The following is a 70,283-nucleotide window of genomic DNA, read 5'->3' as shown; positions in this document are numbered from 1 at the left end:
GTGCGTGTGTGTGTGTGTGTGTGTGTGTGTGTGTGTGTGTGTGTGTGTGTGTGTGTGTGTGTGTGTGTTGATCATGGATCGGACTGAACCTTCAGCTCCATACATGTGGGGGCGTTCCTGGGTTGTGTGTGTGCGTGCTGTGTGTGTGTGTGTGTGTGTGTGTGTGTGTGTGTGTGTGTGTGTGTGTGTGTGTGTGTGCGCGTGTGTGTCTAAGTGTGTGTGTGTGTCTATGTGTGTGTGTGTGTCTAAGTGTGTGTCTAAGTGTGTGTGTGTGTGTGTGAGTAACAAGCTCAGCTCACTTTCCCACACCGACTCCCTGAGCTTTGGTCAATGAACAACAAAGAGACGTGTGTGACAGATGCTGCTGTGTGTCGTCATGGAAACACTGCCTGAGCCATCTGGAGGGAAACGATCCCATTGGCTGATTCTGAACATTTGTAAATTTTGAAATTACAGAGAAACAAAACTTTGGTAAAGTTTCAACAAAGTGTCTCTAATGTCACATGTTTTACTTCTAATCGTCGTCATATAAACTTCAGTCATAACCACGTCTGATTGTTGATCATGGATCGGACTGAACCTTCAGCTCCATACATGTGGGGGGGCGTTCCCTGGGGGGGGCGTTCCCTGGGGGTGCTTGTTTGATGAAGTGTGCCAAACCCCTGTGGAGGATTCCTCTGCTGCAGCTGGAGTGGACGTCATTCACACTCAGCTCTGACCTCCACAGTTTTCCCGCTCTCTGTCCGTCAGCAGGAAACACACACGAGCCTCAACACAGATGAAGTGTGTGAGGTTTGTGTCCCAGGCAGCGAGTGGACAGTGGTGTCCTGTCCACTCACTGTTACACAGGGAAACATGGAGCAGGAGCAAAGTGTCTGAATCAACTTTTATTACTTCATTCATTCATGTAAAATGCAAAAGTTACATTTTTATTGTTTAAATTTCATAAGATTCATATTTATCTGTATGGTCATTAATATGCTGAATGTATAATGATACAAATAATAAACTCTATTTATAAAGCACCTTTCAAACTCAGTTACAAGATGTTTTACATGTTAAAAATTAAGAATTTAAGGCAACAATAGGAATCATTTGAAAAGCAGTTTGAAAATCACACAGAATTAGAGAATAAAATTTAACAGATGAGAAAAGAGTCAAAACAAAACAGAAATAAAGCATTATAAAATAGTTTATATAATATCAGAGCTTTATTAAAAGTAAATAAATACAAATAAAAAGTGAAAGGGGAATTCTGATTCCAAGTTCTTTGAAAACAAAAGTCCAAAATATGATTTTAATAGAGATTTAAAATAGGAGGAGTTTGACAGATGAATTTTCACAAATTAAGTCTCTACTGAACTTTTTCCTTCTCACTGGACTTTGACTCATGTTTGTCTCATGACGTAATGATCCTGTGTTGTGTTTGTGTTTGTGTCTCTTCATCTGTCTGGTATTTGTTTCTAATGTTGACTTTATGATGGTTTTATGTATTTTTTTTAAACAACCCAGTTTCTGCTCTGATAATAAATTTGACTTGTCCTGTCAGCTCTGCTCCTCTGTTCATCAAACTCTGCTCTGTTCAGACTTAACTGAAAATAAACAGCTGAATTTAAATCTGACAAAACAAACTGAGTCCATGTGAAACTTTTCTCTGTCCATTGACACTCAAACTGGTTTGAATCAAGTTTAATGTTTAGATCCAGAGTCTCTTTAATGTGTGTGTGTTGAGGTCAGAGGTCAGAGGTCAGGACCCAGGTCCCTCAGTGAGTTTCGTGGTGACAGTCGTTTCCTTTCACTGCTTTCACTGACACAACAATACAAGTGTGTCCTGTTATACGTCACGTTACAGACAATGTGTGGCCTCTTTAAAGCCTCAATTCAAACCTTTCACATTCAAACACGGTTTTCACTGAATGATGCTGCAGTAAAAGTTTTATTTGAAATGTACATGTTCTCCTTTGGTCTGATGATTTCACTCAGTGCAGATAAAGAGTCTGAACTTCATCAAACTTCTTAATGCAACAACACTGAGTTTGACTAAAGTCTCAATAAACTGTAGGTTAATGACACAGTCTCTCCTCAGGCGACATGTGATCTGATCTGTGAGGATTTAAATTCACTGTAAAGATCTTTTTCATTGAAGTGAAATAAATTCATAAAAACACATGTGATCGTCTCTTGTTCTTCATCATAAACAAGAGAAATATAACAAGATGACGAGGAAACAACATTTTCATCTGAAAGTTTGTTTATTCAACAAGTCACAATGACAGTATGACAGCGCCAACTAGAGGTGACGATGCGTCACAACAACAACTTGTAGATGTCTACAAGACACAGTGAACTCAGAGAGAGTGAGGGAACAAGTGTCTTTATAAAAGACAAACAGTGGACAACATGTGAGGACACAGTGCTCAATGTACTTTCACAGCATTTTTCCACATGGAAAAGAAGTTTGTCGTTAATCAACAAAGGTAAAAACAGTAAAAACACAAATGAATCAACTTTTCTTACTGAACAGGAACTTCAATTAGTTTTCACAAGTAAAAACAAATGGTCACAAGAAACTGTGACATTAAGTTTAAACCTTTCACATTAAAAGAATAAACATATTGATCTTAAAACAGATCAGTTTTCAACAATCACATAAAGTGATGGAGATTCCAATACGACAAAATATCCAAATCAGGACAATGAAGATTATGATCAACATGATCAAAACTATTCAAGAGGAAACAATGTTACTGTTGAATTCAATGTTACGAACACATGACGCACAACGGAGATCAAATGTATCACAAGGAAACTGTGATAAAACAAAACCTTCACAAAAGAAAGAATATTGATCTTACAACAGATCAGTTGTGACTAATCACACAGATTAAAGTAAAGTCCAATATTAGAACATGTCCATAAAAAGGACAAATACATTCTCAAGACAATGATCAATACTGATCAATAGTTAACAAATGTTATCATATGATGATATAATACAAATACATGAAGTACAGTGAGGTACAATAATAACTGCTGATGCAGTCAGATGTGATTCATGCAACATGCATGACAAGATGTTCTCGATCATAAAGAAAATGAAATAAACGTTTGGATCTTAAAACAGATCATATTTGACTGAACAGAGAAATTCAAAGTTAACACAAAAGGACATTTAGATGTTTTCACAGCAAAGATCACAGTAAAGATCAACAGGTATAAATCCATATGTAACGACATATGATATACATCACTGACACAGTGAGGTGTGATAATAATTGCTGATGCAATCAGATGTGATTCATGCAACATGCATGACAAGATGTTTTCTTTCTTCACTTGAAAGATATTGTTGCTTCTTTTCCTCAGGAAATGTCCAACACACAAATACATGTTTCTGTTCCTACAGAAGAACGAGTCCTTACATTTCATAGAATTCACTTCCAGTCGCCTTTGACCACTGAGCTCGTCCCAGTTTGTCTGCTGGTAACTCCAGTCTGTACCACGTCATCCAGGGGCGCTGCTGACTGGACTCTGGTCTTTGGTGATGCTGCTGTGGACTGTGGAGCTCAGAGGAGAGAATCAGCCTCTGTCAGCTTCTCCTCAGAGGAAGACTGCAGCTTGTTGAAGTGCTTCATCAGTCTTCTCTGCTGCTGGTTCTGCTGCAGCAGCTGTGTCAGGAAGCAAACGGTCATCTCCAGGATGTCTGCTTTCTCCAGCTTGGAGTCTGGCTGCTGGTTGAGGAACTCTGGACCCAGGAGAGACTTGAGCAGCTCGATGCTGCTGTTGATTCGCCTTCTGCGTAACTTCTCCACCAGAGGCTTTCTGAGCTGCAGAGACAAGAACAAAGTCAGTCATCAACTTATTCTGGAGTCAAGTCAGTCAGACATGAACAAACACAAGCTCTCGTGGAAGAAGAGCACGTCTCCTTGAATCTTCAATTTTGTGGCTTGGAGTCTGAGATGCTCCTGAGAGTTGGTCCTTGCTGCAGTGATTGTAGGAGCCATGTGTGGATCTCTGTGCTGTAGAGGTCTGTGTAGAGACAATCTGATCTCTGCTGCCTTCATCCCTCCTATTTATAGTCCCACATCTCCATATCAATGTGTGGGTCTGGGTCTGGCTGCAGGTTCCCACAGTCTCAGCCAATCAGAGAGCTCGGGGGGACAATAGTGCTGAATGGTGTTAATGCCTCGGGGACAATAGTTAGATCTCAGGGAACAGGTGGAGGACTGGGGGTGATGGAGAGAGAGTCACAGAGCTCTGTGTGGATCTGGGAAAGTGGTGACCCTGTAGAGAGCAGATCTGCTGCCTGATGCTGATCAATGACTTTGACTGAGCACACGCTCGTCAGCACACGTGTCAAACCAGAGACTCTTCATCAGTAGAAGGAGATGAAGGTGAAGTGCAAAATCTCTACGGTGAAGTTTAACACAAACTCAAAACTCTGTTTGTACAAATCCTGTACGAACTGTTTTATATTAATAAGCTGTATACAGAGTTGCAGTGAATTGATTTCTTAAATTTCATATAAAACTGTTATATCTACTTTAATTTTATTTTTAAATATAAAACATAACTTCTTAAACTCACAGGAGATCAACATCAGATATCATATCAAATATCATCCTTTTCTTTTATTTATTCATCATTAAATGTCTGAAGTTGTCCTTGTGTCCAGATGCAGCAGCTGTGTCGTCTTGTGTCTGCTGGTGTGAGTAGAAAGTTTCTCTCAGTTTCCCACACTCAGGGTTTGAATGATGTGGTCAGTGAACGACAAAAGCACTTTGAAAGCAGCTTTTGTGACAGATCGTGGGCGTGTGCTGCGATGGAGACACTGACCTGACGTCAGGCCACCGGCCATCTGGAGGGAAACCACCTCATTGGATCCCTCTGAGCTCGGACAGTTTTTAAATGTAAACTACAATTACATGAAGCATCAGGAGTTAATTGGCAACTATTTCATCTGTAACTAAAAAGTGTAATTTAGTCAAAACAGAGTGTTTATGTTGACGACTGGATTTAAGATTCAGAGCAGATCTGCTGCCTGAACTTTTTTATTGATGGATGATGTAACTTTAAATATAGAAAGTTCAACTCATGCCACTTTTATTCTGCCTAAATAAAATCATTTGCCTCAAGAATGTTTCCCTTTGTTTCCCTAAACAAATTCCTGTATTGATCAGTTCATTTGTGTACGTGTGTAATGTCCACACTGTATTTACATGGTGTAATGACGAGGATCCTGCAGCTGTCCAGATGTGTCCTCTGACTTCAGTGTGAGTAGAACGTGTCTCTCAGGTTCCCACACTGACTCAATGAAACACAAACACACTTTGAATGGAGCTTTGTGGCTGATCCTGGACGTGTGTTGTCGTAGAAACAGAGCCCAGCGTCACCGACCATCTGGAGGGAAAGAACCTCATTGGCTGTCTCTGACAGTTTGTACAGTTCAAACACACAAATAATCATAAAGATTCAACTCAATTAATCTGTCAGATTATTTAATCCACTTTTAATCTGTGTCAGACATGTTGATGGTCCAGTCATAAGTGTGTGGTGGAGTCAGCAGCTGGATCCAACAGTGGTCTCTCTACACAGGGAGGGAGGGCGAGGCAGCTGTTTCCTGAAGTGTGCCAACTCCCTCTGGAGAATAGTCGACTGCTGCTGGAGTCAAGGATGATCATCAACTCTTCTCTCCAGAGCTTTCCCACACTCTGCATTCACATACATGAAGGTTTCCCCTCAATCAACAGAGGAATGTTCAAGCTTCTCTTCTAACATGTTGAAAACATACGATTCTTTTTACAGAGAAAAAACCTTTCAAGACTTAATTTCATAATATAATTAATCATGATATGAAGTATAGTTAAATCAACTAGTAAAAGTTTGTCATGCAGATGTTTTATAAATCTATCAATAGAACCAATACATAGGCCTATTGAGTTCAATGTATTATACTTATAGTCATATTCTTTCATTACCACACCAATCTATCTTTTTTTTTTACTTAATATTATTCTTTTTATTTCATTTTGTGTTTTCATGGAGAATATCATAATGATGTAATCCTGAAATGTTTGCAAACTCATTCATATATAGTCGGCTATATTCTAAACTCGTAATAACTTCATGCAGTTGAAAGGTTTTTATAATCCTGACATGTTAGAGACTAAACCAAATATTGTATAATTTAAATTCTAAATAGAGTCACTTTTACATGTTGCTTAAATTCCATTCTTCCAATGATTTTTCTCAATTATAACGTTATATAATGTCTATAAAAAACTGTCTATAAAACTACTGAAGGTGATTTTATCTTGGCAAAAATTTATATAATATTTGAAACATCTCAAAAATGTCCCATTTGAAACGTCAGTGTCTCCTTTAATCTCTTCTCTTTAATCTGTCCTCGGGGCGGAGGTCAGGATCTATTGTCCCACTGCGTCTGTGAGTGAGTTTCCTCTGGTTTCCCACACTCTGTCCTTTCACTGCAGCAACAAAAGAAGTGTGTCCCATTAGTCCTGTGGGACAATAGATCCAGACATTTAACCTCCGAAGAGAGGCCGAGATTAGAAGAGACACTGGCTCACAAAATCCTTCTCAATATATTTCAAATATATGTTTGTTCTTTTTAACTTAGTATTTTTATTCCAACATGATAAAATCCCCTTCAGTAGATTTATAATCTGTACTTTTACTTAGAATTATGTCTTTTATGTCAAGTGCATAATTATACTTTATTTATAAATTGAACTGTACAATATCTAGTTTGTTTTATTCCACTAATATTTCAGGATCACATCATTATGATAAATGTTCAGTGAAAACAAGACATTGTAAAAATAAAAGAACAATATTTAGTATTTAAACAGTTGATTCAATTACTTCATATTATGATTAAATGTATAAGCAGACTGTCACTGTAAAGAAACACAGAGTGTGTGAAAGCTCTGGAGAGAAGAGTTGATGATCATCCTTGACTCCAGCAGCAGTCGACTATTCTCCAGAGGGAGTTGGCACACTTCAGGAAACAGCTGCCTCGCCCTCCCTCCCTGTGTAGAGAGACCACTGTTGGATCCAGCTGCTGACTCCACCACACACTTATGACTGGACCATCAACATGTCTGACACAGATTAAAAGATGATTAAATAATCTCACAGATTAATTGAGTTGAATCTTTATGATTATTTGTGTGTTTGAACTGTACAAACTGTCAGAGACAGCCAATGAGGTTCTTTCCCTCCAGATGGTCGGTGACGCTGGGCTCTGTTTCTACGACAACACACGTCCAGGATCAGCCACAAAGCTCCATTCAAAGTGTGTTTGTGTTTCATTGAGTCAGTGTGGGAACCTGAGAGACACGTTCTACTCACACTGAAGTCAGAGGACACATCTGGACAGCTGCAGGACCCTCGTCATTACACCATGTAAATACAGTGTGGACATTACACACGTACACAAATGAACTGATCAATACAGGAATTTGTTTAGACAGAAAATAGGGAAAATGCCAAAATTAATTAAAAAAAATGTATTAAGGCAGAATAAAAGTGGCACGAGTTGAACTTTCTATATTTAAAGTTACATCGTCCATCAATAAAAAAGTTCAGGCAGCAGATCTGCTCTGAATCTTAAATCCAGTCGTCAACATAAACTCTCTGTTTTGACTAAATTACACTTTTTAGTTACAGATGAAAAAGTTGCCAATTAACTCCTGATGCTTCATGTAATTTTTGTTTATATTTAAAAACTGTCCGAGCTCAGAGGGATCCAATGAGGTGGTTTCCCTCCAGATGGCCGGTGGCCTGACGTCAGGTCAGTGTCTCCATCGCAGCACACGCCCACGATCCGTCACAAAAGCTGCTTTCAAAGTGCTTTTGTCGTTCACTGACCACATCATTCAAACCCTGAGTGTGGGAAACTGAGAGAAACTTTCTACTCACACCAGCAGACACAAGACGACACAGCTGCTGCATCTGGACACAAGGACAACTTCAGACATTCAATGATGAATAAATAAAAGAAAAGAATGATATTTGATATGATATCTGATGTTGATCTCCTGTGAGTTGAAGAAGTGATGTTTTATATTTTAAAAGAAAATAAAGATAGATATAAAAGTTTAATATGAAATTTAAGAAATCAATTCACTGCAACTCTGTATACAGCTTATTAATATAAAACAGTTCGTACAGGATATGTAAACTTGCACAAACACAGTTTTGAGTTTGTGTTAAACTTCACCGTAGAGGTTTTGCACTTCACCTTCATCTCCTTCTACTGATGAAGAGTCTCTGGTTTGACACGTGTGCTGACGAGCGTGTGCTCAGTCAAAGTCATTGATAGGTAAAATTGCATAACCACTATGTTAATGTTTGATATTTGTAATATAAAATTGTATGATCATTATTTTTATGTATTTTAACTTTTGATATTCATAATGTAACGTATGTTTTAAATGTTTGATATTTGTGTGCATGTTTTAAATGTGGACCCCACTAAAAGTAGCTCTGTCTCAGGGTAGAGCTAATGGGGATCCTTCTAAATAAACAAATAAACAAAAATTGAACAGCATCAGGCAGCAGATCTGCTCTCTACAGGGTCACCACTTTCCCAGATCCACACAGAGCTCTGTGAGTCTCTCTCCATCCACCCCCAGTCCTCCACCTGTTCCCCTGAGATCTAACTATTGTCCCCGAGGCATTAACACCATTCAGCACTATTGTCTCCCCGAGCTCTCTGATTGGCCGAGACTGTGGGAACCTGCAGCCAGACCCAGACCCACACATTGATATGGAGATGTGGGACTATAAATAGGAGGGATGAAGGCAGCAGAGATCAGATTGTCTCTACACAGACCTCTACAGCACAGAGATCCACACATGGCTCCTACAATCACTGCAGCAAGGACCAACTCTCAGGAGCATCTGACTCGGAGCCACAAGGTAAATTGAAGATTCAAGGAGACGTGCTCTTCTTCCACGCGAGCTTGTGTTTGTTCATGCTGACTCTTGACTCCAGAATAAGTTGATGACTGACTTTGTTCTTGTCTCTGCAGCTCAGAAAGCCTCTGGTGGAGAAGTTACGCAGAGAGCGAATCAACAGCAGCATCGAGCTGCTCAAGTCTCTCCTGGGTCCAGAGTTCCTCAACCAGCAGCCAGACTCCAAGCTGGAGAAAGCAGACATCCTGGAGATGACCGTTTGCTTCCTGACACAGCTGCTGCAGCAGAACCAGCAGCAGAGAAGACTGATGAAGCACTTCAACAAGCTGCAGTCTTCCTCTGAGGAGAAGCTGACAGAGGCTGACTTCTCTCCTCTGAGCTCCACAGTCCACAGCACATCATCAAAGAGCAGAGTCCAGTCAGCAGCGCCCTGGAGGCCGTGGTAGACTCCTACAGACTGGAGTTACCAGCAGACAAGCTGGGACGAGCTCAGTGGTCAGAGACGACTGGAAGTGAATTCTATGAAATGTAAGGACTTGTTCTTCTGTATGAACAGAAACATGTATTTGTGTGTTGGACATTTCCTGAGGAAAAGAAGCAACAACATCTTTCAAGTGAAGAAAGAAAACATCTTGTCATGCATGTTGCATGAATCACATCTGATTGCATCAGCAATTATTATCACACCTCACTGTGTCAGTGATGTATCATCATATGGTTTGTTACCTGTTGATTTATATTGATCTTTGCTGTGAAAACATCTAAATGTCCTTTTTGTGGACGTGTTTTCATCAGGATTTTAACTTTGAATTTCTCTGTTCAGTCAAATATGATCTGTTTTAAGATCCAAACGTTTATTTCATTTTCTTTATGAACGAGAACATCTTGTCATGCATGTTGCATGAATCACATCTGACTGCATCAGCAGTTATTATTGTACCTCACTATACTTCATGTATTTGTATTATATCATCAGATGATAACATTTGTTAACTATTGATCAGTATTGATCATTGTCTTGAGAATATATTTGTCCTTTTTATGGACATGTTCTAATATTGGACTTTACTTTAATCTGTGTGATTAGTCACAACTGATCTGTTGTAAGATCAATATTCTTTCTTTTGTGAAGGTTTTGTTTTATCACAGTTTCCTTGTGATACATTTGTTCTCCGTTGTGCGTCATGTGTTCGTAACATTGAATTCAACAGGAACATTGTTTCCTCTTGAATAGTTTTGATCATGTTGATCATAATCTTCATTGTCCTGATTTGGATATTTTGTCGTATTGGAATCTCCATCACTTTATGTGATTGTTGAAAACTGATCTGTTTTAAGATCAATATGTTTATTCTTTTAATGTGAAAGTTTAAACTTAATGTCACAGTTTCTTGTGACCATTTGTTTTTACTTGTGAAAACTAATTGAAGTTCCTGATCAGTAAGAACAATGTGATTTGTTGTAAAGTCATTTGTGTTTTTACTGTTTTTACCTTTGTTGATTAACGACAAACTTCTTTTCCATGTGGAAAAATGCTGTGAAAGTACATTGAGCACTGTGTCCTCACGTGTTGTCCACTGTTTGTCTTTCATAAAGACACTTGTTCCCTCACTCTCTCTGAGTTCACTGTGTCTTGTAGACATCTACAAGTTGTTGTTGTGACGCATCGTCACCTCTAGTTGGCGCTGTCATACTGTCATTGTGACTTGTTGAATAAACAAACTTTCAGATGAAAATGTTGTTTCCTCGTCATCTTGTTATATTTCTCTTGTTTATGATGAAGAACAAGAGACGATCACATGTGTTTTTATGAATTTATTTCACTTCAATGAAAAAGATCTTTACAGTGAATTTAAATCCTCACAGATCAGATCACATGTCGCCTGAGGAGAGACTGTGTCATTAACCTACAGTTTATTGAGACTTTAGTCAAACTCAGTGTTGTTGCATTAAGAAGTTTGATGAAGTTCAGACTCTTTATCTGCACTGAGTGAAATCATCAGACCAAAGGAGAACATGTACATTTCAAATAAAACTTTTACTGCAGCATCATTCAGTGAAAACCGTGTTTGAATGTGAAAGGTTTGAATTGAGGCTTTAAAGAGGCCACTCATTGTCTGTAACGTGACGTATAACAGGACACACTTGTATTGTTGTGTCAATGAAAGCAGTGAAAGGACCGAGTGTGGGAAACCAGAGGAAACTCACTCACAGAGCCTGAGGGACCATAGATCCTGACCTCTGACCTCTGTCCTCAACACACACACATTAAAGAGACTCTGGGTCTGAATATTAAACTTGATTCAAACCAGTTTTACTGTAAATGGACAAAGAAAAGTTCACATGGGCTCAGTTTGTTTAGTCAGTTTTAAAATCAGCTGTTTATTTGCAGTTACGTCTGAACAGAAGCAGAGTTGATGATCATCCTTGACTCCAGCAGCACTCGACTATTCTCCAGAGGGAGTTGGCACACTTCAGGAAACAGCTGCCTCGCCCTCCCTCCCTGTGTAGAGAGACCACTGTTGGATCCAGCTGCTGACTCCACCACACACTTATGACTGGACCATCAACATGTCTGTCACAGATTAAAAGATGATTAAATAATCTGACAGATTAATTGAGTTGAATCTTTATGATTATTTGTGTGTTTGAACTGTACAAACTGTCAGAGACAGCCAATGAGGTTCTTTCCCTCCAGATGGTCGGTGACGCTGGGCTCTGTTTCTACGACAACACACGTCCAGGATCAGCCACAAAGCTCCATTCAAAGTGTGTTTGTGTTTCATTGAGTCAGTGTGGGAACCTGAGAGACACGTTCTACTCACACTGAAGTCAGAGGACACATCTGGACAGCTGCAGGACCCTCGTCATTACACCATGTAAATACAGTGTGGACATTACACACGTACACAAATGAACTGATCAATACAGGAATTTGTTTAGACAGAAAATAGGGAAAATGCCAAAATTAATTAAAAAATGTATTAAGGCAGAATAAAAGTGGCATGAGTTGAACTTTCTATATTTAAAGTTACATCGTCCATCAATAAAAAGTTCAGGCAGCAGATCTGCTCTGAATCTTAAATCCAGTCGTCAATACAAACACTCTGTTTTGACTAAATTACATTTTAGTTACAGATGAAATAGTTGCCAATTACCTCCTGATGCTTCATGTAATTTTAGTTTACATTTAAAAACACTCCGAGCTCAGAGGATCCAATGAGGTGGTTTCCTCCAGATGGCCGGTGGCCTGACGTCAGGTCAGTGTCTCCATCGCAGCACACGCCCACGATCCGTCACTAAAGCTGCTTTCAAAGTGCTTTTGTCGTTCACTGACCACATCATTCAAACCCTGAGTGTGGGAAACTGAGAGAAACTTTCTACTCACACCAGCAGACACAAGACGACACAGCTGCTGCATCTGGACACAAGGACAACTTTTTAACTAACACTGACTTTGTCTCAAATACAAATATTATAAACTGATTGGTTTCATGAATCACTGTAGTTAAAATACTGGTAGTTTAAGAAATATATGATAACGTTTGTTATCTTTAGATTGATAATTGTGACAATATGTTGAAATGTCCTTTATAATGGAAATAGTTATTATCTGAGACTAAATTTAATCATTAACAAAATCTGTGATACCTGATGTTCATCTCCTGAGCCTTGCAAAGTGATGAAATATGTTTTATTCTTCTATAACATTTTTTTAAATTCACTACTGCTCTGTATACAGCTTATTAATATAAAATAGTTTATATATATTATTATTATATACAGATTTGTACAAACACAGTTTTGAGTTTGTGTTAAACTTCACTGTAGAGATTTTGCACTTCACCTTCATCTCCTTCTACTGATGAAGAGTCTCTGGTTTGACACGTGTGCTGACGAGCGTGTGCTCAGTCAAAGTCATTGATCAGCATCAGGCAGCAGATCTGCTCTCTACAGGGTCACCACTTTCCCAGATCCACACAGAGCTCTGTGACTCTCTCTCCATCACCCCCCCAGTCCTCCACCTGTTCCCCTGAGATCTAACTATTGTCCCCGAGGCATTAACACCATTCAGCACTATTGTCTCCCCGAGCTCTCTGATTGGCCGAGACTGTGGGAACCTGCAGCCAGACCCAGACCCACACATTGATATGGAGATGTGGGACTATAAATAGGAGGGATGAAGGCAGCAGAGATCAGATTGTCTCTACACAGACCTCTACAGCACAGAGATCCACACATGGCTCCTACAATCACTGCAGCAAGGACCAACTCTCAGGAGCATCTGACGAGGCAAAAGGTAAATTGAAGATTCAAGGAGACGTGCTCTTCTTCCACGAGAGCTTGTGTTTGTTCATGCTGACTCTTGACTCCAGAATAAGTTGATGACTGACTTTGTTCTTGTCTCTGCAGCTCAGAAAGCCTCTGGTGGAGAAGTTACGCAGAGAGCGAATCAACAGCAGCATCGAGCTGCTCAAGTCTCTCCTGGGTCCAGAGTTCCTCAACCAGCAGCCAGACTCCAAGCTGGAGAAAGCAGACATCCTGGAGATGACAGTTTGCTTCCTGACACAGCTGCTGCAGCAGAACCAGCAGCAGAGAAGACTGATGAAGCACTTCAACAAGCTGCAGTCTTCCTCTGAGGAGAAGCTGACAGAGGCTGACTTCTCTCCTCTGAGCTCCACAGTCCACAGCAGCATCACCAAAGACCAGAGTCCAGTCAGCAGCGCCCCCTGGAGGCCGTGGTAGACTCCTACAGACTGGAGTTACCAGCAGACAAACTGGGACGAGCTCAGTGGTCAGAGACGACTGGAAGTGAATTCTATGAAATGTAAGGACTTGTTCTTCTGTATGAACAGAAACATGTATTTGTGTGTTGGACGTTTCCTGAGGAAAAGAAGCAACAATATCTTTCAAGTGAAGAAAGAAAACATCTTGTCATGCATGTTGCATGAATCACATCTGATTGCATCAGCAATTATTATCACACCTCACTGTGTCAGTGATGTATCATCATATGGTTTGTTACCTGTTGATTTATATTGATCTTTGCTGTGAAAACATCTAAATGTCCTTTTTGTGGACGTGTTTTCATCAGGATTTTAACTTTGAATTTCTCTGTTCAGTCAAATATGATCTGTTTTAAGATCCAAACGTTTATTTCATTTTCTTTATGATCGAGAACATCTTGTCATGCATGTTGCATGAATCACATCTGACTGCATCAGCAGTTATTATTGTACCTCACTGTACTTCATGTATTTGTATTATATCATCATATGATAACATTTGTTAACTATTGATCAGTATTGATCATTGTCTTGAGAATATATTTGTCCTTTTATGGACAGTTCTAATATTGACTTACTTAATCTGTGATTAGTCACAACTGATCTGTTGTAAGATCAATATTCTTTCTTTTGTGAAGGTTTTGTTTTATCACAGTTTCCTTGTGATACATTTGTTCTCCATTGTGTCATGTGTTCGTAACATTGAATTCAACAGTAACAATGTTTCCTCTTGAATAGTTTTGATCATGTTGATCATAATCTTCATTGTCCTGATTGGATATTTTGTCGTATTGGAATCTCCATCACTTTATGTGATTGTTGAAAACTGATCTGTTTTAAGATCAATATGTTTATTCTTTTACTATGAAGTTTAAACTTCATGTCACAGTTTCTTGTGACCATTTGTTTTTACTTGATGAAACTAATTGAAGTTCTGATCAGTAAGAACAATGTGATTTGTTGTAAAGTCATTTGTGTTTTACTGTTTTTTGTTGATTAACGACAAACTTCTTTTCCATGTGGAAAAATGCTGTGAAAGTACATTGAGCACTGTGTCCTCACATGTGTCCACTGTTTGTCTTTCATAAAGACACTTGTTCCCTCACTCTCTCTGAGTTCACTGTGTCTTGTAGACATCTACAAGTTGTTGTTGTGACGCATCGTCACCTCTAGTTGGCGCTGTCATACTCTCATTGTGACTTGTTGAATAAACAAACTTTCAGATGAAAATGTTGTTTCCTCGTCATCTTGTTATATTTCTCTTGTTTATGATGAAGAACAAGAACGATCAAATGTTTTTTGAATTTATTTAACTCATGAAAAATCTTTACAAATTTAATCTCACAGATCAGATCATGTGCCTGAGGGAGACTTGTCATTAACCTACAGTTTATTGAGACTTAGTCAAACTCAGTGTTGTTGCATTAAGTTTGATGAGTTCAGACTTTATCTGCACTAGTGAAATCATCAGACCAAAGGAGAACATGTACATTTCAAATAAAACTTTTACTGCAGCATCATTCAGTGAAAACCGTGTTTGAATGTGAAAGGTTTGAATTGAGGCTTTAAAGAGGCCACACATTGTCTGTAATGTGACGTATAACAGGACACACTTGTATTGTTGTGTCAATGAAAGCAGTGAAAGGACCGAGTGTGGGAAACCAGAGGAAACTCACTCACAGAGCCTGAGGGACCATATATCCTGACCTCTGACCTCTGTCCTCAACACACACACATTAAAGAGACTCTGGATCTAAATATTAAACTTGATTCAAACCAGTTTGAGTGTCAATGGACAGAGAAAAGTTTCACATGGACTCAGTTTGTTTAGTCAGATTTAAATTCAGCTGTTTATTTTCAGTTAAGTCTGAACAGAAGCAGAGTTGATGATCATCCTTGACTCCAGCAGCAGTCGACTATTCTCCAGAGGGAGTTGGCACACTTCAGGAAACAGCTGCCTCGCCCTCCTCCCTGTGTAGAGAGACCACTGTTGGATCCAGCTGCTGACTCCACCACACACTTATGACTGGACCATCAACATGTCTGACACAGATTAAAAGTGGATTAAATAATCTGACAGATTAATTGAGTTGAAACTTTATGATTATTTGTGTGTTTGAACTGTACAAACTGTCAGGGACAGCCAATGAGGTTCTTTCCTCCAGATGGTCGGTGACGCTGGGCTCTGTTTCTACGACAACACACGTCCAGGATCAGCCACAAAGCTCCATTCAAAGTGTGTTTGTGTTTCATTGAGTCAGTGTGGGAACCTGAGAGACACGTTCTACTCACACTGAAGTCAGAGGACACATCTGGACAGCTGCAGGACCCTCGTCATTACACCATGTAAATACAGTGTGGACATTACACACGTACACAAATGAACTGATCAATACAGGAATTTGTTTAGACAGAAAATAGGGAAAATGCCAAAATTAATTAAAAAAAATGTATTAAGGCAGAATAAAAGTGGCACGAGTTGAACTTTCTATATTTAAAGTTACATCGTCCATCAATAAAAAAGTTCAGGCAGCAGATCTGCTCTGAATCTTAAATCCAGTCGTCAATACAAACTCTCTGTTTTGACTAAATTACATTTTTTACAGTTACAGATGAAATAGTTGCCAATTACCTCCTGATGCTTCATGTAATTGTAGTTTACATTTAAAAACTGTCCGAGCTCAGAGGGATCCAATGAGGTGGTTTCCCTCCAGATGGCCGGTGGCCTGACGTCAGGTCAGTGTCTCCATCGCAGCACACGCCCACGATCCGTCACAAAAGCTGCTTTCAAAGTGCTTTTGTCGTTCACTGACCACATCATTCAAACCCTGAGTGTGGGAAACTGAGAGAAACTTTCTACTCACACCAGCAGACACAAGACGACACAGCTGCTGCATCTGGACACAAGGACAACTTTTTAACTAACACTGACTTTGTCTCAAATACAAATATTATAAACTGATTGGTTTCATGAATCACTGTAGTTAAAGTTCTGGTAGTTTATGAAATATATGATAACGTTTGTTATCTTTAGATTGATAATTGTGACAATATGTTGAAATGTCCTTTATAATGGAAATAGTTATTATCTGAGACTAAATTTAATCATTAACAAAAATCTGTGATACCTGATGTTCATCTCCTGAGCCTTGCAAAAGTGATGAAATATGTTTTATTCTTCTATATTTTTTTAAAAATTCACTACAGCTCTGTATACAGCTTATTAATATAAAATAGTTTATATATATAATTATTATATACAGTATTTGCACAAACACAGTTTTGAGTTTGTCTTAAACTTCACTGTAGAGATTTTGCACTTCACCTTCATCTCCTTCTACTGATGAAGAGTCTCTGGTTTGACACGTGTGCTGACGAGCGTGTGCTCAGTCAAAGTCATTGATCAGCATCAGGCAGCAGATCTGCTCTCTACAGGGTCACCACTTTCCCAGATCCACACAGAGCTCTGTGACTCTCTCTCCATCACCCCCCCCAGTCCTCCACCTGTTCCCTGAGATCTAACTATTGAGGCATTAACACCATTCAGCACTATTGTCTCCCGAGCTCTCTGATTGGCTGAGACTGTGGGAACCTGCAGCCAGACCCAGACCCACACATTGATATGGAGATGTGGGACTATAAATAGGAGGGATGAAGGCAGCAGAGATCAGATTGTCTCTACACAGACCTCTACAGCACAGAGATCCACACATGGCTCCTACAATCACTGCAGCAAGGACCAACTCTCAGGAGCATCTGACTCGGAGCCACAAGGTAAATTGAAGATTCAAGGAGACGTGCTCTTCTTCCACGAGAGCTTGTGTTTGTTCATGCTGACTCTTGACTCCAGAATAAGTTGATGACTGACTTTGTTCTTGTCTCTGCAGCTCAGAAAGCCTCTGGTGGAGAAGTTCAGCAGAGAGCGAATCAACAGCAGCATCGAGCTGCTCAAGTCTCTCCTGGGTCCAGAGTTCCTCAACCAGCAGCCAGACTCCAAGCTGGAGAAAGCAGACATCCTGGAGATGACCGTTTGCTTCCTGACACAGCTGCTGCAGCAGAACCAGCAGCAGAGAAGACTGATGAAGCACTTCAACAAGCTGCAGTCTTCCTCTGAGGAGAAGCTGACAGAGGCTGACTTCCTCCTCTGAGCTCCACAGTCCACAGCAGCATCACCAAAGACCAGAGTCCAGTCAGCAGCGCCCCCTGGAGGCCGTGGTAGACTCCTACAGACTGGAGTTACCAGCAGACAAACTGGGACGAGCTCAGTGGTCAGAGACGACTGGAAGTGAATTCTATGAAATGTAAGGACTTGTTCTTCTGTATGAACAGAAACATGTATTTGTGTGTTGGACGTTTCCTGAGGAAAAGAAGCAACAATATCTTTCATATGAGGAAAGAAAACATCTTGTCATGCATGTTGCATGAATCACATCTGATTGCATCAGCAATTATTATCACACCTCACTGTGTCAGTGATGTATCATCATATGGTTTGTTACCTGTTGATTTATATTGATCTTTGCTGTGAAAACATCTAAATGTCCTTTTTGTGGACGTGTTTTCATCAGGATTTTAACTTTGAATTTCTCTGTTCAGTCAAATATGATCTGTTTTAAGATCCAAACGTTTATTTAATCTTCTTTATGATCGAGAACATCTTGTCATGCATGTTGCATGAATCACATCTGACTGCATCAGCAGTTATTATTGTACCTCACTGTTCTTTGTGTATTAGAGTTTTATCATTATATGATAGCATTTGTTAACTATTGATCAGTATTGATTGTCGTCATTAACAAATATTTCGATGTCCTTTTTATGGACATGACTCAGAACGGATCTGTTTTAAGATCCAAACATTTTTATCTTTTGTAAAGATTTTACTTAATATCACTATTTTCCAGTGATACTTTTGTTTTCCATTGTGTGTCATGTATTGTTAAAATACAACACAACCGTAATATTTTCCAACTATGGAAATGTACTGATCATATTGATCAAATATCTTAATTATCCTCTTTTGGATATTTTGTTATAATTGACTCTCCATCACTTGTTGTGATTGTTGAAAACTGATCTGTTAAGATCAAAATGTTTGTTTTACAGTAAAAGTTCAAATGTAATGTCACATTTTCATAGTGATAATTTAATTTTACCATTATGAAAACTATATCAAGTTTGATTATTAAGCATAATGTTTATAATTGTGAAAACTTCTTTTCCATGTGGAAAAATGCTGTGAAAGTACATTGAGCCCTGTGTCCTCACATGCTGTCCACTGTTTGTCTTTTATAAAGACACTTGTTCCCTCACTCTCTCTGAGTTCACTGTGTCTTGTAGACATCTACAAGTTGTTGTTGTGACGCATCGTCACCTCTAGTTGGCGCTGTCATACTCTCATTGTGACTTGTTGAATAAACAAACTTTCAGATGAAAATGTTGTTTCCTCGTCATCTTGTTATATTTCTCTTGTTTATGATGAAGAACATGTACATTTCAAATCAAACTTTTACTGCAGCATCATTCAGTGAAAACCGTGTTTGAATGTGAAAGGTTTGAATTGAGGCTTTAAAGAGGCCACACATTGTCTGTAACGTGACGTATAACAGGACACACTTGTATTGTTGTGTCAGTGAAAGCAGTGAAAGGACCGAGTGTGGGAAACCAGAGGAAACTCACTCACAGAGCCTGAGGGACCATAGATCCTGACCTCTGACCTCTGACCTCAACACACACACATTAAAGAGACTCTGGGTCTAAATATTAAACTTGTTTCAAACCAGTTTGAGTGTCAATGGACAGAGAAAAGTTTCACATGAACTCAGTTTGTTTTGTCAGATTTAAAATCAGCTGTTTATTTGCAGTTACGTCTGAACAGAAGCAGAGTTTGATGAGAGGAGCAGAGCTGACAGGTCAAGTCAATTAGTATCAGAGCAGAAACTGGGTTGTTTAAAAAATAATAAAACCATCATAAAGTCAACATTAGAAACAAATACCAGACAGATGAAGAGACACAAACACAAACACAACACAGGATCATTACGTCATGAGACAAACATCAGTCAAAGTCCAGTGAGAAGGACAAAGTTCACTAGAGGCGACATTTGTGAAAATTCATCTGTCAAACTCCTCCTATTTTAAATCTCTATTAAAATCATATTTCAGAAGTTTGTTTTCTAAGAACTTGGAATCTGAATTCATCTTTAACTTTTTATTTGTATTTATTTACTTTTAATAAAGCTCTGATATTATACCAACTCTTTTAATTTGATATATTTCTGTTTTTGTTTTGACTCTTTTCTCATCTGCAACATTTTATTCTTGTATTCATTCTCCTATTCTGTGTGATTTTCAAACTGCTTTTGAAATGATTCCTATTGTTGCCTTAAATTCTTCATTTTTAACATGTAAAACATCTTGTAACTGAGTTTGAAAGGTGCTTCATAAATAGAGTTTATTATTTTCATCATTATACATTCAGCATATTAATGACCATACAGATAAATAAGAATATTTAGATCTTATGAAATATAAACAATCAAAATGTAACTTTTGCATTTTACAACATGAATGAATGAAGTAATAAAAGTTGATTCAGACACTTTGCTCCTGCTCCATGTTTCCCTGTGTAACAGTGTGTGGACAGGACACCACTGTCCACTCGCTGCCTGGGACACAAACCTCACACACTTCATCTGTGTTGAGGCTCGTGTGTGTTTCCTGCTGACGGACAGAGAGCGGGAAAACTGTGGAGGTCAGAGCTGAGTGTGAATGACGTCCACTCCAGCTGCAGCAGAGGAATCCTCCACAGGGGTTTGGCACACTTCATCAAACTAGCCCCCCCAGGAACGCCCCCAGGGAACACCCCCCCACATGTATGGAGCTGAAGGTTCAGTCCGATCCATGATCAACAATCAGACGTGGTTATGACTGAAGTTTATATGACGACGATTAGAAGTAAAACATGTGACGTTAAAGACACTTTGTTGAAACTTTACCAAAGTTTTGTTTCTCTGTAATTTCAAACTTTACAAATGTTCAGAATCAGCCAATGGGATCGTTTCCCTCCAGATGGCTCAGGCAGTGTTTCCATGACAACACACAGCAGCATCTGTCACACACGTCTCTTTGTTGTTCATTGACCAAAGCTCAGGGAGTCGGTGTGGGAAAGTGAGCTGAACTGACACACACACACACACACACACAGACACACACATAGACACACACACATAGACACACACTTAGACACACACGCACGCACAAGACGAGGCACGTGTCAAAGACTCTGCTGCATCTGGACAGCAGCACCTTTATAATCCTAAGTATATTTTTAACCACGTAAATGGACATCACACTGTTTTATCAAATTTTATAACACACTTTTTGATGAATGTTGTATTTTGAGGAAATAATATCTTTTAAAATAACTCAAACATGCTCTATAATATTAAATATCAACTTAAATGATAATTTGAAAATATAAATATTTGGACATTTGGCTCAGTAGAAGTTAAAAACAACAAATTAACTACTTATTATTGTATTAAATATATATTTTCACTTATGTGTAATTCATACAACACAACATGAAGGTTTTCACTGTCCGTGTGCTGACGAGCGTGTGCTCAGTCAAAGTCATTGATCAGCATCAGGCAGCAGATCTGCTCTCTACAGGGTCACCACTTTCCCAGATCCACACAGAGCTTGGCTCTCTCTCTCCATCACCCCCAGTCCTCCACCTGTTCCCTGAGATCTAACTATTGTCCCCAAGGCATTAACACCATTCAGCACTATTGTTCCCGAGCCTCTGATGGCCGAGACTGTGGGAACCTGCAGCCAGACCCAGACCCACACATTGATATGGAGATGTGGGACTATAAATAGGAGGGATGAAGGCAGCAGAGATCAGATTGTCTCTACACAGACCTCTACAGCACAGAGATCCACACATGGCTCCTACAATCACTGCAGCAAGGACCAACTCTCAGGAGCATCTGACTCGGAGCCACAAGGTAAATTGAAGATTCAAGGAGACGTGCTCTTCTTCCACGAGAGCTTGTGTTTGTTCATGCTGACTCTTGACTCCAGAATAAGTTGATGACTGACTTTGTTCTTGTCTCTGCAGCTCAGAAAGCCTCTGGTGGAGAAGTTACGCAGAAGGCGAATCAACAGCAGCATCGAGCTGCTCAAGTCTCTCCTGGGTCCAGAGTTCCTCAACCAGCAGCCAGACTCCAAGCTGGAGAAAGCAGACATCCTGGAGATGACTGTTTGCTCCTGACACAGCTGCTGCAGCAGAACCAGCAGCAGAGAAGACTGATGAAGCACTTCAACAAGCTGCAGTCTTCCTCTGAGGAGAAGCTGACAGAGGCTGACTTCTCTCCTCTGAGCTCCACAGTCCACAGCAGCATCACCAAAGACCAGAGTCCAGTCAGCAGCGCCCCCTGGAGGCCGTGGTAGACTCCTACAGACTGGAGTTACCAGCAGACAAACTGGGACGAGCTCAGTGGTCAGAGACGACTGGAAGTGAATTCTATGAAATGTAAGGACTTGTTCTTCTGTAGGAACAGAAACATGTATTTGTGTGTTGGACATTTCCTGAGGAAAAGAAGCAACAATATCTTTCAAGTGAAGAAAGAAAACATCTTGTCATGCATGTTGCATGAATCACATCTGATTGCATCAGCAATTATTATCACACCTCACTGTGTCAGTGATGTATCATCATATGGTTTGTTACCTGTTGATTTATATTGATCTTTGCTGTGAAAACATCTAAATGTCCTTTTTGTGGACGTGTTTTCATCAGGATTTTAACTTTGAATTCCTCTGTTCAGTCAAATATGATCTGTTTCAAGATCCAAACGTTTATTTCATTTTCTTTATGAACGAGAACATCTTGTCATGCATGTTGCATGAATCACATCTGACTGCATCAGCAGTTATTATTGTATCTCACTGTATCAGTGATATATCATTACATGATAACATTTATTAATATTATACCTCACTGTACTTCATGGTTGAAGAGAACACAGTGGAAACATTTTAATATGTTTCATTAATATTGATCATTTTGATCAGAAACGTTAAATCTTTTATTCTCTGTAATTTGCTAAATCTGATCTGTTGTAAGATCCAAATGATTCTTTTCTTCTAAAGATTTTTTTTATTTCACTTTGTCACAATTTTCCAGTGACTGTTGTGTTTTTATGAGAAACACTGATGTGGACATATTGTCAGAACATTCTTTACTTCACTTTGATCTCTCTGATCTGTTGTAAGATCCAAACTTTTATCTCTTTGTCAAAAGATTTTGCTTCATATCAAAACAGAAGCTTCTTAAATACGTTATTGTGTATTTCAAATTTTCCTGTTGAGAAAAATTTTTTACTTCCTGTGGAAAAAGAGAAACTTTATCTTTCATATTCAGAAAGAATCTTTGTGCTGGTGCCTGAATCCAGTCAAACATTAACGACTGTTCACATGTGTGTCACTGTACCATCACTTTGTGGCGTTAGTGAAGTAAACACTTCTACCACTTCACAGAAGTATTTGTCCTCTGTTTGGACACTTTTACAGAATTTACTTAATTTTTAATGTCTTTGATATTTGATCAGTTTTCAGATCACTTTGTATTTTTATCCTTTTGTTTAAAAGGTTTGCTCTTTAAGCTGATACATCCCAGTGATTTTTTGTTGTACAAAAATGTCCTGACTTACAACCAGCTTTGATCACTTTGTGATTATCTTTACTTGATCTGATCTGAGATCAGTTTTAAGGTCATTTAGAAAAGTTTTATGTAAAACTGGATGATGATGAATCTTATTTGTCTTTTGTGAAGACGGAAGTTCCTCGACTCATTTTGAGCGCAGTGTTTCTTGGAAATGTCACCAAGTTGTTGTTGTGATGCATCATCACATGTGTCTGCTTCGACTAGAAGCTTTTATAAAACGTATGACTGAGTTCAACAAATAAATCAATTTAATTCAAAAACTTTGTGTCCTCAACCCATTTTTTCTTATGTCAAGTTTTGCTTTTTCTTACATAACTAACAGAGTATTGTGACATCACACTTTATTGATAAACATCAGTATCACATCTGGAGTTTATTTCATAGATACACAACTGAGCTTATTTTCTCTTTACTCTGAGAATAAAACGTTTTCACATCGACCGATGAGTCGTCTTCCATCAACTCTATTTGTTTAAAAATCCAAAATCCAGTGGAGGATTCCTTTCATTCCTCTGGTGAAGATAAATGATTCCTAGTTTTGGTGCATTCCTCAGTTCCTGGTGCTGGAATGTGAACACCTCAAACAGAAGTGTGATGGTTAATGAGACTCACATCTATTGTTGGTCTGGTGAAAGCAGAGACACGACAGATTGTGGGAAACCAGAGGAAACGCTCTCACAGAGTCTGGAGGGACAATAGATGGAGACCTCTGCTCCTGAAGAGGTTAAAGAGCGAATGTGGAGGAATCAGAATGAAAACCTGACCAGAGCTCAACAGAGGCGACGGCAGCCAACATGAAACGTTCAGAAAATAGTGCAAATCTAACGAAGACATATTTTTGCACTGAATAACAGATTGAATTATTTTAATATTAAATAGAATTATATATGAAATTCACAGCTGCTCTACTTGCTGTTTTATATAAACTTAAATTTACTGACACTCTTAACTGCACTCAACACTTTTCACTCGACTTTAACTGACGTGTGGGATTGTGTTGTTTTGTTTAATTCACTTTCAAGCTGTGTGTTCATTATTCATTTTGATTATGTTCACCACTAAACACTATCTCATCCTGCTCTGCACAGCAGATGTACAGAGCAGTGACAATAAAGTTTCTGAATCTTGAGAGTAAAACTTTTTATATATTTTGTACAGATTATGATCATTTGTTTGCAAATGAATGAAAGCAGGATATTGTTCAGTGTCAATCTGAATACTGTGTTTGAGAAGCTCTCAATGTTTTTGTTTTGACTGCAGTTAATTTCTAAAGAGAATAAAATAAAATAATAACCCATTGGCATTCCTCGTTTATGGCAAATGTTATAGTTTAATATATTAATTCTCACATTTCATCGTTTTTATATAAAAACAACAATCAAACAAAGTAAAATGAAACAAAACGATTGCTCCCTGTGTGGTTCAGCAGAGACGGTTGTGTCTGAACATGTCTCAGTGTGAACAGTGTGTGGTCAGAGTGTGGGAAAGCTGCAGTCGACTGAATCACAGTCCAGCCTGATTAGCATCTTTATCCACACCAGCAGTCGTCTTTTGTCCTGAGGGATTTGGCACACTTCAGGAAACAGCTGCCGTTACCCCAACTCAGATACAAAGCTTTAATCTTAAACCAGTTGATGAACGATTTAATTCAAATAGATATTTTTTCGCCACAAGCTCAAAAATGCAGGTGCCAGTGTAGTTCGAGCAGAGCAGAGACTTGATGTACTTTTTTAAAAATGTATATATTTTAAAAACTGTCAGGGATCCAATGAGGTGGTTTCCCTCCAGATGGCCGGTGGCCTGACGTCAGGTCAGTGTCTCCATCGCAGCACACGCCCACGATCTGTCACAAAAGCTGCTTTCAAAGTGCTTTTGTCGTTCACTGACCACATCATTCAAACCCTGAGTGTGGGAAACTGAGAGAAACTTTCTACTCACACCAGCAGACACAAGACGACACAGCTGCTGCATCTGGACACAAGGGAAACTTTATCCCAGTTTAACAAATAGATCACAAACGCTGACTTTCTAGATAAAAACTCATAAATTTCATGTGTACCTCACTCTTAAGTTAAGTACTGATAGTATACGATAACATAAACTATATTTAAACTGATATTTATAATTGTGGTATAATGCTTAAATGTTATTAATAATGGACATAGTCGTGATATTTTTTGGATCATGAAAAACAACTAAACTACCAATTAACTCAGGTTTGATTTTATTCATTATTTGATTTATTCAGTCCTGGTTAAACTGTATATATTTGGTACTTCTTCTATATTTCCTTACATTTATATTTTATGTTTACTTATTTATTACTTCACACTGATGCTTGTTGTTCTTGTCGTCCCCTTTGCAATTATCTTCTCTTGTCTTAAGGTAGATTTGCCTTAATTCACTACATAAGTGTCGGTAAAACCTTATACATTATAAATAGATACAAACAGTGATATGTGACAACACTAAAATATCTTAATGTCTATTTAAACTATATATTTTGTCATAAAGAACATCAGTATGTATGTTCTCTTATTGTGAAAGGTCACAGATCAACAGGTTAACTCACAGTTTTATAGTTTCATTGCAATTTATTTTGAGAATCCAGTAAAAGCAGTTAAATCTTGGTCTGATACGTTGTCTGAACAGTTACTTTCTCTTTTGTTCATTAAGTGCAAACTTTTAACTTAAAATAAGTCTCACTGCTTTTGCTTTTAACTTTTAAAAAACGATTTTGTTTAGAATAAACGTTTCCGTCTTGGAGGAGGTCACACCTGGTGAAAGGTATTTCACTCCAACGAAAAAAAATTAAGTATATTTATGATTTAAAACTTATCAAGAACCTTTTGGGGCCGGTCCCTTATAAATAATTTAGTGGCCCCAGGTCAGAGGTCAGGATCTATGGTCCCTCAGGCTCCCGTGAGTGAGTTTCCTCTGGTTTCCCACACTCGGTCCTTTCACTGCTTTCACTGAAGCAACAATACAAGTGTGTCCTGTTATACGTCACGTTACAGACAATGAGTGGCCTCTTTGAAGATGACTAACTTAAAATATCTTAAATTAAAACACCTGAAACGCACTAATATAGTAAAATAATGCTGCAGGAGAAGTGTCTTTAAAGTGATTATGTTATCTTTTAATTAAATTTCTGGATTTATTCCATATGGACACAGTGATGTAACATTTATGACCTAATGTCATTGAAAGAAAATGTCAACTGAAACTCAATTGTATTAATTCATAAATTGTATTTATTTGTTTGTGATTAAATGCAGGAACAATGGTGCAGATCTATATCAATCTATATTAATCTAATTGTTGCTGATTGAAAATTCATCATAATAAAGAGGGTCACTTTAAAACACAATGACATGAGAAAAAGGTTTCATCTGAAAGTTTGTTTATTCAACAAGTCACAATGAGAGTATGACAGCGCCAACTAGAGGTGACGATACGTCACAACAACAACTTGTAGATGTCTACAAGACACAGTGAACTCAGAGAGAGTGAGGGAACAAGTGTCTTTATGAAAGACAAACAGTGGACAACATGTGAGGACACAGTGCTCAATGTACTTTCACAGCATTTTTCCACATGGAAAAGAAGTTTTCACAATTATAAACATTATGCTTAATAATCAAACTTGATATAGTTTTCATAATGGTAAAATTAAATTATCACTATGAAAATGTGACATTACATTTGAACTTTTACTGTAAAAGAAATAAACATTTTGATCTTAACAGATCAGTTTTCTACAATCACAACAAGTGATCGAGAGTCAATTATAACAAAATATCCAAAAGAGGATAATTAAGATATTTGATCAATTTGATCAGTACATTTCCATAGTTGGAAAATATTAGTTGTGTTGTATTTTACCAATACATGACACAAATTGGAAAACAAAGTATCACTGGAAAATAGTGATATTAAGTAAAATCTTTACAAAAGATAAAAATGTTTGGATCTTAAAACAGATCCGTTCTGAGTCATGTCCATGAAAAGGACATCGAAATATTTGTTAATGACGACAATCAATACTGATCAATAGTTAACAAATGCTATCATATAATGATACAACTCTAATACACAAAGTACAGTGAGGTACAATAATAACTGCTGATGCAGTCAGATGTGATTCATGCAACATGCATGACAAGATGTTCTCGTTCATAAAGAAAATGAAATAAACGTTTGGATCTTAAAACAGATCATATTTGACTGAACAGAGAAATTCAAAGTTAAAATCCTGATGAAAACACGTCCACAAAAAGGACATTTAGATGTTTTCACAGCAAAGATCAATATAAATCAACAGGTAACAAACCATATGATGATACATCACTGACACAGTGAGGTGTGATAATAATTGCTGATGCAATCAGATGTGATTCATGCAACATGCATGACAAGATGTTTTCTTTCTTCACTTGAAAGATATTGTTGCTTCTTTTCCTCAGGAAACGTCCAACACACAAATACATGTTTCTGTTCATACAGAAGAACAAGTCCTTACATTTCATAGAATTCACTTCCAGTCGTCTCTGACCACTGAGCTCGTCCCAGTTTGTCTGCTGGTAACTCCAGTCTGTAGGAGTCTACCACGGCCTCCAGGGGGCGCTGCTGACTGGACTCTGGTCTTTGGTGATGCTGCTGTGGACTGTGGAGCTCAGAGGAGAGAAGTCAGCCTCTGTCAGCTTCTCCTCAGAGGAAGACTGCAGCTTGTTGAAGTGCTTCATCAGTCTTCTCTGCTGCTGGTTCTGCTGCAGCAGCTGTGTCAGGAAGCAAACTGTCATCTCCAGGATGTCTGCTTTCTCCAGCTTGGAGTCTGGCTGCTGGTTGAGGAACTCTGGACCCAGGAGAGACTTGAGCAGCTCGATGCTGCTGTTGATTCGCTCTCTGCGTAACTTCTCCACCAGAGGCTTTCTGAGCTGCAGAGACAAGAACAAAGTCAGTCATCAACTTATTCTGGAGTCAAGAGTCAGCATGAACAAACACAAGCTCTCGTGGAAGAAGAGCACGTCTCCTTGAATCTTCAATTTACCTTGTGGCTCCGAGTCAGATGCTCCTGAGAGTTGGTCCTTGCTGCAGTGATTGTAGGAGCCATGTGTGGATCTCTGTGCTGTAGAGGTCTGTGTAGAGACAATCTGATCTCTGCTGCCTTCATCCCTCCTATTTATAGTCCCACATCTCCATATCAATGTGTGGGTCTGGGTCTGGCTGCAGGTTCCCACAGTCTCAGCCAATCAGAGAGCTCGGGGGACAATAGTGCTGAATGGTGTTAATGCCTCGGGGACAATAGTTAGATCTCAGGGGAACAGGTGGAGGACTGGGAGAGCAGATCTGCTGCCTGATGCTGATCAATGACTTTGACTGAGCACACGCTCGTCAGCACACGTGTCAAACCAGAGACTCTTCATCAGTAGAAGGAGATGAAGGTGAAGTGCAAAATCTCTACGGTGAAGTTTAACACAAACTCAAAACTGTGTTTGTACAAATCCTGTATATAATAATAATATATATAAACTATTTTATATTAATAAGCTGTATACAGAGTTACAGTGATTTTTTTTTTTCATTTTATAGAAGAATAAAACATATTTCATCACTTTTGCAAGGCTCAGGAGATGAACATCAGGTATCACAGATTTTTGTTAATGATTAAATTTAGTCTCAGATAATAACTATTTCCATTATAAAGGACATTTCAACACATTGTCACAATTATCAATCTAAAGATAACAAACGTTATCATATATTTTTTAAACTACCAGAACTTTAACTACAGTGATTCATGAAACCAATCAGTTTATAATATTTGAGTTTGAGACAAAGTCAGTGTTGTTTTTTTTGTCTATTAGTTAAAAAGTTGTCCTTGTGTCCAGATGCAGCAGCTGTGTCGTCTTGTGTCTGCTGGTGTGAGTAGAAAGTTTCTCTCAGTTTCCCACACTCAGGGTTTGAATGATGTGGTCAGTGAACGACAAAAGCACTTTGAAAGCAGCTTTAGTGACGGATCGTGGGCGTGTGCTGCGATGGAGACACTGACCTGACGTCAGGCCACCGGCCATCTGGAGGGAAACCACCTCATTGGATCCCTCTGAGCTCGGACAGTTTCCAAAATTATAACATAAATATACATCAAATCTAAGCAGTTTGTTGGAAACTGTTTTATTCATAACTGTAAAAAAATCAAATATCTGTAGTTATAACATATCCTTTGTATTGATGAATGTTTTCAAAGTGTAAAGGGTGAATGACAGCTGTTTCCTGACGTGTGCCAAATCCCTCCGGACAATAGGCGACTGCTGGCGTGGTTAAAGATGCTAATCAGGCTGAAGTGGGACAGAGTTGTCCGGTGCTTTCCCACATTCTGTTACATTCAGTCCGTTCATCTGTCACCTTAAACCAGCAGAGAGGTTTTTTGGGGCACAAGCAGAAACTAAAATCTTCAAATGATTCTTTATGATAAGAGCTGCAGGTTGTATTCAGCAGTGTGTACACTTGTGTAAGTGTGTACTTTCTCTTTGTGTGTCTGTATGTGTACTTTTATGAGTGTGTGCATTTACACCGAAGGATCCGCAGCTTTTTAAAAGATTTCTCAAGACTCCATATTGGGAGATTGTATTCGGCACAAACTTTTGTCATAGTTTCATCTAACATTTGATTATAGTTTCCATTTTGTCTATTTTAAACCAGAATCAGTGACAAATTCCTAAAACATGTCTTCAAAAAAAAGCTTTTTATTAATCCTATAATACACAACTTTCATTACCTGTTGTCTGTAATATTATTTATTTGTTGTAATGTTTTATTCCCTGATCTGATTTGCTCCTGTCCTGAAATGGTTTAATCCTGTTTCAACTTTGTAATTCACTTATAACTGAGTTTTGAGAAGTGGCCTGTAATTAAAGTTAATTATAAAAAACATATGTTTCCACCCAATGAACTTGCAATAGGTTTTGAAATGTTAATAGAATTATTTTTGTTTTAAAAATAGATTATAAATTAATGAGCGTTATTTGAAACAATAGGCGGGTTTTCCAGGTTTAATAGCAACATATTCACTTTAACCTCTGTCTCCGCAGGTCAGAGGTCGTCCCTCACTGTCCCACTGGGACCCTGTGAGTGACTTCCCTCTGGTTTCCCACACTCTCTCCTTTCATGCATTTAACCAAAGGGATCAATACAAAGTGTGTGTCACTGTTTCCCGTCACAAACCAGCTCCGATGTTCGGCCTCTTGCAGGAGAGAAATGTTCACTTTCTTCTCTAACAACAGAAAATGTAATTGTAAAGTTGATGCAACTTTCCAACAGTTTCCCAAATAAACGTGACTCAGCTGAAGTTTTGTCATTGAAACATAGTCGGAGACAAAGTGGAAATGTCTCCATGTGGTCTGGTGACTCATGAGGACCCACTCAGTCAGTGGTTCTCAAACGGGGTCTGTAGCAAACTGCCAGGGGTTCATGAAAAGCTTCCAGATTCATCCATTAAAATCCTCATGATATATAGATATTCTGTTTTGACATGGTGAAAATAGTTTAAATGCATTTCTAGTATCTTTCAAACACATTTATTTTGTGTTGTTCTTTCACTTAGTAGAAGTATAAAAATTAGGCTCATGACAAACTATTCCAAGGGATGTAAACAAGGAGTTCCCCAGAATATGTTCTATCTTGTAGGAGGGTCCATGGCAAAGAGAGAAAGTTGAGAGCCTCCTCACTAAGTGACAGACAGTGGATGATGTCAGATAATCAAACACATATATTCACACTGAAAAATGACATTTCTCTAAATGGCAATATGTTTGTTTGCATTGTGGAGAGAGAATCATGTCCAAGGTTTGACGACTGACGTTTGGTCATCATCCATTTATCTGTTTTCTATTGGTGAGGGAAGCAAGGGGGCTGATGTCAATCCTGTCTAACATTGGACAAGAGGAGGGGCCACTGTACCACTGTACCACCGTGCCACCCTTCTTAAACCGTGGTTTGATGATACATGACCTCTACCGTGACACAAATGCCACAGGAATCTCTCTGGGAATATGTTCTTCACAACTGTTGTGTACAGTTATGTAAGTATAAGTAACACAAGAAAACAGAATGCAGTAGATTCGATTATGTTTTGGTTTATTGACAAACGTAATGATGAGGTTTTCATTCAGAGCAGAAACAAGTGATGATGCATCACAACAACAACTTGGCAGCGTCTCCAAGTCACGCTGCACTCAAACTGAGTGGAGGAACATGGGTCTTTACAAAAGACACAAACAGTTGATGTTCATCTTAATATAAAATATTATTTAAAATCAACATTGACGCTTTATATAAAAGCTGAGGTGGAACAAACTGACCCTAGAACAGATCAGGTGAGTATAAAGGTCACTTTCATTAAAGTAAACAGTTCACTGCCACAGCAGCAGATTTACACACAGACCTTTTGGATTAAAGGATAGAAATGCATATAGATCCTATAACAGATCAATGTTAACTAATCAAAGTGATTAAAATCATGACATCAAGTCAGTTTGATCAAAATGATCAAAGATACAGAATTAGTACAAGTTCATCTCATACAAATGCAGAGGAATATAAACTTTCATTAAACATGAATTAATAATGTTCTTTCTCAATGTGAAAGATGAAGTTTCCATATTTACTTTTTCCTTCGGAAAAGTACATTTCTCTCCAAAGGAGAGTTTGAACACATTTAGTATTTAAACATCCTTCTGTTCATACAGAAGAACAAGTCCTTAAATTCCATAGAATTCAGTTTCAGTATTTGTTGATGCACAACACAACAAATGCAACTAATAACAGAGATTAAAATCAATGATTAACAATGTTAACAAGAGAAAGTCAAGGTTTCTGATCAAAATGATCAATATTAATGAAACATATTAAAATGTTTCCACTGTGTTCTCTTCAACCATGAAGTACAGTGAGGTAAAATATTAATAAATGTTATCAAGTAATGATATATCACTGATACAGTGAGATACAATAATAACTGCTGATGCAGTCAGATGTGATTCATGCAACATGCATGACAAGATGTTCTCGATCATAAAGAAGATGAAATAAACATTTGGATCTTAAAACAGATCATATTTGACTGAACAGAGAAATTCAAAGTTAAAATCCTGATGAAAACACGTCCACAAAAAGGACATTTAGATGTTTTCACAGCAAAGACCAATATAAATCAACAGGTAACAAACCATATGATGATACATCACTGACACAGTGAGGTGTGATAATAATTGCTGATGTAATCAGATGTGATTCATGCAACATGCATGACAAGATGTTTTCTTTCTTCACTTGAAAGATATTGTTGCTTCTTTTCCTCAGGAAATGTCCAACACACAAATACATGTTTCTGTTCCTACAGAAGAACAAGTCCTTACATTTCATAGAATTCACTTCCAGTTGTCTCTGACCACTGAGCTCGTCCCAGTTTGTCTGCTGGTAACTCCAGTCTGTAGGAGTCTACCACGGCCTCCAGGGGCGCTGCTGACTGGACTCTGTCTTTGGTGATGCTGCTGTGGACTGTGGAGCTCAGAGGAGAGAAGTCAGCCTCTGTCAGCTTCTCCTCAGAGGAAGACTGCAGCTTGTTGAAGTGCTTCATCAGTCTTCTCTGCTGCTGGTTCTGCTGCAGCAGCTGTGTCAGGAAGCAAACTGTCATCTCCAGGATGTCTGCTTTCTCCAGCTTGGAGTCTGGCTGCTGGTTGAGGAACTCTGGACCCAGGAGAGACTTGAGCAGCTCGATGCTGCTGTTGATTCGCTCTCTGCGTAACTTCTCCACCAGAGGCTTTCTGAGCTGCAGAGACAAGAACAAAGTCAGTCATCAACTTATTCTGGAGTCAAGAGTCAGCATGAACAAACACAAGCTCTGGTGGAAGAAGAGCACGTCTCCTTGAATCTTCAATTTACCTTGTGGCTCCGAGTCAGATGCTCCTGAGAGTTGGTCCTTGCTGCAGTGATTGTAGGAGCCATGTGTGGATCTCTGTGCTGTAGAGGTCTGTGTAGAGACAATCTGATCTCTGCTGCCTTCATCCCTCCTATTTATAGTCCCACATCTCCATATCAATGTGTGGGTCTGGGTCTGGCTGCAGGTTCCCACAGTCTCAGCCAATCAGAGAGCCTGAAAAAGAGAAAGGGACTGTGGAGCTGCCACATGCTCAGTTGTCATATGAGCCGGAGACAATAGTTGGATCTCAGGGGAACAGGTGGAGGACTGGGGGGGTGATGGAGGGAGAATCTGGGAAAGTGGTGACCCTGTAGAGAGCAGATCTGCTGCCTGATGCTGATCAATGACTTTGAATGAGCACATGCCCTGATCTAAAAACTTTGTACCTCAAAATTTACACATTTTATATGAGGTATTATCATTTAATTCTTTAAATTAATTAATTGTAAAGTAAAAGTTTAATTTTTCATGCTGCAAGATACTGGAACACAACATTATATATTATGGTATTTTTTGTTATTAAAGATTAAATGTGGACAAAGTCCTGGTGTCCAGATGTAGCAGATGTGTCCTCTCTCCTCTTAGTGTGAGTAGAACGTTTCCCTCAGTTTCCCACACTGATCATTTGCCCGCTCACAACAAAAGAGTCGTTTGTAATGGATCCTGGATGTGAGCTGTAACAGAGACCGAGCCTGACGTCACCAACCATCTGGAGCGGAACAACAAAAACCAGAAAAAATACAAACACAAGCAATCGTCCCCAATTTCCTCCCACTTTCAATTAGCACGTGCAGAAAATTGTACCTTCCAGTCAAAATTCAAGTTTTTTGTGAAATCAAACAGATCAATATTTCACATGTTCACATCAGGAGCTGTGAGGCTGGAGCAGCTGCTTCCCGAAGTGTGCCCGGTCCCTCGGGACAGGAGGCGGCTGATTGTGTGATTAAGACGCTAATCAACTTGAACTGTGGCTGTGCTCTTCAGGGCTTTCCCACACTTCTCCCATTAACTCAGACTGAGACGTGTGCTGCGTTAAAAGAGGATTAGTCGACACAAGCAGACGCAGTTTCTTCTCTTTAGTTTTATTCTACAAAGATAGAAGCCTTGTCAAGATTAAAGTTGGGATTTGTTTTGGGATTTTAAAAATAAAGTTATGAACATTTCAGACCAGCATAGAAATCTGCACTTTATAAAACATAATCTGAAGAAAATAATAGAAAGTGATCTGGCAGTTTGTCTGTTTTTATTATTAAGAGTAAATCTACTGAGATTATTGTAAGAAATGTTGTCAAATCAATCAGTGTTACTTTGAATTTGAGATTATGGGTAATTGTTCAATATAATAAGTCACTGCCATTTTCATATAGAATATTTTAAGGATGTTTTAAAACAAAAAAAATCTAAAACTTTTTACCAACAAATACTTTGAAATACCTCAGTATATGTTTTTGTCTTGGTGCTTCAATAGCCTTTAACATCTGTGTCATTGGGGCAGAGGTCTGGATCCGTGGACCACTGATGCTCTGTGAGTCACTCTCCTCTGGGTTCCCACACTCTGTCCTTTCATCGCTGTTACTGAGGGATCAATACAAGTGTGTCTCAGTGTGCATCCCATTAACTGCGTTGTGCGGCCACGCTGGGCTGAGGAATGTCTGAAGGGAACTTTACCCTCGTGGATGTGGAGCTAAATTCTCAAAACTCTTTTTAATGGTAAATTTAATAAAATAATAATGCAAAATACTAAATGTTGCTGCTAATCAGTGACTCAGCCCAGACTGTGTTGACCCTCCAAAAGAAATCTCATTCTCATGTAGTAAATGGAAAATAATTAGGTTTTGTGTTTTATATTATAAAATAAATTGTGGGATAAAATGAAGAAAATTAATATTTGATATTTAGGATCAGAGGTGATTATATATCTTGTGTATTATTGCAGTTTTGAGGAGGGGACATTTTTATCTATCAAAACCATGGCAACGCTTTATAAAAAGATGCATTGAAATATTCATTCAATAATTTAAAAAGGAATGACCCATCATAAATTCATGTGTATGTTAACGTGTATATGTGATGAAGTCATGTGGGCCCTGGCTAATACTTCACATGACGTACATAGAATATAGATCTCAATAAATAACTACCATGTTAATGTTATAAAATTAATATTCCATTTCTATTTCTAACCAGCGATGAATAACTAAATCAAGCCGATACGTACTTCTCATATTTGACTGTAAAAGCCTTTCCTACATTTCAGGAAATTGTTGCAATCAGTGAAAACACAGCACCACTGTGTCATAGCTAATTAAAATCTCTTTATTACAATCACATGTACATCATCATATTCCAAAAAGCTTGCTGTGGTGAAAAGTACCCTCGCACGGACGGATGGAGGTGGTGTTGCAGGCCGGATGGAGGGATTGTCAGATGGAGGGAAACAAGTGTTGCGTTCTCCGGCAGCAAGCGTCTCCGCTCCAGTGTGCTTTTAATTTCACATCACATGAGGACAGCAGCGCTATTTTCAGCTCTCTGTGCTCTTGTGTAACGTAAGCAGAGAGAGAGAGTGAAGGGAGGAGGGGGGGGGCGGTGAGAAGAAAAATATTCTCTCTTCGTCATCCATTATTCAGACTGTTTGAGTCACAGCTGAGACAGAGAGGGGGAGTGTGGAATCAAACCTCCAGCACCTCTTTCTTTTTCTCAGGGTTTAAAATGTATTAAAAAGAAAAAAAAACACTGTGAAATGTCTGTAAATTTCTAACGCTCTCCTTCTTCTCCAGAGTCAGAGGACAAGATGGACGTCCCTTGCATCTGTCCAGCACAGTGATGGGTGCAGGACGTGCTCAGCTGAGCAGAATTTGGAAGCACAAAGAGACACTGCGAGCCTCCAGGGAAAGAATCCACCTTTCAGAAACTCCAGCTCTGTCAGATTTACACAAATCCACTGCTCACGCCCGGTAACCAGGACGTTACTACGCCCGGCTCTGAATCACGCCCACATCACTGATTTGTGCGTGTGTGCTGTTTCCCTGGTTACAAATGGGAAGGTGGCGAGAAACGTTATCACAGAAATGTAGTCGGGGCGCATGAATGAGATGTTTGCAGCTGCACAGGTTGTTCAGTTCAGTTAATACAATCTTTCAATCAAAATGGTGAATTAGATTTTTTACAAATTCCGCTGGAATTTTGAACTAGATCTTCACTGACTGTCACTGGTGATGATGATGATGATCTGATGCTGTTGGGTTGTTATGATTTTCTCTTGACTGATCTGTCTCTGTCCAAAGTGTAAAGTGACATTCAGTTTCCCCCCCCCCGATCCTAGCATATCGTATTTTATCATATCGTTTGATTTTGTTTAGTATCATACCATAACGTATTGTATTGTATCATATCGTATCGTAGCATAGCAAATCGTATTGCATTGTCTTCCTTGTGAAGTTGTCGGCTCCCCTGGCTTAACTTTAACTTTCTGTTATTTCCTATCACAGCAGACATTTGGAGCTAGCATAGAGTAGCTAGGTGAAATTCTGCCTTTTCTAACTGTATGATTTTAACCTGTGCTTTACACATTGTAGTGGTTGAAAAGTGGTTTTTTTAGCCACACTTGTCGTGTGTGTTTTCTTTGGCTTCCAGTATTTATGCTTTGCAAGGCTAACGTCCTTGAGCGATCTCTGTACTGGACACTGGGAAATAAAACTCACATCCATCAAATACATTTGACTCTGGAGAAGACGATAAAGAAGATTAATCTGAAAGTATCGTAACGTTTCCTTAAGAATTAGTGTCAGTGATTCTACTCATAATTTATGGATGTCACATGTAACATTCAGAACAAACTGAACCACTTTCTATGAATGTTGACAATATTGTGAGTTTTAAACTAATATGTACTAATACTACAATGTTAATCTCCGTGCTGTATGTACAGCCTCCATAACACCGCTACAAACCGACAGAATCACACGATCAAACCACCGGAGACGTCTGACGGCGTCAGCGTGTCCTGTTACTAACCTGGTCCTCATCCGCACCTTTCGACAAAATCAATATGTACATGTCATAATGACACAAAACAACAGTAAAATTCAATTTATCCATTTAAAGAGACAATAATATTCACAATTTGTGTTCACTCTTTGAAAAAGGCAAATCAAAGTTTCACCAGCTTTTTAAATAAATTAATTCGATTTTAAAGATCATAAAAACGGTTCTTGTTGTTTTTATAACCATCACAAGAAAAATATTGAAATATGTCCAACACAATGACAATAAACTGTATTTTTTCCTCCATAAATCACTATGATAGTTTATAAAGAAAACATCAACACACACTGTCATTCTATCTACAGTCGTTCCACTGGCCTAGGTCCCTGGTAGAGAAAGGTAGGGAGAACTTTTAAGTATAAAAAACTATGTGCAAAAGTTGTTTTCTTAGGTCCCTCTCATGGAAAAAAAATGTAGAGAAATAATATGAATATCTACACAACCTTTGCTCTTTCCATTTTAGATTATAGGATTACTGTGCACTTGTCGTAATTCGCCCCTTTTGTGCATCCGTCACTGCATTCAATGGAGACCTGTCAGATAGCGCACACAACATCATCATTGTCATATTAAAACTAGCTTGAGGTAATATTGCACATTTTCCCAAACGGCAGACCTGGAATCAGTAGATTTCAGATTTACATTTACATTGTACCTTCTGGTGTAGTGGAATGTCAACAACGCTGACTTGAGCTTTGTCTGTCCTGACTGCACAGACGCCGCTGTATAGTCCGGACAACCTAACGAAAAGTCGACTTGAGGTGTGTGTTCTCGTCTTTAAAATCGTCCGCACGCAGTCAAGGAGTCGCTGCAGATTTCAGTAAATGTGCATAAGCTGTTACCTGGGTAGGTAGATCTGTAAACATCCTGACAACAGTAAAGACACCTGCAGGAACGAGGAGCCACGAGCCGAGAACACCAGCCACACTGTCTATGCTGCATTCACGCAGAACAGTAAGAATGTGGGAAAACTTCTTGTTATTAAACAAACACTCCTGATAGCCACCTCCAGTCCATCGACTATAGTCTGATCACTTAGCTTGAAAGTGTTCGTTGTAGCCCAAAAAAAGCTAATGTAAAATTGCACATTTAGCTGAGTAATATCATAAATAATATGATATTACTTATTTGTTATTAATTGACATTTTTCTAGAGAAGAAAATGTGTATTTTCTGTTCCATTTTGCTACTGTTGATTTTTGACAATACTTGTTTTAAACATGCCGGACGTTACCGAACACATGAGCTGTCAGAAATTCCTCGAACCTCCACCTCAGAGTCACAATTTGACGTAAACATGTTGTTCGACTCAGCTGCATGTTTGTGCAGGACTGAAAATCTCGGACGTGAATGCAGCCTAAACCTGTGCAGCAGCTAGAAGCTGTGATCGAAATCCTCTGCAAACCTCTGTGGAACATTGTTCCTCATCTGTGATCGTCACAGTTTTGACTAGTGCTGCACAAGCAAGTGAATCAGATTGTGTCTTTATCATTTAGTTACAAAAGCTCCCACCGATTATTATTCTTACTTGTAAACAGAGTTTCTATAAAAAACTATCCAGGATTTGGTATCCACTCTCAGCTGTCACTGTCTGCATTGCTACAGTTGATGTGTTCTGTGGCCCTGACGCAAAAGTAGTCGTATGTGACCTATCGTTAGTGCACAACCAGGTAGACAGCACGCAGAACGGTATTGCTCCCCAAAATGTCAAGATCTGCTTGAGGAATTAAGTCCAAACCCAAATTTCTGGTCATTTTGTCAAAGATACTTGTGAAATAAACAGAGCGTAAGATGTTGCATGAAACACGTGATGCAAACACACTCAGCTGACCTTGTTCTGTTGTTTGTCGTTACAGGCGTCATGCACTGACACGCACATTTTGTCTGGAGTGCTGTACAATGGTGACACACGCTCGCACAGAAAACGCTATCGGTCGAGGTGATGTACAGCGATGACAGTGAGGTTCCCTCTCTCACGCACACATTCATTAAAGGAACAGTCCGGCATTTCCATAAAACCCCTCGTTCTCCGTCTTCCACTGAGTTTTGTGAGAAGACGAGTCTCAGCTTCATCTTTGAGCTTCAAGATTCAGGAGTGACGAGGACTTGTTTACGCACATGACTGAAATCCCAACAATACAAGGACACAGCGGGTCAGTCCACCCTGTGCTGCAGGCTCATACAGTTTGTGCGGTCATAAATATAATATGACATCCACACATCGCTAAACATGTACAAAGTATGTTTTTTGGCTTGAGTCAACTTGATGAACAAATTTACATCATCCAGACCCTGGTGGCTGTGTTGATGCAGTGATTTATATTTGATCTGATATTAACCAATTAGTCCAAATGTGAGAAAACAACCAAGTTAGCTTGACAGATGTTTTTTGTGGGATAACATCCAGATTAATTGATGTCCTTGATGAAGAACACAATCCAGCACGTTTTGCCTTAGCATAAAGACAGTGCTAGCCTAGCTCCACACCTTCCAATAACTCCAAAGCTGATTGATTAACATGTTATATTTTGATACTTATCAAGGTAATTGCAAATCCTTCATCAAATGAGAGGAACAGATAACTATTTCATATTGTTTAGCCCCCCCTGGTGGCTGGGGGAGGGGTAAGCTTTTTTTTAGATGGTGTGAGGCTGGCAATTTCCCTCTGCTTCCTAAATTAGTGCTAAGCGAGGCTAATGTCCTTGAGATGAAGCTGATAACAATCTTCTCTTCTCACTCAGGAAAAGACAGAACAAGTAGATTTATAAAAATGCCTGATTTATATCTTATCTCACACACACTCGCACACAGAGTTACAGTTAGATGTGGTGTCCATGCAGTTAGACAGTGGTGACCGTCAGCAGGGAGCTGGGACACAACATGTCCCCGTGGCTGTCCAACCTGTTCCCATGAGACAGCAGCTCCTCTACTGTCGTCCAGTCATCCAGCAGCTTCCTGTTCCTCAAACGACTCAGTTTCTTCTGACTCAGCTCCAGGACGGTGTTGCACCGTCCATCTGCAAAAGGTCCAACTCCCCTGCTGTCCAGCATTCCTGCATCACTAAAAGTGGCTCCTCCTCCACCTGTGATGATTCCTCCTCTGCCGACAACTTCTCGTATAGCCATTCCTCGGGCCTGCAGCTGCTGCTGCTGCCTCTGCTCACGAGCCAACAGGAAGTGTTCCCTCCTCTCTGTTCGACTCCAGTAACGACCCATCAGGATGTCAGTGTTGGTCTCCTCATCAGTGCTCATCCCGCTGCGTTCATCCGCCAGCTGAGATGCCCGGTCCCTCAGGAGCTGGTTCCTGGCCATCCGAGAGTTCGGGTTGGGTTTGGAGCTTGGGGTAAATTTTGGACCACAACTGGGATTAGGGCTTGACGTCGCATTAATGTGTCCTTTCTTTGCCTCCCATCCAGCAGCAGCACCAGCACCAGGGCCGATGTAGCCCTCCAGGGTGCTGTAAAGCCCTCTGCCTCCTCCGCAACCCTGGGACTGTCGACTAGCTGGTTTAGGCCAGGTGTCGTTGACGTCTCCAGCCTGAGAAGGGTGAACCAGGTTCTGGAGGTGCTGCTGCTCCCTGGCTCGGCTCCTCTCCAGCTCCTGCTGCCTCTCTCTGTCCATCTCCTCCTGAATCTGTGCCTCCCTCTCCCTCTTTAGCTCTAACTCCTTCTGCAGTTGCCTTTGTTGTTCTAGTTCCCTCTCGATCTCTCTGTCCCTTTCTGTCAGCATTGTCTGAGGCATCATGGCTCTTTCTTGTGAGTGCCACCAGTCATGGTGAGAGATCTGGCTGCTGTTGTCGTAGCATCGCTCATGGGCTTCAGCAGGTCTCATGTGCCCCAGAGCGGTGGAATGTTGCTGGGGTGAGATGGCCAGGGTCGCTGGGTGGGAAGACATCACACCGGCCTCTAGCTCACCTTCCTCTGGCAGACCTGGTGGCAGGACGTGTTGTGGCGTGACACCTCCGCAGTGATGCAGGGTTGCTGCACAGTAAGAAGGGGATGCTGGGTGACTGGCCCTGCGTCGATACTCGTGTGGGGGAGGACGATGGTGCAGCGTTCGGCTTCTCCTCAGCATCCCCACTGAGCTGGAGCCTTGATGGTGCTGCTGTATTGGTACCAGTGTTCTCCTGTGGCTGGTGGGGGTGCTGCAGGTGGAGAGGATCGGAGCAGTCATTCGTGAGACTGCAGCGTGAGCATGAGAAGGATTGAAGAGGGCTCCACTGCTGGAGCTGTGCCGGTTCAGACAGGGTCGATCTGCCTTATGGAACTGGACCGATGAAACCCTGAAAGTTCAACAACAGATGTCAACAAACGAGTCAGGGAATGGTTTCATAAAGACAATTTTACATATCTAAGCTCAGCTGTTGTTCAAAGCCATTACATTTTTAACAATTTGGAAAGTAAAAATAGCCGGATATGTCAAAACTCATGGATGTGTGAAGTACAGACTCTTTGCACCAGTCTGACAGGACTTTGTGAAACCAGCCCCAGAGACTTGAGAGATTTGCTGATCACATCTAATCATTTTTGCAGGGACATTTATTCTGTGAGCTGCTACCTGAAAAGTCCGCGGGGTGGGAGGTCCATGACGGGCCCAGCTTCCTCCATCCCGACCTGCAGGTGCTGACTCTGTGGCTGCATGGTCAGCGCCTCAGGAATGGCCTCCAGCAGCTCACGGTGACTCTTGGGGCAACTGTCACGCCGCTCCCGCCTCTCACAGGGTTCGCCCTGATGTTGCAGCCTGGCATTGTACAGCCGCATTCGCTTCTCCAGGAGCCTCTGGAAGTGCCTGAATTCACCGGTGCTAACGCTGTAGAAGCCAGAGTCGCTGAGCTCTGAGGAGATAAAGGACTCAGATGAGGGAGAGCCACCGCCCCCGAAGCCCCCACAACTGCCTGGGGCAAGGACCCCATGTGAATGACAGTCCTCCAGGCCTCCCTCCTCAGTCTCCAGCCCCGAGAGGTCCCCCTGGTGGAGGGAGCCATCAGTCCAACCCAGCCCACTGTCCAGCTCATGGTGCAGAGGCAGGAAGCCCATTGGCTTCTCCAGCATGAAGTCTTCATCATCAGTCTGCAAAAACAGTGACGCAAATACACATAAAACACTATAAAGAAAAATACATAATTTTGGAATCAATACTGAAACTGTATTTTGTTGCCTTAGATACTTAGAAATGATGATATGAATAATTTTGGATTACCTGACTGTGGCAGCGATTCTGTTCTTCCAGGTTGGTATTGCAACATCTCATCAGACAGTTCTGCTCCTTTGGTCGACGACCGCTCAGTTCTGGATCCTGAAGGATTCGTGAAGTGAGACAAAGAAAATGAGAAACAGCACAAAACATGAAACTTTTCATTTACTTGCTGGAGGACTTCTTTAAATCTGTACTTCAGTGTTGAAGTTAAAGTGACACTTTGGAACAGTTTCCTATGGATACGGATTCTACAGTTGAGTTTATCTCAAAATGCAGCCAAACTTTTTCCTTTATAATCCTTTATGCATAATTGCTTGATTACTTGTGATGCCTTTTTCAGCCCAACTTGATAAATACCATGGGGGTAATATTAGTGTGTAGTCTGTTAGTCCCATGCAGATTAAACCATATGCTACTGAGATGCATTTCATAAAAGTATAAAATTGTCACCTGGTGGCCGATGTCCACAGTGTCCCCAGGGGAGCTGGACAGGTAGCTGTACCGTCCTCTATCGCAGTGATCTTGTGGCAGAGACAGGTGGCTGTAGTAATGTCTGTGATGGACAACAACAACACAGAATTTATATTTGCAAGACTCTTACAGACTTTTACAAAAGTTGTTACCGAGCAAGACTAAATAAATTAAAAATCTGACAACATCATGGCCATAGAAAGGGGTGTTCACCTGTCCTGGTAGGAGGGGCTTGATGCGTTATGTCCCGCCCCCATCACTGGTAGGGGCAGGTTGAGGTGCTGCAGATTGAGGGGGAGGGGCTCCCACGCTCCCCTGTCTGCCTCGGTGCCACACCCCCTCTGACCCTTGATCTGCATGGTGATTGGATGCTGACTGGCCGCCAGGATTCGCAGAGCATCCCGCTGGCTCAGGTTTGCTAGACTCCGCCCACTCATCTGAGACAAGCACAGATATCAAAGTGACATTAGCAAGAACCGGCCAATCCACACGTCTGGCAGACACAGAGCAACATGATCGTCAACCTGACTAATGTGGAAAAAACTCTTGTTTGGTCACAACCATCTCTTTATAAACTATCTGTCTTTTCACCTGTTTGTCTTCACATGCTGGACTTTGTCTTGTAAATGTAGTAAAACCAAAACTAGGAGCTAAAGGTGATTAACAAGCTTATGTGAACTGCAGAGATGGTGAGAATTATCTCTATTGTCATATTCAAAAATTTGAATGAATTAACGACAAAACTGTTAGAATTACCCAATTTCAGGACAATTAATATATTATTTATAATTCATTCTGCCCCCTTAAGTTACATACAAAGTTGTGGAAAATGACGTTTAATCCAACATGTAGCTAATTATTAAAAAGTTTATGTCCACACTAGGTTGATGTTTTTCTTTGTAATCGTAAGGTAAAGCTTCATAGATTTACATTCATGCGTATTTTTGCATTCAAACTCTACGTCTGGAAACAAAGTAAGCAAACGAGGTTGAAACTTGTATTCATGTTGCACCTCTACTAACCCAATCAATTATATTAGTGATCAGAGAGTAACAATGAATGTGATCAATGTAAAATTTAAATTAAATCTTATGATTATAATGAAAAAAACATCCCTCAAACTGAGAAAAACTTATTTTCTAAAGTCTCTTCTAAAGTACCTGTAGCCTTTAGCTTCCTTTAAGCATTACTGTCAGCTACGACTGAGCAATGTAAGAGACGTACAGTCAATCTCTGGCTTCTGCTGTCAACGTTACAAATCAATTTGTTTATGCTGATATCTAAATGTTATTTTCTGGACTGTGAATGTATCGATTCTTCTATATTTATATTAATATATTTCTATAGAACATGTGATGCTCAGGAGGAACAAACCCAGACTCTCTACATCCCTTATTGCAGTTTTATGTCTGGATCAGAGTAAGCGTGATTTGCTGATTTGCTTGTGAACCTGAAGCAGCAGATATTTCTCATACATTTTTAGTGTAGAGGACAACGTTACTGGATTCCCTCTCGAAATAGACACATACATTTAAAGACCAAGATCAATTAATGATACAATTAGATGAGTATTTAATTGAAGTATCGATTAAGTAGCAAAGAGAGTGAATTCAAAACAGAAGCAGAGAGACTTTTAAATTAGTCTTTAATTAATTTAGCATATATTGTGTGAATGAGGCAAATTTTTCATAATTCAAATAAAAAAACAGCAGCACATTTTTGTCCAGGGCTCATCATCAAATTAAAGGGACACTCCATCTATTTGACTCAGTTCTAGGAGCGGCTGTGGCTCAGGAGATAGACTGGGCTGTTCACTAATTAGAGGATCGGGGGTTTGATTCTCGGCTCGTCCGGTTCTCGTGCCACGGCAGCGTGAGATTCAACGTGTGATTGGGTGAATGTGAATTGTACTGTGAAACGCTTGGAGTGCTCTTCAAGACTAGAAATGTAAATGTGGTCCATGTACCATCTGCATGTTCGTGCCTGTGAAGACAGTTTGTCCTGTGGCTCTGGGCGTTAAAAAAAATGACCCCTGGTGACATCATCACCATCATCATCGGGGTTATTAACTGGGAGAACCTGAAGGTATTACAAACTAGAGGCGTGTTAGTGTTCAAGAAGTTACTGATATTAACATGTAGAGCATCTTACTCTTCTGCGCAATTCTTTTAATGATCTGTGTCTTGTAAGAACTTTATTGAAATGAGAGTTTCACAGGATGATGCCTTAATTCATTCATGCCTGTTGACGTAACAGCATCCATCGATACCACAATCCAATTTTATTCTCCATGCTGCCATTTTAACTGCACTTCAGTTTAGTTTTTAGTTTTTTTACAATTTCGACACACAACAAACCCAAAACTCTGAATTTGTCGACATTATGCAACTGGGTCACAAGACTCAGCTCCGCCTGCACACAGACGGTGGATTTATTCCAGTGAGACCAAAATGTTTGCGACCAAAGTCAAATACGATGAACGTGTACACGGTGTCCATGCTTCCACTAAGGGGTTAACACCTACAAGGCAACACAAACCCCATCCTGCTTCACACTTGTGCACGCCCACACACACACACGCACACACACGCACACACACACACACACATGCATACATGCAGCTCAGCGGCCATCGAATTAGACGCATGAACAGTATTGTTAACTCCAGCACATCACAACCATGAGTCACCCACTGCTACATTCAACCACACACGCACACAGACACACACACACACACACACACAGCATGAGCTGGGAAGCACAAAATGGCACCTGTGTGTGGAGGACAGCAGCAGAACGACTGTGAGGCTCCAGCGTTTCACACGTATGAACCACGTCCGTTCACGCAACATGAAAATTCAACGTGTTTAGAAGAAAACACTGAAACTGCCGGAGATTTAAACATCCTCGTGGGGTTTATTATTCACACAAATGCTGAATCGTGCAGAAATAATTAAACGCTGCCATTTCGCATCTGCATCTACACGCACACTCACACGCACACACACACACACACACACACACACACACACACACACACACACACACACACACACACACACACACACACACACACACACACACACACACACACATACACATGCATGTACACACACTCACACAGACAAACGCAAACAGGCCTAATGGAGCTTTTTCCATCTTCCTCAAATGAGACTTAAAACATAAAACACACACAGCATCATTAGTTGTCAACAACAGTGAGGCAGGTCTTCGGTCGCTCACCGTTTGGTCACCCATCCATGGTCCAGAGAGCCAGCAGCCCATCGTCACGGCAACAGAGGAGAGTTGCCTTGGTTCCTGTGAAAATCAACGATGCTGCTGATTCCCACAGCAGATCGTCTATTCCTCCTCCTCTCCTCCTCCTCCTCCTCCTCGTCACTCTCTCCGTCAGTCCCTGCTCAGTGTGCCTTTCTGTATCCTCCTCTCCTCAACATCTGTGCATTCCTCCCTGTCCCTCTTCCTCCTTCCTCTATATTTCCCCCTTTCTTTCTATTTTCATCAATTTCTTCAGCATCTCTTTCCTCGCCCCTCCCCCCCCTTCGCAGTTCCAGATATTAGCATCCTGCACACACATATACACACTCTCACACTCTTGCATGCGTGCAGTGCTGCAAACATAAAAATATGCGCAGGCTGACACAGTGCATTCAGAGGCGAGAGGGAAACACACGCAGTCACACAGCGAGGATGGTGTCTGATTGGAGGCCTTCTCAGGGTAATCGGCCAATCAGACGCGGTGGTCTCCCTCTGGATGTCTTCCTCTCTGACGGAAAACTCCTCAGTGAAGCCTCGACATGTGCAGGAGCCTGCCTGTACTGCAGCGATATGCACAGTAACAGGAGAAACACACCATCCAACCATCCATCTACGAGCTGTTCGTCGAGGAACTCCCACCAGATGCTGCTCAAGGCATGACGGGGGATTAGTTCCTCCAGTGTGTCTATCAGAGGTCTCGTGTTCCTGATGATTGGCTCTCAGAGAATCTACCTGAACTCCATGTGGACAAATTATCGTAAAAATCAACATCTGGAAACCAGACCTCGTCTAAACCTGATCCAATAGGCGCGTTCACACGGGCAGTTGAGTCCAGATCCATCGTTTCCAATCCCAAATTGATGAAGTCTACACAGGATACGATGCACAGATGAACTTATTGAAGCAGGAAATTCGAATTTACGTAATTATAACTATTACATGTCATCAACGTATGAGAGAATCTAGCTGAACCTCAGGTGGAGATCAGACCTGGTCTAAACAGACACAAGGAGACCGGATCCCATATGAAGGTGTGTTCACACTGGCTGTTTAAATCCCTCTGTCAGATGGACAAGAACCGACTGCAAGCTCCAAACACAAGAATCTCTCGTGCAGCTTCATTCCTTAAGAAGACACATGAGATAATCAATGACCCCACACACAGTCTTCTATGATGGCGTCCAGCTGCCGCCATCAGGAATGTGTTTGCATGTCTATAAAATAAATGATCAATTACCTTGATAAATGCACTTTAACCGTATCTCACCTGGAGTAGGCATTTTCTAAATTAAAATATTTGTTTGTATTTGTCAGTATTCACTCTCGTCTATTATGTGCGTGGATGAATTGTTTATGTGCTCATGTTTGGTTTCCTGCTTGAAGGGGGGCTATTACAGTATTTTGAATTGAATTTCATTGAATTGAAAGAAACTAATTCGGCGTAGCCCACACTGGATGCGATGCACAAGTCTTTGTACGTCATTGTGACTAATGCAATCTATTTTCTGAATCACGAGTGGCCCAATGGACAAACAGAGTCTTATGAAACTATTGCGTTCTTTCCATTTTTGCCAAAATCCGACTTCAGGGCATCGAACCAACCGAGCACAGTGAGTCCAGATGGTTTGCAGGATCTACAGCAGCTGTTAATGACTGTGGCCAAAGTGCAACAACACATCACTGATTTCCTAGTTTCAGTCCAATGAGTCTACAATTCACATCTAATTTGGATTAAAATCTTCATCTTCTTCATATGTGCTGTAAAAACTGCAAAAATCATTATAGACATGTTGTCCAAATAAACATATCTACAATATTGGTAAACGTGAAATACTATTATCATATTGTTGTGCTCATGCATATTTCTTTAATTCATGGAGCATTAATTGCTATTGGCAACATAATGTGAATAGAACATTACGTTCAATAAAACATGACTTTTATTACTTCAGATTGAAGAGCTGCCATCTTTACAATAATTTATTAATCATCGCCTCTCTCCTTATGATTTGCATTTGTTAAAATACTGTACGTTGAGTTATTATTGTTAAAAAAGAGTAAATATCCACCAAGGTCCAACTGACCCCCAATGAAAGCACATTTAACTTTACTGGATCCGGACTTTTATTTGGTTCTGCACCACATTGCACACACTCACAAATATCAGTCCCCTAAACATGTCAGATGTATTTCATCCAGATACATGAATTCTTATATCTCAATAAGTGCGAGAGTCACTTTAGCGTAAATGGCAGTCTTACAATAGTTTGGTGGGGCAGACACCAGCATATTTTATTAATAATAATAATGATAAACTTTATTTATATAGCACTTTTCAAAACAAAAAATGTACAAAGTGCATTATAGAGATAAAAACTGAAAAGATACAGAGCTCGTTTAAAGTTTAAACAATTTAATGTGGCAGACAGAGCAGCTCTCTGATTGGTCTGATTGTCTGAAGCGGCTGAACAACAAATTGTTTTCCTGTTTAAATTACAGCTCTGTCCCAGTGAGAGGAAGCTTCTACTATGAGACACCGCTAACACATCAATGAATAAAACATCTAATTGAAAGCCATTGTATGAAAATGTATTTTAAAACAGTTTTAAATGAGGACACTGAGGTAGCTGGCCTGATTTATAAGGGAAGGTTATTCTACAGGAGCCCTCATTGTAAAATATGCCGACTTGTTTGGTTCAGTGTAAACAAGCAAAGACGACGTAATGAGGTCAGCGAGGTCCAGGATCTCTGTATCAAAGGGGCTGACTGATAGAATACATGTGTTCTGGATTCAGAGGCATGACGTGCAACACAACATTCATACAACAGGATGCTGATGATGCTGGATCAGGTAATAAACGTCTGCCGCCGCCATGAAGGTGGAACATTTCGTCTCTGTACCTGTTATATAGAACTGGATGCTAGAGGTGCAACGTTCCTGCCTTAGACAGGTTGTGTAGAAGGGGCTAATATGAACCCAGCTCGCGCTCTGATTGGACAGCGGTCAGGGTCCCATGATAGTGTCTCCTGAGACATCCGTCAGGAACATTTCCGATTCACAGACTCAGAAAACGTCTGTGCACAGCCTCCGCTCTGCAGAGAAAACACACAGACGTCTATGGAGGCTTCATTTCATCCGATTCATTCTGAGTGACCCTGCTTTGACTGTTTGGTTGTTATGGTAACCAGTTCGCCTGCCAATTATTCCTTTGCCTGTATCAAAGAATCACAAGGTGCGAAAAGTGAAACATGTAAAAATAAATAATTAAGATATTAAAAGGGATAAAGATAAAATAACATAAAATATATATAGATGTGTTTGTGTTTGTGTTTTTTCGTTTTTCATTTAACATATATTATGTGTATGTAAACTCATGTGTAATTAAAGGTATGTATATTATTATTATCTGATAGTGGGTTGAGGTAAAGATTAAGTGTGTGTGTGTGTGTGTGTTTCCTGATGATGATGATGATGACGGATGAATCTGGATGCCTGAGCTCTGCCATTTCTCTAAGGAGGTGGGAAGAGAGAGAGAGAGAGAGAGAGAGAGAGAGAGAGAGAGAGAGAGAGAGAGAGAGAGAGAGAGAGAGAGAGAGAGCATGTGTCAGAGTTACACAAACACGCACACACACACACAGCAGATGCTCGGATGCGACACACACAGACCTGTCTGTGTCTAAAAATGGAAAGCACTCTTGCTGTTGCTGAGAAGCTGCAGAAGCTTCTATATGAGGAGCGTGTACGTGCAGGGATTCATATCAACACCCACCAGCCTTTCAAACAAGATGTGGATAAAAACTGTGGCAGCTGATTACTCTCCAGCATGGAGGGACTAACAAGAGGCGACATTTGATTCATTAAATTTCCCTTTTCTTAATAATTTCTACTGGGAACACGGAGACGTCCTCATTTGACAGTTTTTACAATTTTAGTACCATTTTGGTTTGATTTCCTGGTAACACTTTGAATTAAGCTGTGATTTTGTTGAATTGATCAGGTAACATTAAAATAAAACCATGAAAGACAATAAAGAGCAGGAGAGAAACATTTTAGAGGATATGCAAAATAAATCACACTAAAATGTACTGTTTGAAAAAAAAAACTCATTGTATAATTAAAGTGGAAAAAGGAGAGAACAGCCAACATTATTTCATTATCTCAGCCAACGCCTGTAAATCCCTGTAAATCACCGGCTGCTTTGTGTATTGTTACAGATTATTTCAGTAAAATCTCTCTGAGCCACCATCTGACAATCCATCTGCCAAAATTCCAAAAGGAGCTGACAAAATGTTGATTCATTCATTTGACAAACTCATCATATATGTTCATAAATTAGCTTTATAGAGTTGCTGGTGGGTAAATTGTATTACCTTTGTACAGAACTGGGATTCCTGTGTGTCACTGTTTCCACTTTTTTAACTAATCTGGTTTAATATGTTAGCTGGAATAATATTTACAATGTAGATATCAGAGATCAACCTCTCATGCAGACACGGTTGAGTCATCGTGGGTCTATAGTGTGGATAAAGGCTTTTATCTTTTAAACCCCAACAAGATACTGCACATGTCCAGGAAACGCATGCCCCCTAATAAAACCTCAGCCTGCCAATTTTACATTTTTCATGGAATAAAGATTCAAGATATAACATTTTCATCGTGGGCCGTTTACAGTCTATGTGTTAGATTTTGTCTAACTCTGTTCACAGGTGCTTCCCCTTATTTCTAGTCTTTGTGCTCAGGTAAGTTCACCAGCTGCAGGTATAGCAGCCTAGTATTTATAGCACGGACTAAAGTCTAAATAACGAGAATCACGGAAAATATATATTTACCAATTTGACATCACAGGTACAGTATTCTGTAAGGTGCTGCAAAGTAATACAAAAAAACGATATAATGCAGATGTCGATGCAAAAAAATACAAACTCACAACAAAACTATGTGAAGAACAAACAACCAAAATATAAAACAACACAATGCAGAAAAGAATACAGAATATACAAAATAAATTACCAGCAAATACATAAATCACAAGACAATACATAAAAAGCAGCTTAGAATAAACAGTCAACACTGTTAATACGGAGCCAAATTCAGTCTTTTTGTATGAGAAAATGTCGAAGCGCTTGAAAAACCTACATTTTTCATGTTTTGGGAGAATAAAATAATAATCAGTGTTTCCCTCACATTGCGCCTTTGGCACAGTTTGTCTCGAGCAGCGACCCGTAGAGCAACTACGTCAGCGCATGGGCGCCGGTGATTGGTTGACTTGTCAGAGCAGCTCTCTGATTGGTCAGATTGTCAGCGGTGGCGAAGCGGGTGAATGGCTGAACCTCTGTTTCCTGTCAGAGTTAAACTGCGAGTTTCTTCGTCTTATTAACGCGTTAACAACTAATTAACTCCTTTAACTCAGAGCCCGGGGACAACGTGAAGGATGAGACTCCTCCGATAAATCATTAATGAAGCGTTACTTCATGTTCAAAACCCGTCGGGGCGGAGTGAGCTGCGCTAGCATAGCAGGCTAACTCCCATCTGGAATCACAGAGAGTTAGCTTGTTAGCTTGTTAGCTGTTAGCTTACTGCCATCCAGGAGTCCCAGCTGCAGCAGCGGGAGAGAAACAAGGTAAACGTTGCACATGTTAGCGAAGTGAAATGAAAGGTTGTTTATTAAAGTTCGGCCTCGACAGAACCGGTGTTCGTCCTCTCGTTTGATCATCAAAGTCAAAACTGGATCCACCAGTCAGCTGAATACAGTGAAGCCCACTTTGTAAAAGTCTGAAGACTCATTAAAGTTCGTAGCACTTTGTTAGTTTGTGCTCTTTTAAACGACTCTAAGAAGTTAAGTGAAGCATCTGTTGTGTATGAATCGATTCAACCCTTAAAATCGAGAGTCAACCTAAAAACATTATCCATAATTCAAACTTCTATATATCTATATCTGACAGGTTTGTATATCTGGAACAAACTGCATTTGTCATTTCTAATTTGTCTCTTATTCTCTTCTAAAATCACCAAATTCTTGTATTTGTTATTAATGCAGAGACGAGCTGAACTGATCTTCTAATCTTTTTAATGATTCATGGACACATTGACAAGCCTTGTATCTTCGAGTCATAATTAAGAAATATGGATTTATGTTCACAAAATATGGATTTTATCTCATAAATCTTTATAAATCTTCATAAATCTTTTCCAAGATACTTGACATTTACTCCCTGCCTTAATAGTATTACATAAGTTGCCAGTGAGGACTGAAGTCCTACTCTGACCAAACAACTGTAAACCAGCAGTCTTTTGGAGGTCAAAGGTCAGAGCTGTCAGATGGTTAACATGCTTGCGCCTCCTTCTCTTCTTCTTCCCTCACAGCATGAATTGTCCTCCCACCAAGCGCCTCCGAGGCTTAAATCATGAAGTAGCGACGGCCTTCGATGACCCGTTTGGAGATGACGAGGACTTCACCCAAGACGACTTGGATGAAATTGACGTCCTCGCCTCGCAGGCCTTTAGCTCGTCTTCTGCTGGAGCGGAGCCTGGGTCTAAACCAGAAAACAAACCGGTGGAGTCGGCCTGGCCGTCGTGCACAGGGCAGAGCAAACCTCCGAGCAGAGCCACAACGAAGCAGAGCAGAGAGAACACGTTTGGGTTCGGCAGCAGCAGCAGCCACAGAGGGAATGCTGGGATACCAAGCAGAGAGCCTCTTGGTGAGTTCAGAGCAAAACTGCACGTCGCTGTTGAAAGGGAAAATGTTCCACTGTGAATGGGGAAAGAGTTTTATAAATCCATAAATGTAGTTGTAACACAGATTGGACCAGAAAATAAATTAAGTATCTGGTTGTCACAGTAAATTCACATACTGTCAGAACTTCTGCAGTTGTGTGCAGCTGTCAAGTGGAAGCGTGTTGACAAAGCTCTGTTGTTTTGTGTGTTCAGTTAACAGGCAGCAGCAGAAGTTTGGGTCGGACCGACAGGAAACCCATAGTCAGCTCGAGGCCCAGCATGCCGACCTGAAGAGAAAGGTGAGACTAACTTTTAAAATCTCAACACATGGTGAGTGGGGCAGGTAAAGAAAGCAGCTGTGAGAAATCATACGAAAGGAAACTCAGTAAAACAACAAAATCAGTCTTTTGATATTTCCATGCTCATAAAATTCCAGCGTGAACGCCCCAATTTTGGTTGAGAAAAATAAAAGAGAGGACTCGGCTAAAATACATACAACATACACATATATATTTACATAAAATTGGTGTTACAGTAAATACACTGTAAAATATTAAAACCCAATACTCCATGAATTTCTATCAGATGGAAATATTTTACCTGTCTTGTGCTTCATTTCAACCAAGTCTGTCATAGTTGGTAGTTTTTGAAACGGGGAATGTATTTATTTATATAAAATGTATTTTTAGAGAAAGTGCCCTGGATTTAAACTGCTGCTCAGATTAAACTTGTAATAACGGACTCACTGGTACGTCACTGCTTATTAAGGGGTAGATAACTTTTATCTGAACAGCTCTCAAGTCGTAATAAAAAAAGGTTATTGCAACATATTCAATATGTCTGACCAGAATCTGACCTCTCGTTTAATATCCATTACTGAACAGTCTTTGATAGTTGGTGCTATGGACACATGTCAGTCTACACCAGAAAAGTGTTGTAGGATGATGAAACGATAAACAAGGATGGAAGCAATGTGAGGTCAGTTTGTTAAAATTTAAAATTTAGCAGGGGCTTGTACCAGCTGAGAACAGATGCTGTAAAACACTGTGTGTGTGTCTTTGTGTCATCAGCTGAAGGAGGTTGAGGATGAAATAGTTTCGAAGAGCGGGGAGATCCGTGTCCTGCGGGATTCTCTGAAATCAGCTCAGCAGGAGAAGGAGAAACAGAGAGAGAACCAGATGCTGCAGGAGACTCAGAGACAGAAAGAGCAGAGTGACAAGGAGAAGGAGCTCAACAAGAAGGTGAGGAGCTGAAACACACACACACAGTAAATCCAGAACCTTCCTCAGAATAACGTGATAGTGACACGTTTGTCTGTGTGCAGGTTCAGTCTCTGAGGTGTGAGCTGCAGTTTAAAGAAGCTGAGATCAATGAGATGAAGACCAAGCTGCACAGTTCAGACAGAAACAAGACGGCGTCTCCACTGACTAGTAACAGGTAAATCCTCATCATCTGTATAACTAACAACAGGATTTAATTTTATTTATCAACACAAACTCATTCTGTTACTGATGATGTGCAGTTTTTCTCTGTAATACATTGTTAATCTTCTCTAAAATCACTTGATGTAACCAGCAGTCACCACACGGTGTCGCCAAATCCACACGAACAAATCTGACAAGTTACTGAACTTAATTGTGACGTCAGAGCATTTCAGGGAATCCTTGTATTGACTCCTCTTAGACTTCCGAGGAAACATCTGTTAATCCTTTCATACGCTACATGTAACAGGCAGGGGGTCAAAGGTCACATTGTAGTAGATGAAAGAGTTTGCCACTTTAACCTCTGAAGTGACCTGGACTTACTTTGATTGTCCTCCGCCCATGTCCCACCTGAAAGGCCGTTCTCTCTCTTTCCTCCTGTTCTCAGTTTTAAAGTTCTGAGCTCCCTCGCCCAGTCGCATCATGGGAGCGGCAGCAGCTCCTCATCTCCGGCAGGAAATGGTTTCATCACCAAGGAGACATTTGGAGCCCAGCTCCCGACCAGAGTGACACCAGTGAAAACGCCGATAAAAACAAGGAGAGACGGTGAGTCACATGGAGGTGGAGCAGATGTTCAAAGATCTAAACATTTTGATTGACAGCTGTGTGTGTTTCAGGAGAGAGAACGGCGTCCCACAGCAGATCTGGTGACAACAGACATGAAGTGTCTCGCCCGGACCCGTTCTCCTCTGTCAGACCTGCTCACCTGCAGCACCAAGGTCAGCCAGCACCTCATCTAATGGTTTAATGTAAATAGAAACGCATTTATTTGTTTCATAATAGTCTCGAACTATAGACTCAACACACTCACATCTAAATAACACACATTTAAAGTGAGTTATCCATTAATTACATTACTGATATACAGGATTCAAATATAGACATTGGATACGCTCTTTCACATCGATGAGTAAGGAAAACTGTTCCTCCTCCACTAATCCAACAGTGTCATGGAAGATCTGTTTTCTGTGCTCTCCACCAGGTGGCGTCCTGCTGGGGTTGTTACTGCAGCATCCTCTGTCTCCCAGCAGCCTCAGCCTCTCTCACCTGCTTTCTATGAGTCTGACAGAGCTCCACTCAACATCCAGGTAAACACCCGGCACGTAGAACAAACAGGACGAGAGGGGTTCACTAGTTAGTTACTCATGGATATCGTCATTGTCTTGATTGGTTTAAAAACTGTTTTTAAAATGCATAATATACTTTTGAGGATATTATTCACCTGGGCAGTAAGCGTAAGTGAAGCCTGATACGCTGATAATATGCACAGTGTGTAATGTATGTATGATACCAGGAGTAGCTGTGAGACGTCTAATCTAATGTTTGTTTTGAGGCAGTAGTGCAGAGCTTTGTTTTCCAGCTGCGGTAAAACCTCCACGAAGAAGTGTGTTTGTTTTATGATCACTTCAGCTTCTACTGTATCATAAATGTGTTCTCATCACATGATGTAACCGGCTCTCACCACATGGGGTCGCCAAATCCACCAAAACAGACGTTTTTAAATTAAATATTTAATTTTGTTTCTGTTCCTAATTTTTTGTAGGACTCATTTTGACTTGATATAGTAAATATATATATATAATGTATATAATGATACTGTTAGTGACAGTTGGACCAGTGGTGGCTGCACATCCCTACTGAAGCACAGAGAAGTTGAACTGTTGCTGATGTGTTCTTGTTTTGTGTGTTGTGTCGTATGTCTTGTGTTCAGCGTGCTGTCTGCAGGTTTGTTGCTCCACTCTGATGCAGCAGCAGCAGCAGCAGGTGTCAGTGGAGTCGGCCCCACCAGAGCTGCTCTGAGTCCGGTCCAGAGTCTGGCTGTAACCGGACTCAACCTGCTCAGTCAAAGCCCATCAGCAGCTGCAGGCGGCAGCAGCAGAAACAGCAGGTAGAGTCACAGCTGCTCTGATCAAACTCTACAAACTGTCATCATCAACATCTGCTGCTCACTGAAAAACAGATGATGTTGTACTGACTCATTTAAAGCTGTGGACAGCAGAGCCCTCTGCTGGCCAAACGTGTGACAGCACCAGATTTCACATACACACATAAATATCAGTCCCCTTAATACGCCTGATTTGTCTCAAGATCTGTTAACTATTCTCTGAGAAAACAAAAATTGTTAAAAAATGCTTTTTATCTTGCAAGAAAGTAAAAAAAAAAAAATCTATATACATTTATTCATTTTAGTTTTTATGCTGTTTATTGTTGCCAATTTTTCACCATATAAAAATGAGGCCAAAGTACCAAAAGTATTGATATGCCGTTTTGTGGCAGCTGATTACAGGATAGTTCACAGTAGCCGGTTGTCACATCAATGTAAAATATGAGTTTTCCTGTTCCTTTTTAATACAGATCAATATCTTTACTAACCACTGTGAGTGGAGGGTAAACGACTGCAGAAACAAGATGAATGGAACAGATCTGTGTGTGTGGTGTGTGGGTTGATATAGGTCGTTGCCTAATCTCTATGAAAAAGTCTTGCTATTTTTAACATTTGTGAACCACTGACACAAATATAGTGTCAGTGATTATCTGATTTGAGCAACTAAGAATTATCTGAGCTCAATAAAGTCAAACTTTGTTTTCAGGTCATGTCCTGGTGCCGTCCTGCTCCTCCCTCTGCTCGACCTTCACCTGTCTCGACTCTGTCAGACTCTTGACTCGCTTCATTCCAACTCGACTGGCGGCCGTGGTTCGGGCTCTGCAGCTAGCAGCTCCCTCCCAGCAGGCCGTGCTGCTCCCACTGCTGGACTGGGACGACTTGAGGAGGATGGTTTGTCTGGTTTCAGCGTGGAGGACACTGGTTTGGCTTCCCTGCGACTCCTCTACCTGCTGCTGGCCCACAGTGATGAGGTGATGATTACCTTCTTTGTATTTTAGGCTTTGGTGATGTTGTTTGTTCACAGTTAACAGACTTCATGATGATTTTCCTGTGGCGTAGTTGACCTTTGACCCTTGTGCTGCTCCCCAGGTGGTGGAGACTGTTTTGTCAAAAGAGAGTCAGAGCGGAGTCACAGACGACAAGGTGAACGCACAGATGAACGACTCACACCTGCTCCCTCACTTTTAACTTCCTTGTACTGTATTTAACTTCATGAACTTTCCCTTCTTGCCTTCATCACATCAGAGGTGGAGACATCGAATCATCAACTTTAAGAAATAAAGCTTCACATTTGTTTTGTCTTTGTCTTAAAATCTGTAATTTCCTGGACAGAGATTTTTAACTTGAATTCCCTCTTTAAGAAAAACATTTCAATGAATTCCTTACTTTTCTTTCTGCCTCTGGTTGTAGACTGAGCCATCTGCTGCAGGTGCGGGTCTGTGCTCCCAGAAGGCCTTGCTTCAGTCCGTGTTGCGTCTGTGTGAAACAGGAGCTGGTGCTGGTGGCGACAGCGGCAGCTCACTGAAGGAGGAGCTTGTCCTCAGCGCCATGAAGACACTGTGTGTCCTGATTGAGAGGACGCCTGCGACACACACTGACAGGTACACAAACAGAGACACACAGACACACACCTAGACACAGTATGTTTTCAAAATGAGCGTCAACAGATCATTTTCACTGCTGAAGATTAGTTAAGTTAGACGTTAATAACCTCAACCTGTTGGTAATAGCAAATGTTTATTGGTAACCTAATGTTGGTATGCCCTCTAGTGGACACTAGAGAGTGGCACTGGTAAATCATAAGCCTGTGGAAACTTAATTTTTTTAAATCATTAAAAATTAAGATATAATTAAAGATAATAAGTATTAAAATTGAATTGGATAATAGGAAGACTGACAGCAGACATTCAGGTCTGATCCACAACTTGAACAACAACCAGCCATAAGGAGGTCAAAGGTCACAATAGGTTTGATCAAATAACTGTATGATGACTAGCTGCTAACGTGGAACCACGATGATCCACAGTGAAGTGATGTGATGCTTTATTTGAAAGTGTTCATATGCGTGGAAATCAAGACATAACTTGACAATCACTCGTGCTCTGTGTTAAGGCTTCATCAGATTATGTTCCACAGTAAACAGTGAAACACATGCACACATCTGATGCAACACTGGGTGGAACACTGCCGGAGGTGGAGGAGTGCCCGACCAGGGAGTGTGAGTGAGTTCCACGAACTGTCAGTGGTTATGTAACACTTTACCATAATCTACCCGCAGGTATTCACAGTCATTCACAAACTCTGTAGAAACCACTGACTACAGATCTGCGGCAGGAAACCACTTGTAGACTTCCCTGGAAGTTTATTAAAAAAAATGTACGAATAGATTTCACCGCACGATCAACCTACATTGTGTGAGAGTCATTCTGTAACAGTCAAATTTACAAAATACATGCCATCCACGTCCAGAATGACACCACCTTTTATAATTCAGGTCAAATTTCTTGTTTGTTTCCATGGTTACACAGCGAACATGGTGCATCGTTATTAGTTTTTTAAACTGTGTAAAACGAACTCCTCAAAAAACTGTATTGCGAAGGTTTGGCTTTTCTCCTGAATTGACGATGATTCATCCGTCAGAATGAAGAAACTGACCAAGAGTCCTGAAAGACAAGATTCTACTTGATGTTTGCAGTCAGCTCGTGCTTTGCTGCATGAAAATACAGGTGTAGATTCATCCAGGATGCATTGCCGATGGATTCCGATCGGAGGTGGTGAGAGATGCATCGTGATTCAAATTGAGCTCAAGTATAAATGCAAATGCTTTGTCAGTCCACATACAAACAGCTACATGAGTGGAAATACTAATCACATGTGGCTGTTCCAAACCAGCGAGGTATCAGCAGCCAGCACACAAAGCCATTTCCTGAGTCCTCATGGTATTAAAAACACGTGTGTGGAAGCTCGGTCACGTTAGTTGGACAATTCACTTGATTTATTAGGCTGCTTGTGCTTTATGGAGTTTGGGAAAACATCAGACTCCGGTTTGGTTCTGACACAAAAAAACTAAACTGGCCTCGTTTAGTTTTCTCTTGGGCTCGGTCGAGTTGAGACAGAAAATCGTGTCCCGAGGTGAAGTGAGGTTGACACAAATCGAAAAGCAATAACACAGTGTTACAGATGACTAACATCTCCTTCTATTATTCCTCTATCTATTTTTGTCGTTGTTTTTTTGACCTGCTCAAACGACAGGAGGATACGTGAGCCATCAGATCTCAATGTGAACACCGGAGACACAAAATAATACCTGGTGTTAACGTCTGGATCATTTTTACATTTCACAGCAGAAACCTCTAAACTGACAAACTGGTCCTTTCATTGATTCCCCACTGGTCAGACTGAACCTCTCTGTCTCTCTCTGTGTCTCTCTGTGTCTCTCTCGGTGTCTCTCTGTGTCTCTCTCTGTCTCTCAGGTTGCAGTGTGTGTTACCGGTGATGTGTGCGTGTTTGTCAGCAGACAGCCGGTTGCGGACAGTCACACACTGTGTGTCCGTCCTCGTGTCGATGTCCGACCACCAGACGCTCGCTCGACAGCTCTGCTCTCAGCACGGTGAGGCTGAGTAACCTCTGCTCCTGCACCGACACGCCACTGACTCAGACTGACTAGTGCAACTAGAGCTCTGACTCTGACAGAACTGACTCCACAACACCTGAATCTGAATCTGTGTCATTTGATTGTTATATTTAGCTCCAATAGTTTCTGCTCCATGTGCTTTGAATAAAATGAAAATGATCTTCAGCTGAATTTAAACAGTGTTTGTTTGCTTGTTTCATTTAGACCCCTGTGTTTTCCTGAAGTTATTCCTATATATCAGAATCCGACCAGACAACCGGGCAACACATAAAGACTGGATTCTGTTGGACCTGCAGGTAACACAAACACACACACACACACACACACACACATGCACTTACACTGCAGAGACATATCTTAAAGGAGACTTGGATGAACTACTTTGTCTGAACTTTCACAGTGAAGCTGCAGTTTTTACTCCAGAGTTTACCTAAGACTTTTTTAATGGTCCTTGTCGTTGTGTCTCAGGTTGTTCGTTTGTTGAGCAGACTCATGACTCAGAGATCGGAGAGCTGGAACACACACCAGCACAGCAGCTGTCAATGTTACACTGAGGTAAAACTGTCTGCGTCTTTATATAGCGACATGAGCCTGAGTGTTGCTCCTTCCAACATGAGCGTGTCCTGTCTCTCTCAGGTGGTTCAGACAGTGGTGATTGTTTTCCATCGTCAGTGGCTGGATCTCCGTGGTTCTCAGGAGCCGACAGACTCGGCGGCTCGGTCTCCCTCGTTGCCGTGGTGGCACAGCCCGGCGGTGTCTCTGCTCAGAGAGTGTCTGCTGCTGCTGCACTGGCTGCTGCTGAATCACAGAAGCTTCTCCGAGAGCTGCCGGCCGCTGCTGCACATGTACGACCAGGTGATCCCTGCGGTGCGAGACACGCTGAAGAAGATCCCCGGGCTGAGCGAGAGCGAGGGTACACACACACACACACACACACACACACACACACACACTGCTGTAAAGTCTTATCACAAAACTCTACCGTACGAGCTCAGTAACCTATTCACATATAAACATTTATAAAGCTCTTCTATACGCTGCCATGCATGTTATATAGTGATTATTATAATAAACATGTTATTTTATGGCTCGCCCCCTGTTGCATCACACAGTTTGGTTACAAGGTATTTTACCTGGAGTATTTGTTTGTCCGATGTAATATCACGGAGGAGGCAAAGACTCATGTTTTCCACGCCCTGTTTCCTCTCCGTCAGAGCTGGCACTGGAGGAAATCTGCCGCTCGGAGGGTGATGACACCGATGACATGGAAACTGACAACTGACAGTGGATGTGACGTTTCAGACACGAGGACACAACAGAGACTCTGGTCCAACATGTCTGAGGAAGTGAAGGATTCTTAACTGAAGCAACCAACACTAGCAGGATCTTCTGCCTGATGGGATTTCACAATAAAACATGATTTGTGTTCGTGTGCAGCAGCAGGTTGACCTGCTGTAATTTCATTCTTCTGTCTCACAATCAGAGATTGTTTAATTTTTAGTGAGGTTTCACCCACAGCTTGAACTGTTTATAATGCCACAATTATTAATGTCTGTACCTGCAACAGAAGTTGTGAAGAAAACCATCTCTAAACCTCATGTTTTTGTTATCAACCCAACTGTTCAATAAATAATAATAATACATTTTTACAAAATAAAGCTTGAATGAAGCAGTTGGCCTTTGCATTCATGTTTTTTAGGCTTTTATTGTTTTGGCTACTCTCTTCCTTTTAATTACCGTTGATGAATTTAAAAACAGATTGAACATAAATGAGTGTCTGCCTGATAAGTTTTGCTGTGGGGGAGGAACTAAAACAAAAACAACCTGCATCTTCAAATGGAGGAATCAGGGACAAATTTCAGGGACTTTTGTGGGCGGGGTTTGCAGGGTGACCATTGTTGATTGGATAAACTCAGACCTTGTGAATTAACTTTAAATATTTGTCCTGTGACTGAAGGAGAAATGTCCCAAACCTGTGAAAGTTTCAAATACATCCGACATGTTTTCTTACAGAGTTTATTTTACACCATCACAGCCTGATTGGCACAGGATTCCGCTCAAATCTGAAAATAATTGTAATTGCATCAAGAGAATAAATTCAAAAGCTCAAAGCCGACTGTACGTGTCAATTTCAGGATTAAATGAATGAAAACCAAACAAAAACCAGCTCAGAACCAGAGGAGTTTGTGAAACATCTTTATTTTTTCTCACGCTGTAGCTGAGGTGTGTTTCATACAGTTTTATCAGTTTAAGGCAACTAACTGGCGGCTGCAGCTCTGTGGGATCGTGATGTCCAGCTTTAGTCAAAGGAAACGCAAAACTTCAGAATATCAGTTCAATTCTCTCCAGTTTACAACAGTTTTCTGACTGCGATTCAACATATTCAGTCCTGTTATCCCGATACTGGGTCAGAAATCGTTTTTGATTGTCAAACAAAATCACTTCTGTCCTTTCTGTCATCTGAAATAAGCCAGTTTATGATAATTGTAACAGTGATGAAGATGTTTGGTCTCTGAAAACTTAAAAACCCAGCTGGTTGTTATTTCAAGATAATCGTTCTTGTGAGAAACAAAATTAGCAAGTGAAGCTTTTATCCTAAGAAAACAGAGCTGACTAATACATTTTATTCTGCTTAACTGTTAACTGTGGCTCTTTGCTGGCGACTGTGAATTTCTGTTATTAATCATTTCAGTTTTTCCGAAGAACGTAAGTTAGGAGTGATTTATTTTAATACTGAATCTCCTTCTCTTATAATCCCAGGGAGGAAGTAGCGAGCGGGTTAAATACTGAGAGAATGAAGCGGTTTCAGGCTCCTTCAGTGTTCACAGTGGTTTGTTCAGGCGGTCGTCACCAACTCCGTGCATCAGAAAGTGAATCCATCAGACCAGGTGTTTAAAAACTATGGAAACAAGATTTCCAGCAAATTTTTAAAAAAAATGTAAAACCAACTTTGTGTCAGTTCTTCTCTTCTTACTTTCTGGTTGGGTCTGTTTGCTACTGAGGATATAAATACTTAAAAAGTGGTTAAAATATGTAGTTTCACTTTTAAAAAGCCTCATTAACTCCCATTAAGAGCTGGACACTGTAGTTTTTAGTAAATATTCTGCTGTGGATTTGTATACTTGTATTTGCTTGTGAGTATTTACAGCAGCAGGACTGTTGGTGTGTGTTGGATTGATTTAAAATAAACGACGAAACCCCATATTTGTTGGAATGAAGGAACGTGTGTGCGAAGCTGTGACTCACTGATGTGTTTTTAATAGTTTATACACAATGAGACGTCAGACTTTGGCTGCACTCTGTCCACAGGAGTTGATTTATTGTCGGGTTTTGGTCTTTTTATGGGATTTGCTGAAGACGGTGAAAATGCAGAATATAACCAGTTGTTCCGTGCATGTAAACACACTCACAGATGGAGGTTGGATGGATGTTTGCTGTTAAACTGCTGACACAACTCAGATTCTCCCTGGTTAACACTCGGATTAAACTAATTAGGAGTTGGCGAGGAGCACCTGAACGCACCGTTAGTCCTGACTGGGTTAAGAATCCTGTGGCGTTTTGGGGAGGAGCCAGATCAGAGGTGGAAGTGAGACGCAGCCACAGAGAGAGAGGAAGGCACGTGAGGGTCAAGTAATCCAGGATCAGACTGTCTGCATGTGTTCTTCTATTTATATCTTTGTGAGGACCATGGTGAGTGTTTGACAGATGCAGGACGTTTTGTTGGGTTGTTGGAAGATTCAGGTTTAGCTTTCAGTCGCTCTCACACCTGTAGTTTGGTTCATTTGGTCCAAAAAGGGGGAAATAAAGAACTTGTTTTTGCCTTTTAGTTGTGAAAAGAGCTTTTAACTTGAATGGACAGTTGCTTCATCATCAGGACCCACAGCCAATCACAGTACAGTAATTGACAGCAGCACTTTAATGCATTTGTGTTTATGTGTGTATTTATATTTTCTATGATCTCAAAGAAGCTCATCATTAGTATTATTATAAGATTACAAATGAATAAACTTGATTAGGACACTTTTCAAATAGCTCACAATCAGCAGAGGATTTTAATCTTCAATTTTTGTTGAGCTTCACTCGCCCTGGTTCCAAAATCTTAAATCAATCTCTCTGCTTCTTGAGAAACTATGAAACCTCTTTGAAAATCACACAGATAATGAACCAAGTTATTCTCGTAATGTCACAAACTAATTGTCATAATATTTCAGAGTTTTCTTCTCCTTCAAGTCGCCCTCAGACTCTACTACCTACCTACCAAACAGGCAAAGTTAATGGTCCTGTAACCTCGTGTTAACTGAACCAAACAGTTTTGGTGTGAAAGCGTCGTCACGGTGAAAGTCAGAAAGGAGCTTATTTTTTTGTTGTGATGTTAAAGTTAGTGTTAGGGGTGTTTTCAGTGAAGGTCCTCACAAGTATAGAAGTACAAACGTGTGTGTGTGTGTGTGTTAGTGTTTTTGAGTCCATGTTGGGACCACCTGGTCATCGTCCTCTTGTTTATTCTGTGTGTGTGAGACGTGCTGCGTCTTGTGAACGCTGTGATGTGGCGTGAAGGGATTGGTCAGCCACGGGTGCATCAGCAGCTCCGACGCCTCCAGTCTCTCTTCAGGCGACTTCCTCAACATGCAGCCGATCAGACACTTGGCCCGAGGCGACAGCCAGTCGGGCACACTGAAGGTGCCGAGGCGGATCTTGGCGAAGAGCGCGGCAGGCTGCGTGTCCTGAAACGGGTATCGTCCAATCAGCATGGTGTACAGAGACACGCCCAGGCTCCAGATGTCTGCGGCGCGTCCAGAGTATGAGCCCTTCCCATTGGTCAGCAGCTCGGGGCCGACGTAAGCAGGACAGCCGTGTCTGTCCGTCAGAGAGTCGTCGTTATTGTTGCCGTGAAGGACGACACAGTCGTCAAGGCCGAGCAGGGCGAGGCGAGTCCTGCAGGAGGAGACAGATCAGTTTAATCTACTTGTTTCTTTCACCAGTACGGCAGATACAGCTGTTAGCTGTTGTCTGTGTGAGTACTCTGTAGTATCAGTAGTATTTTGTTGAGTATCTGCTCCTCACCTGTATCTGTCGGTGAAGACGAACCTACGCAGCTTCAGGTCTCTCAGCACGACCCCGTGGTGATGGCAGTGCATCACTGCGTTTAGCATCTGGCCGAAGAGAAGTCCCGCCTCCTCCTCGCCCAGGCGCTTCCTGCTTCGCACATGCGCGTGCATGTCGCCATGGTGACCGGGCAGGAAGATGTACACGCTGTCCTGGCCAATCACCACGTCCTGCAGGCCGCAGATGTTGTCGTGGTGACCTATGCGAGCGTAGGCAGCCAACTGCTCCTGGTAGCCACGCAGAGGACGTATCTGTAACCATGGCAACCGGACAGTTAGGGCAACATGGTAACAGTTATTGACACTAAAGACTTCATTGTGTGTGTGTGTGTGTGTGTGTGTTTGTGTGTGTGTGTGTTACCTGGCAAGTGTACTGCTGTTGCGTGTGCTCGTGCACGGCCCTGTAAGTCTCCTCCCCCTCACAGCGTTCAAACAGGAAGTACGAGCCGACTCTGGATGGAGATTCGCTTTGGCTCGACTTGGGGGCGTGGATACTGGGACTTACGCAGGGTGACAGACCGGGCGCCAGAGGGGGCGGGGCCAGGCGTTGTCGTTTGCATTTCAGAAAATTATCCTGGGGCTCGTCCAATAACCTCTTCAGACACATTTGGGATCGGGCTGTGGCCACGCTCATGCTCATCTGTGATTGGAGGAGACAAGTGACATCATCAGGTTAATTAATACCATTGAATAATAACTAAGAAATGTCAGCGGAGCCACGATGATTAATCTGAATCTTCTGCTTCTTATTCACAGTGTAGCTCAGATGTATTTATATTGACCTCCTACATGGAGGTTATGTTTCCACCCCTGTCTGTGAGTCTGTTAGTTTGTTAGTTCGCAGGATTACACAAAGGAAGTTGTATCAGGGAGGAACTTGTTCAATATCGGTCCAGATGTGGATAAAACGGCAGATCCAGGACTTTTTATCACTTTAACACTAATTTTGTTTTACATTTTTGTTGTTTTCCTACAGAATAGTTCATGAATCTTGATGAAAAAAACCTCAGGAATAGAATAATGCACAGATCTAGATCTTTAATATGTTTAGTGGCCTGACATCTATTAGTGTGATCTATAATTTGAGATTTCTTCCGTCCCACATAACAGTTCTGTATTGTTGTTTAACTGCAGCCTTTCTACTTGACATATTCTGTGTTGTTATATATACATATATATATATATATATATATGTTTCATTGAAGTCATTTAGCTCATCAGACCACTTCCTTTTTTAATTCCACTACAAGAAAAAGACAATCATGTGCAGGATTGTTGGGTCCTTGAGTGACATGTTAAACATTTAAAACTCTCTGGCCTGTCAGGTGAGCAGCTCGTGAGTTCTGTCAGATGCGGCAACAGGACGCACACACACACACACACACACACACACACACACACACACACACACACACACACACACACACACAGACACACAGAGACACACCCATACATTAATAAGAGTTATACCAGTATCACATTTCAGTGTGTTTCTGTCTCCGCTGCTCATGTTACTGTTAACGTGTCTATAGGCTTCATGATGCAACTTCCTGTAAGCTGACAGACGCTTCAGCTTTCAGATCGTTGCATCAGAGGACAACAGTTTATAGTTTAAACAGGCTTTAAATACAGTCAACACACACACACACACACACACACACACACACACACACACACACACACACACACACACACACACACACACACACACACACACACACACACACACACACACACACCCTCCCCCTCACACACACGCACACACACGCAGTAAAAAGAGTTTGTCTTAAATAAAGTTTTTCAGAGCCCGGAGCTGCCGTGGCAACGCTGTGTGGAAACCTGATGTTGCCCAACGCTGCTTTCACTCTGGTGACACAACCTGAGTCACGGCGTCACCGTGGCAACGTCATTCTCCAACACACACACACACACAGTGAATCTGCTGGTTGATGTGTCATCTCTGTGACTGTACAATGGGAGGTCCGACCGTCAGACCGAAACAGAGACTAAACTCAGTTCTCCTGGAACTTGTCTGCTGCTCTGTGCTGCCGCTGTGGCTCTGTGCAATCTCTCACTCAGCCTTCACTCTATGAAAACCATAAACCTGGGTCTATTTATATACTTTGGGTATTCTGAGACAAACTGGCCTCCACAATCCAAGACTACTTAATGACCAATAAAAAAAACTACAACTCCCCAATAAATTAAATTGATATTTGTCAGTGTAACTTGGTTTATTCCACATTTAAGCTCTCTGAAGTTTTTTAGTTTTTCCTGCTTAGTCGTCATCTCTGCTGTTGATTCTCTGCTCGGCTGTTTGAACACCAGGGGGCTTATGGGAAATTCAAGTGCAGCAAAGGGAGCTAACAACTGTTTTATCCAAACATATGTAGTGAGCCAAATTATCAGAATTATCACGTTTTAGTTTTAGCGAATCTCAGTTGGATTTTGGACGAGATATTTTTAGTTTCTGGAACAGTTCCTGGAAGCAATCGGCCAATCACGTGACAGCAGTGCATTGTATGAAATCCTGCAGGTCAGAAGCTTCAGTTAATCCGTCCATCGTCTGCACTGCTTATTCTTCACGGGTCAAGGGTAGAGCGAGTGCGAGTTCACCCTCGACAGGTCAGCAGCGGATCACAGGGACAAAACGTTCACACTCACGTTCACGACTATTTAGAGCCCTGACCCCAGGTCTGCACGTGTTTGGGCTGCGGGAGGAAGCAGGAAAAAAACCCACTTGAGGAGAACGTGCAAACACAGAGAGCACGCGGCCGACGCAGGATTTGAGGCAACAAAACAACACCGCCACCGCGCAGCTCTGGTTGTGAGGAAGTTGAATAATAACGGCCAATCAACTTTTGAATGTCGGCGCCTGTCTGAGTCCTGTTCATCCTTTTATGGTCACAGCCTCTAATGGCTACTTCCTGCATGAGAAGGTCGCAAAACCAAAACCGAAAATGATTTCAGTGAAGTTAGGTTTTTTCTCCTCAGTCGCCGGATGAGAACAGAGCTGGGTTTTGAAAACAAAGACAGGAACTGCTCAGGGTTGGTCTCATGCTCACGAGGCGATTTCACTGGTTCTGATTCTGACTTCAACAAAAACTCTAACAAACGTTTTAACCGAGAGTTTCACTTGACTCTGGATATTTTCTTCTTGTAAGTTTTGCTGTATTTGACAGTAAATATTGTAAAGTTTGTGATATCTGTCTAAATTGTGATTCCTTGTGATGAAGTGTTTGTGTGACTTATATTTCTAAAAAGTATTGATGCTCTGATCAGGCTTTTTATTTATTTATTTTTCCCCTAAATATCTTTTTCTTAATGTCTGATTCACAGTTTTTATTATAGGTGTCCTCCCTCAGGCTCTGATAATAAAACAATGGAGGTGTTGATGGGTAATCATACCGGTAACTTTTTGAAATACATCTTCTACTCAACGTCAACTCAACAAAACAAGCCTTTTATTAACTGGTTTGTCAAACAACTTGTTTTTGAAGTTAAGAATAAACGTAAAACTGAGAGATATAGAGAGTTTTTAGAAACTGTACTCAGGAAGTAATATATTTTCTGTATGACTGTCTATGACTGTATTCTGTGTGACAGCTGCGGTACTTTGCAGATTTAACAAACAAAACAATGTGACAAACTGGAGCTGGATGATATGTTTCAAAACAGATCAACATGAAAAAAAAACTCTCATCAGTTGAAAGCAATAATTTTAATGAGAAATGTCAAAGTATTTAAAAAATCTAAGTTGGATCAATTCTGTGTTGTAGATCTGGACTGAACTGAGGAAAGAAAGCTTTTCAGCTTTTGTTATATTGATGAAAATGATATTGTAGTTTGTTTTGTTTTGTTGTTATTAACTTAGAACCACGATTCAGATAATAAGATAAGAGAAGATAAGAAAATCCAGTATTAGTCCCACAATGAGGAAATGTGCAATATTACATCAGCAAGAGTCAACAAGTAATAATAAGGAACATGCTATGCTTAAATGTAAGGAAAATAGAATACAAACTATTATATACTGTATGAAAACAATAAAGATATGTACTGGATTAGTTCTGCAGTTTTTATCATTGGATTATTAATATCAATTAATCAGGAAACTAAATATTGACAACTTGATAACTTGATAATTATATTTTACCTGCACGACAACACTTACTCCCTGTGTAACTGTTACTATAATAAGTGATCAGAGTAGTAGTTTTGTTTCAGTGTTACCTTGAGTTGCTGGTGGAGGGTGGAGGGGGCAGCAGCAGCCTGTGGCCCCGGCAGCAGTGAGGTGTGTGCGGGCTTGTTGGTCCGTGCGAGTCCGTGCGAGTCCGTGTACAACTAACAAACTGGAAGCTGCAGCTCTGAGTCTTTGTCTCAGTTTATTATTGCGTCTGTTGCGCAACCTGTCGTCAGTCACTCATCCAGCTGCTTCCTCCTCTGACCCAGAAACAAACCTCAAAGTTTGCTTCACATTCAAACTAATAAATACGAATCGAACTTTTCCTTAGAAATAAGCTTATTTGGGGAGTTGTTGTTTTTTTTTTCAACTAGAATCCGGAGCAGCAGCCGAACGCAGCCGAACAAAGCCGAGTCCCCAGCTCCGTCTCCTCGGGTGTAAAGTGGATCCAGGTTCAGTCCCCGGGTCTCGGTGCAGTTTTAATCCGCTCTGAGCCTCCGGACCTCGGCTTGTCCTCGGACCACGAACCGAACACAGTCTCCAGTGGGACTGAGGACTCGGCTGCGACTCGGGTTTGTTTGGTTCTCACGTTGCTTCCTCCCGCGGTGTCGTCATCCGGAGGGGCGGAGTTTAGATGTTGCAATCCCGAGCCGATCAGTCGTCAGAAAACCAGAGAGTGAGCAGTTTATTAGGAACACACACACAGAGGGTCATACAACATACATGACGGTTTCAACCGATCATACAACATACATGACGGTTAGGAACACACACACAGAGGGCCATACAACATACATGACGGTTTCAACCGGTCATACAACATACATGACGGTTTCATGAAGGTTTCACACATGTTAGT

General features: G+C 40.8%; 8 protein-coding genes and 1 pseudogene across 8 annotated transcripts; 4 read left to right on the top strand and 5 right to left on the bottom strand.

The window, feature by feature from the left end:
- Positions 1–3,566: 3,566 nt before the first annotated feature.
- LOC118105078 (transcription factor HES-5-like) lies at positions 3,567–4,064 on the bottom strand. The gene is made up of 2 exons (XM_047339438.1): positions 3,948–4,064; positions 3,567–3,827 (listed from the first exon to the last, which is right to left on the bottom strand). The coding sequence occupies exons 1-2, from the start codon at positions 4,062–4,064 to the stop codon at positions 3,567–3,569; spliced, it is 378 nt and encodes a 125-aa protein (XP_047195394.1).
- Positions 4,065–8,784: 4,720 nt separating this feature from the next.
- On the top strand, positions 8,785–9,386 carry LOC118105048 (enhancer of split mgamma protein-like). Its single transcript, XM_035152424.2, has 2 exons — positions 8,785–8,943; positions 9,057–9,386. Exons 1-2 carry the CDS (start codon positions 8,821–8,823, stop codon positions 9,384–9,386), a joined length of 453 nt encoding a protein of 150 aa, XP_035008315.2. The 5' UTR covers positions 8,785–8,820.
- Positions 9,387–13,071: 3,685 nt separating this feature from the next.
- Positions 13,072–14,246, top strand: LOC118105105 (enhancer of split mgamma protein-like). Its single transcript, XM_035152525.2, has 2 exons — positions 13,072–13,240; positions 13,354–14,246. Exons 1-2 carry the CDS (start codon positions 13,121–13,123, stop codon positions 13,684–13,686), a joined length of 453 nt encoding a protein of 150 aa, XP_035008416.2. The 5' UTR covers positions 13,072–13,120; the 3' UTR covers positions 13,687–14,246.
- A 7,336-nt stretch (positions 14,247–21,582) lies between these two features.
- LOC118105062 lies at positions 21,583–23,720 on the top strand (annotated as a pseudogene).
- A 3,772-nt stretch (positions 23,721–27,492) lies between these two features.
- On the bottom strand, positions 27,493–28,659 carry LOC118105107 (transcription cofactor HES-6-like). The gene is made up of 2 exons (XM_047339422.1): positions 28,511–28,659; positions 27,493–28,397 (listed from the first exon to the last, which is right to left on the bottom strand). Exons 1-2 carry the CDS (start codon positions 28,631–28,633, stop codon positions 28,065–28,067), a joined length of 456 nt encoding a protein of 151 aa, XP_047195378.1. The 5' UTR covers positions 28,634–28,659; the 3' UTR covers positions 27,493–28,064.
- A 4,299-nt stretch (positions 28,660–32,958) lies between these two features.
- On the bottom strand, positions 32,959–34,046 carry LOC118105032 (transcription factor HES-7.1-B). Its single transcript, XM_035152404.2, is given in 3 exon segments — positions 32,959–32,992; positions 32,994–33,289; positions 33,403–34,046. Coding segments are annotated over 3 exon segments (453 nt in total). The 5' UTR covers positions 33,526–34,046.
- Positions 34,047–35,734: 1,688 nt separating this feature from the next.
- Positions 35,735–46,961, bottom strand: LOC118103177. Its single transcript, XM_035149810.2, has 6 exons — positions 46,392–46,961; positions 43,362–43,585; positions 43,128–43,230; positions 42,681–42,776; positions 42,039–42,550; positions 35,735–41,763 (listed from the first exon to the last, which is right to left on the bottom strand). Exons 1-6 carry the CDS (start codon positions 46,431–46,433, stop codon positions 40,323–40,325), a joined length of 2,418 nt encoding a protein of 805 aa, XP_035005701.1. The 5' UTR covers positions 46,434–46,961; the 3' UTR covers positions 35,735–40,322.
- A 4,740-nt stretch (positions 46,962–51,701) lies between these two features.
- On the top strand, positions 51,702–61,804 carry LOC118104657 (ATR interacting protein). Its single transcript, XM_035151691.2, has 17 exons — positions 51,702–52,045; positions 52,789–53,123; positions 53,353–53,438; positions 54,210–54,380; positions 54,464–54,576; positions 55,009–55,166; positions 55,238–55,339; positions 55,603–55,708; positions 56,332–56,508; positions 57,212–57,476; positions 57,595–57,648; positions 57,916–58,106; positions 59,979–60,115; positions 60,344–60,435; positions 60,608–60,694; positions 60,776–61,052; positions 61,354–61,804. Exons 2-17 carry the CDS (start codon positions 52,790–52,792, stop codon positions 61,419–61,421), a joined length of 2,418 nt encoding a protein of 805 aa, XP_035007582.2. The 5' UTR covers positions 51,702–52,045; position 52,789; the 3' UTR covers positions 61,422–61,804.
- A 518-nt stretch (positions 61,805–62,322) lies between these two features.
- trib3 (tribbles pseudokinase 3) lies at positions 62,323–70,082 on the bottom strand. The gene is made up of 4 exons (XM_035151692.2): positions 69,475–70,082; positions 65,603–65,881; positions 65,201–65,493; positions 62,323–65,071 (listed from the first exon to the last, which is right to left on the bottom strand). The coding sequence occupies exons 2-4, from the start codon at positions 65,879–65,881 to the stop codon at positions 64,588–64,590; spliced, it is 1,056 nt and encodes a 351-aa protein (XP_035007583.1). The 5' UTR covers positions 69,475–70,082; the 3' UTR covers positions 62,323–64,587.
- Positions 70,083–70,283: the final 201 nt, after the last annotated feature.

This window comes from Hippoglossus stenolepis, chromosome 3 (genome assembly GCF_022539355.2).
Source record: "Hippoglossus stenolepis isolate QCI-W04-F060 chromosome 3, HSTE1.2, whole genome shotgun sequence".
Lineage (NCBI taxonomy): Eukaryota > Metazoa > Chordata > Actinopteri > Pleuronectiformes > Pleuronectidae > Hippoglossus > Hippoglossus stenolepis.
The sequence above is the reverse complement of the archived record's forward strand: the minus strand, read 5'-3'. Positions and strand labels throughout refer to the sequence as shown.

Bases quoted from the DNA above. Each gene is read 5' to 3' on its own strand.
- LOC118105078 (XM_047339438.1), bottom strand. From the start codon at position 4,064: ATGAAGGCAGCAGAGATCAGATTGTCTCTACACAGACCTCTACAGCAC. The intron at 3,828-3,947 runs GCCACAAAATTG...TTGTCTCTGCAG, and splicing joins AGGAGCATCTCAGACTCCAA to CTCAGAAAGCCTCTGGTGGA.
- LOC118105048 (XM_035152424.2), top strand. From the start codon at position 8,821: ATGAAGGCAGCAGAGATCAGATTGTCTCTACACAGACCTCTACAGCAC. The intron at 8,944-9,056 runs GTAAATTGAAGA...TTGTCTCTGCAG, and splicing joins ATCTGACTCGGAGCCACAAG to CTCAGAAAGCCTCTGGTGGA.
- LOC118105105 (XM_035152525.2), top strand. From the start codon at position 13,121: ATGAAGGCAGCAGAGATCAGATTGTCTCTACACAGACCTCTACAGCAC. The intron at 13,241-13,353 runs GTAAATTGAAGA...TTGTCTCTGCAG, and splicing joins AGCATCTGACGAGGCAAAAG to CTCAGAAAGCCTCTGGTGGA.
- LOC118105107 (XM_047339422.1), bottom strand. From the start codon at position 28,633: ATGAAGGCAGCAGAGATCAGATTGTCTCTACACAGACCTCTACAGCAC. The intron at 28,398-28,510 runs GTAAATTGAAGA...TTGTCTCTGCAG, and splicing joins ATCTGACTCGGAGCCACAAG to CTCAGAAAGCCTCTGGTGGA.
- LOC118103177 (XM_035149810.2), bottom strand. From the start codon at position 46,433: ATGGGCTGCTGGCTCTCTGGACCATGGATGGGTGACCAAACG. The intron at 42,777-43,127 runs GTGACAATTTTA...CGAATCCTTCAG, and splicing joins CTGTGGACATCGGCCACCAG to GATCCAGAACTGAGCGGTCG. The intron at 41,764-42,038 runs GTAGCAGCTCAC...TTGAACTTTCAG, and splicing joins CCACCCCGCGGACTTTTCAG to GGTTTCATCGGTCCAGTTCC.
- LOC118104657 (XM_035151691.2), top strand. From the start codon at position 52,790: ATGAATTGTCCTCCCACCAAGCGCCTCCGAGGCTTAAATCATGAAGTA. The intron at 55,167-55,237 runs GTGAGTCACATG...TGTGTGTTTCAG, and splicing joins GATAAAAACAAGGAGAGACG to GAGAGAGAACGGCGTCCCAC. The intron at 61,053-61,353 runs GTACACACACAC...CCTCTCCGTCAG, and splicing joins CGGGCTGAGCGAGAGCGAGG to AGCTGGCACTGGAGGAAATC.
- trib3 (XM_035151692.2), bottom strand. From the start codon at position 65,881: ATGAGCATGAGCGTGGCCACAGCCCGATCCCAAATGTGTCTGAAGAGG. The intron at 65,494-65,602 runs GTAACACACACA...CCATGGTTACAG, and splicing joins AACAGCAGTACACTTGCCAG to ATACGTCCTCTGCGTGGCTA. The intron at 65,072-65,200 runs GTGAGGAGCAGA...CTCCTCCTGCAG, and splicing joins GTCTTCACCGACAGATACAG to GACTCGCCTCGCCCTGCTCG.